Source organism: Hypanus sabinus, chromosome 7, assembly GCF_030144855.1.
Source record: "Hypanus sabinus isolate sHypSab1 chromosome 7, sHypSab1.hap1, whole genome shotgun sequence".
Classification (NCBI taxonomy): domain Eukaryota; kingdom Metazoa; phylum Chordata; class Chondrichthyes; order Myliobatiformes; family Dasyatidae; genus Hypanus; species Hypanus sabinus.
The window spans coordinates 39,419,553-39,491,641 of record NC_082712.1 but is presented as its reverse complement, the minus strand read 5'-3'; the positions used below and the strand labels follow the sequence as shown (position 1 = coordinate 39,491,641).

Genomic DNA, 72,089 nt, shown 5'->3' with positions numbered 1-72,089 from the left:
TTTTTGTTTGACTGCTGCCAGAAATGTCCTCTTTTTTCTGAGCAGAGTTTTTTTAAAATCAAAATGCAATGCATTTATCAAAGGATCTTCAACAAGTAGAAACACCCTCAATACCTATCATTACATGAAAGAACTGGAAGCACCAGAACTCTATGCTAATGAGGGATTTCACAAGCAAAAGTAATAAGCAACTAGGATGAGGAACTAAGATAAAAATATTAAGCATAATGTCACAATGAGCAATGCTCTTAAGCATGCTATATTAATCATTAGGTTTTAAATGGGCAAAACAGCTTTTGGGATCCTCACGATTGAAAACTACTTTGGTTTGTTGATTTGGTTACTCAGTTTCATCCAGTTATGTCCGATCATGTGGCTAAGTTTTGGGAGTGGTACCTGTGTGATGCACCATCAATAACTCACACTGAGACGTAGGCGAGATATCGGCTTTTATTGACTGGAAGAAGGAACCAGGAGTGAGTGTCTATCATACAAGGTCCTGGAGACTGAGGCCGATCTTCAGGCCGCAGGTCTCCTTTATACAGGGGCCTGTGGGAGGAGCCACAGGAGCAGTCAGCAGGGGCGTGTCCCGACAGGCACATAGTTCACCACACTGTGAACAGGGGGCAGGAAATGAAATGGCAGCAAGCAAAATCTTTCTCAATGATTGCAGATTTAGCAACAGACTTATTCATGGTTGATCAGCTGACTTCTGTTTCAGATTTGTTATTCCGGAGAGAGAAACTGGACCTAGTGGATTTGAGTTACGTACAGATCCGAGCCTTGTTGACTCTCTACTTGAAATTGTGAACATAGGCGTGGACATTTCTAATCAACATGGATAATCTTGTCAAGACCAGCATTTTATCAGTGAAGTGCAATGGTCTGTAGCCGCATCTAAAATAACTAAACTACTTATACTTTGTTGACATTCCTTTTACAGTTTATTTGATAAATCCAATGTAACATAAGAACATAAGAAATAGGAGCAGGAGTAGGCTATCTGGCCAATCGAGCCTGCTCCACCATTCAATAAGATCATGGCCATGGACTCATCCCCACCTACCTGCCTATTCCCCATAGCCCTTAATACCCCTACTATGCAAAAATCTATCCAACCTTAAACATATTTACTGAGGTAGCCTCCACTGCTTCACTGGGCAGAGAATTCCACAGATTTACCACTCTCTGGGAAAAGCTGTTCCTCCTCATCTCCGTCCTAAATCTATTCCCCTAAATCTTGAGGCTATGTCCCCCAGTTCTGGTCTCACCCACCAGTGGAAACAACTTTCCTGCCTCTATCTTAACTATCCCTTTATTATGAAATTAACAGTATTAACTATTGTTGTTCAAATGCTATTTTGTTTTATTTCTACAATTGCGAAGCTCTCTACTCAGTCCACATGTCACTAGGAAAGCTCTTTCAGTGATGAGTGATGAGTTAGTTCTTGACACACAAAATTCTGTCAGACACAGAATCCACAGATACCCCTGTGTAAAACTAGAATACAATTCAGCAAGCCCGGGAGATCTGTCGAAAGATACGAACCAGTCACATGACACTTGAGTGGAAGCTGCTTCCTTTGAGGAAGAGGAAAGAATGGCAGCTACCTTATGATCCAATACTAGGACACCATTTTTCAATGACCTGTTTGTAGCTACAGAACTGTGACATTGACCTGAATGCAGCAGCTCATTTACTGCATTCATTTGAATCATTGTGGCCTCCCTAAGTGATTATTTCCAGAACATCTCTAAAAATGTGTAGAAGGCATTTCCATTAAATTATCCGTGACCCACCTTGCACCTGAAAAAGAAAATAATTTGCAGATGAATGTGGGACCTAATGCTTTATTTGTGGAAAGTCAAAAGCTTTGCAAAGAATCATTTAAAATTGTAATATACGACTTTAATTAGTTTGTCTTGAACACCTGGTTCCTTAATGTTGTTATAGCCAGAGGTGGTAGTGGGGATAAGCTCCAAATGCCTATTAAATGCTCCCTATGGCATGCATCTCAAATAGTCTCTCACAGCCAAGTCCAGCTCCCGGCCTTCAAATGTGGCGTCGTTACTAAGCCTAGCAGGACCAGTTCTATTGACAGGAGAAAGGGCGAAGTGGATTACTGGTGCCTTAAAATCAGTCGCTTTGGACACGTGAGGCTCATCAGCCATGATTGGCAGCTCAACTTGGACAAGGAAATCTCTGATCCCAAACCTCTGCTGTCTTGTGGTCATACTCATTCATGGGGAAGGCTTCAGAGTAAATCCCGAATTGGAGTCCCTAAGGCAGACCTATGTTGAGCTCAACGCTGACTGGCATCTCCTGTGACACTGCTAGCATCGGTCTCTCCTATCCCTTTGGATTCTTCAGCTGCGTGGAGAGGGGAGCCTGCTGCACCGGCAACAGTTTGCTCGCCGTGTTTACTGCCCTGGCTTGCATAGGCACAACATCCATGGTCAATCCCAATCAACAGAGGGCCTGCTACTACCTGAACACTAACCATATGCCTATAACATGCTGAAAATACACTGGCACACTGTTTGAACAAAAGTACACTGATGGTCTTCCTTCAATTTATCCTCAGTGACTTGGAATAAAAATTCCCAATGAACTAATACAATTCAATTTTTTTGCACAGTAGCCAGACAAGTCTCTTGACAAATTGCTTCAAGCTTTAATATATTGTCCGTTGGTCAATATTTCTATACATGCTGATGCTGCTACTTATAAATGTGAAGGAGCATTCCTGATAATAGCAAGGGTATAAACTAGAAATGAGATCAAATCCTCATCAGCAGTGCCTGAATAACTTGTTTCAAATGACAGTCAAATTGGAACTGCTGCAACAAATTGTCTTTGATGACTTTGTACAGTATTTTCCTTGTGTGAAAGCTCAGAAAAAAAGTCAAATCACTCCAGAAGAAAGGTATTTTATATATCTTATACTGTACGTCCTGATGAAGTTTCTCGACCCAAAATGTCAATTGTTTATCCTCCACCGTGGATGCTGTCTGACCTGCCAAGTTCCTCCAGCATTTTGCATGTGTTGCTCAAGATTTGCAGTATCTGTTGTGTTTATGTTTTTACATATTTTCATGGTATACATTGGCACTGATGGCACTAAAGCAGAGGTATTATGTGTACATGAATGGGAGATTTACAGCATATTAACTTTAGCATAGGTTTGCAGCTTCAGGAAAGATTAAAACATATTATTGTTAATACCTAGTGCTTTACTGTAAGAATCATCAATGATTTACTTAGACCTGTGTGGTTAGTATTCACGTTTTTCATGTATTTTAGCCAGTTTCAGGTGAAAGTGAATGTGCATTTTAAAGAAGTCCTGCTTCTGAGACAGTTAACTAAGGCAGTGTTTAAAAATTCATTTGTGTGCAGCAAAATTGTGTAGTTTATTTTGACAACATGTGGTTCATGTATTTATGTATCATGTAAAACATTTAATAGTTCTATGAATTAATGTATTTTGATGCATTTCAATTTTCTGTAACATGTGTGTGTGCTCCTGTTGAGGTTGAGGGTGGGGGGGGGGAGTTGGTGCTCCAATTTTTGTTTGCCCACGGCTTCAGTAAATTCTAATCCATTTCAACACAGTATCCATGGGAAACAAAATAAAATAGTGTTTGCATAAAGACACCCGAAGATGGAAAGCATTAAAAAAGATAGAAATTGTTACTGAGTTTTCTAATGCTTTGGAATATTTTTAAAAGGTTGTATAATGTAATTAATACAGAAGTTAATGCTTTTTGGTGTAAATTTGGGAATTACAATTAATCCTTAGAACTGTATGTGAAATTCTGTGTTTATGGTTCTATATAGGTAAAGTAGCACTTTAGAATGGCATGTGGAAGTTATTATGTAAGAAGCCTTTTGGAGAAAACATTCATTATTCCCTCACCACCATTCAGGGCCACAGAAAGTCCTTCCAGGTGAGGTGACACTTCACCTGTGAGTCGGCTGGTGTGGTATACTGAGTCCGGTGCTCCCGGTGCGGCCTTCTATATATTGGTGAGACCCGATGCAGACTGGGAGACCGTTTTGCTGAACACCTACGCTCGGTCCGCCAGAGAAAGCAGGATCGCCCAGTGGCCACACATTTTAATTCCACGTCCCATTCCCATTCTGATATGTCTATCCATGGCCTCCTCTACTGTCAAGATGAAGCCACACTCAGGTTGGAGGAACAACACCTGATATTCCTTCTGCGTAGCCTCCAACCTGATGGCATGAACATTGATTTATCTAACTTCCATTAATGCCCCTCCTCCCCTTCTTAACCCATCCTGTATTTATTTATTTATTTATTTATCTATCTATCTATCTATCGATCTATCTACCTATCTCCCCCCTTTTTTTCTTTCTCTCTTTTTTTTTCTCTCTCTGTCCCTCTCACAATCAATCCTTGCCTGTTCTCCATCTCCCTCTGGTGCTCCCCTCCCCCTTTCTTTCTCCCTAGGCCTCCCATCCCATGATCCTTTCCCTTCTCCAGCTGTGTATCCTTTTTGCCAATCACCTTTCCGGCTCTCAGCTTCACCTCCCCCCCTCCGGTCTTCTCCTATCATTTTGGATTTCCCTCTCCCCCTCCCACTTTCAAATCTCTTACTATCTTTCCTTTCGGTTAGTCCTGACGAAGGGTCTCGGCCCGAAATGTCGACAGTGCTTCTCCCTATAGATGCTGCCTGGCCTGCTGTGTTCCACCAGCATTTTGTGTGTGTTGCTTGAATTTCCAGCATCTGCAGATTTCCTCGTGTTTTTGTTTACTTGCTTTGGTATTTCAGTTAGCCTGGGGCATAACCCCTCTATCATTACCCGTGTTCTGCTCTTGTATTTATTTGCAAGCTGCAATAACATTGATAGCAATTTAACAGGTACGTCCTTGGAAGCACTCTGAAGACCATAATTAATCTTCTAAGCTTCTTACTTCTTCATTATTTTTGAAAATGCAATATGTTGCCCTCGGTCACTCAATCCAGTATCCCAGGAACTCCATATGCAGGGCAAAAATTATAATTTGGCTTCCATCTAATCCCTTAAGAATGATTACTACTTTTCCATCAACTTCATCGACTTCTCATTCAGAGCCCCGAGTCCAAACTGCACCTCGTACCCTCTTCAATGGGATCTTTTCCCAGCACCAGGCTAGATCCAAGAGCCGCAATATTTCACTCAGAGAACCGGTGTCAAAGCACCTGCAGAGTGATTGAATACACTTGGCCCCGAACCCTTTCCCTACTGATTGCATGTAGTACTTACTCTTCCCATATGTTGTGTAATTCTAATGAAGCCATAGCTGGTGTAGTTTTGAGAAGCATTTGCAAAACATGCAAAAAAACTTGCTTTAGGCTAATATTCTACGTTGTAATTATTCATTAAGTACATTTAATACATTTCTGAAGACCTGAGGATTAGAGCATTTAGTGATAAAGAACTACAGCTGATCTAAGCTAAGGCAGATGACAAACATTTCAAAGTTGTTATGACATTAATCTAATGCATAGAGTTGGGTTATTTAGAGCTAGGGCTGTGTAGCAGGTTCTAAATCAGTGGTTCCCAAATATTTTCTTGTCATGAATTCCTACCATGGACCCCAGGATAGGAACACCTGCTCTAAATTGCTCTGCTTTCTGGATATAATCATATGAGACCATAAGACAATCAGACATAGGATTAGAATTAGGCCCCTTCCAGCCTGCTCCGACATTTATTCATAGCTCATCCTTTCTCCCCCTCCTCAGCCCCACTCCCCAGCCTTCTCCTCATAACTTCTGATAACATGTTCAATCCAGAACCTATTAAGCTCTGCCTTAAATACTCCCAACAACCTGGCCTGCATCGCTGCCTGCAGTAATAAATTCCACAAATTCACCACCCTCTGGCTAAAGAAAGATTTCTTTTTGTCTGTTTGAAATGGATGCCATTCTATCCTGAGGCTGTGCCCTCTTTTCCTAGGCCCTCCCACCCCCCACCATGGGAAACATCCTTTCCAATCTACTCTATTTATGCCTTTCAACATTCGAAAGGTTTCAATGAGATCCCCCTTCATCCTTCTAAATTCCAGTGAGTACAGACCCAGAGCTATCAAATGTTTCTTGTATAATAACCCTTTCATTCCTGGAATCATCCTTGTTCATCTCTTCTGAACACTCTCCAAAGCCAGCACATCTTTTCTTAGACGAAGAGCCCAAAACTGTTCACAATACTCAAGGTGAGGCTTCACCAGTAGCTTACAAAGCCTCAACATCACATCCCTGTTCTTGTATCTAGCCCTCTTGAAATAAATGCTGACATGGCATTTGCCTTCCTCACCACTGATTCAACCCCCAAGTTAACCTTCAGGGTGTTCTGTGCAAGGACTCCCAAGTCCCTTTGCAATTTCAGATTTTTGGATATTTTCCCCATTTAGAAGATAATCCGAACATTTATTTCTATTACCAAAGTGTACGACCATGCCACTTTCTTGCCCATTCTCCTAATCTGTCTAAGTTCTTCTGCAGCTTACCTGTTTCCTTAATGCCACTTGCCCCTCCATCAATCTTTGTATCACCTACAAACCTGACAACAAATTCCGTACTCTAAATCAGTGACATACAATGCAAGAAGAAGCAGTCCCAACACCGATAGCAAGGACAGTAGATTTCATTCCCTTAATGAAATCACTGAACCATTCAGACTTTCTGGCAATTTAGTAGTGGTGAACATTATGTAACCCTCGCTTCGGCTAGCAGCTTAATATAGGGGGTGATAGCAGAAGAAATCTCGTTTGGGTGGATGCTGAGCGATGTGTCCCCATTACAAATCAGTACCCAGAAGTAACCATCAGTACACAATATGCGATTAAACGATTAAGCTTTATAATATTTACTTTGACTATATAGTTAGTAAAGAAACAACAGAAAGAAAAGAAAGGGCCCAATCTTATGAAACTGTCTGTTGCGCAATGTTGGAGCTCACCAATAAGTTGATCATCCACCATCGTTGCTGACCTTCGGACCCTCGCTCCAAGTCCACCCCACCCAGCGGTCTACCAACTCTCTCCACTTGCATCTTCTCTCCTCATTTCTCCCTGACAAAAGACCACAAAAATCTCTCTTCCAGACTCACAAGAAAGAACAACAGCATTCCTAACCCCGTTATCTCTAGGCATAACCCAAACATTGCTACTACAGAGAAACCATTACATTATCAGTGAAACCTTACAGCATGTTACACAGCAGTGAAACTTTACAACAAGTTACAGTTAGATTAACAGTTTTAAAAAAATATTCATTTAAGCAATGTGGGCTTTTCAGGCAAAGGCAGCATTTAATTGTCCATTCTAGCTGCACTTGTAAATGTTATGGTGAGATGCCTTTTACTGCAGTCCGTCAGGTACAGTTTGATAGAGAGTTCCAGGTTTTTTGACCCAACAATGGTAAAAGAATGGCAATACAGTATGTTTCCAAGACAAGGAGCCTTATGACCCAGACCACCAGGTTTAGGAACAATTATTATCCTACAACGATCAGGCTCCCGAACCAGTGTGGATAACTTCACTCACCTCAGCTCTGAGGTGATTCCACAGTCTACAGATTCACTTTCAAGGACTATCCAAGTCATATTTTTTCTATCAATATATCTATTTATATTTATATAATTTGTCTTCCTTTGCATGTTGATTGTTTGCCAGTCATTGATAATGCATAGTTCGCCATAAATTTTATTGTATTCTTTAATTTTCCATAAATGCCTGCACGAGAATAAGTCTGGAGATGGTACATGGTAACATATACATACAGTACTTTGATAATAAATTTGCTTTGAAGTCAGGATGGTTTACGGCTTGCAGAACAACTTCCGGCTAGTGCCCTTCTTATGCTTCTGTTGCCCTTGGCCTTGTGAGTTTGCAAGGTGCTGTCCAAGGAAACTTGGTGACATGTAACAGTTCATGCTGTTGATGGTACAATCTGGCGCTACTGTACGTCAGTGATGGAGTGAGTGAAAGCAAGAGGGAGTATTTGATCAAGAGCCAAACAGGCTTTGGGGAGCCAGGAGGTGAGCTTCTAGACTCAGCATTCCTAGACTCTGGCTTGTCACATGGTATATATGACTAATGCAGTTCAATTTTTGGTCAACGCTAATCCCCAGGATATTGTTAATGGGGAAATCCAGTGATGGTAATGCAATTGAATGTCAGAGGGTGAAAGTTGTATTGTCTCTTGTTGGATATTGTCATTGCTTGGCAATAGTCACTTGCCTCCTATCAGCCCAGGGCAGCACAGCAGTGTAGTGTTTAGCACAACACTTTGACCCAGGTTCAATTCCCACCACTGCCTGTAAGAAGCTTCTACATTCTCCCCGTGACTCTGTGGGTTTCGCTCCCACAGTCCAAAACAATTATCGGTTGGTAGGTGAATTGGTCATTGTACATTGTCCCATGATTAGGCTCAGATTCAGTTGCGGAATTGCTGAGTGGCACAGCTCGAGGGGTCAGAAGGGTTTACACCGTGCTGTATCCTAATAAATAAATATGCATTATTGAGCTGTAATCTCCCAGCTCTCTTTGCAGAATCTGGTCTCATGCTGTTGCATCATTAATCCAGGCTGCTGAACAGTAAATCCAATAATTGAATTGCCATATCACCAATCTTTGTCGAATAAGAGTTGATAGACTCAGAGAAGGTATAAATCAGCAAATTTATATCTCGCACAGAAGTTCGAGGGGAGTTAAAGTTTATGCAGCTGGGTGACTGGCCAGTAAATTAGCTGATCTTTTCGTTAACCAGGTGACCATATTGGGAACTCGGCTGAGTTGATTTTTTTAAAGAAAGGACAGAATTGTCCAATGGTTTCTGTCAGTGCTGCTTACGTTTGTAGTTCAGTTGATTTCAACAAGAATTGACAAAGCAGGATGATGATAAGAAAAATCCCTGCCTCTGGATAAGATGCCTTTTCTGGATGTTCTGGATGGTTGAAAGTCAAAATAGTGCAGATGCTAAAACTCTGAAGTAAAAACTATGGCCACACTCAGAAGGCCAGGCAGCAGCCGTGGAAAAAGAAATACATTTACGATTTCAGGCTAAGATTTTTAGAAACAGGGAAAGGATAAAAATGTAGTTATGAATTATTAAGAAAAGCAACTGGCACCTATTGACAGAACAATTGTAGATTGTGGTAACAATTGTCAGAATGCATCTTTGGTGAGGGAAGACAATCTGAAAACACATCAAAAATTGACTCAACTGCTTAAACTAATAATAATATAGGTGTATGATGCTGGATGGAATTTGTTGCTGAAGTCAGATGCTACGTAGGCATCAGTGCCTATGCTTATATATAAAAAATGCAAAGCATCCATGCCCTCTATTGACAATATTTTAAATACATATGGATAGGAAGGCTTAGGTTCATTTTTGGCTAATGAACAATCAATGCATTACGTTAAAATACTTGGGTAACTCATTTTAACCCCGTTATATTAGTTGAAGTTATATTACTGAAGTTATATTATGTTACTTGAAGTTCATGATGAAATTCAAGTTCTTTCACAGTGCAAAGCACACTGTTACTTAAATTTGGGAACAGGTTTTTTTCCAAATACTATTTTAAAACCTGAACACTTAGACAGGGAAGTATTTTCTGATCTTAACTAATGAAAAGTGTTTTCTTCATAAATACAATATTGGAAAAATACTTGGATAAGAAAAGCTAGATAGGAAAGATAATATGCCTTACACAAAGAGTCAAATAAAGTAAAGAAATATTGACCAAGCTTACCTGAATTAATTCCTTCAGATGTGACAGCAGGAGAATGTTTTTGCACTGAATGCTCTGAGGAAAATATAACAGGAGATATATTCCTGGAGGAATTTTGATTCAGGATCAATATTGAAATGCTGTGGGCAAGAAGTGCTGTCAGAGAGAGTAAACAAAAACAGTAGAAAGGAGATTAATTCTTCAACTGAAGCTTCAGCTGAAGGTAATTACTGCTTAGTTGAAACAGATGATAACATTTCTCACTCCAGCTGCAACTAGTAGTTCCGGACAGAAGAGGAAGTCAGACTGATAATGAAAACAAAACATGAAAGAAACTAGGAGAAATGTAAATTTCTGAAATCAGATAAAAATAATGGAGTGAGGGGAATGTGAAACTCCACAGTAGGAGGTAAAATTTGATAAGATTTTAATATTGACCTTTGTCTTTAAACCAGTGTGCAAAGATCTTCACCTCTAAAATTTACAGAGTTTATATCTCAATCTGTGGGAGAAAGTACTTTATTCTCTTCAAAGTAAGAACTCTATTCAAGATTGTGATTTAAATGTCTCTTGAATTATATCCTTGCGGAAAAATACTGTAATGTGAAATTAACTGTCTTCTCCATCAAAATGGGAAAACAAAAATAGCCATCTCCAACGGGATCCCACCACCAAGCACATTTCTCCCCCTCCTCCCACTTGCTGCTTTCTGCAGGGATCACTCCCTACGTGACTCCCTTGTCCATTTGTCCCTCCCCACTCATCTCCCTCCTGGCACTTATCCTGGCAACCGGGACAGGTGCTACACCTGCCCCTACACCTCCTCCCTCACCACCATTCAGGGCCCTAAACAGTCCTTCCAGGTGAGGTGACACTTCACCTGTGAGTCGGCTGGTGTGGTATACTGCCTCGGGTGCTCCCGGTGTGGCCTCTTGCATATCGGTGAGACCCAACATGCATCGGGAGACCGCTTCGCCGAGCACCTACATTCAGTCCGCCGGAGGAAGTGGGATCACCCAGTGACCACTCGCTTTAATTCCTCTTCCCATTCTGATATGTCCATCCATGGCCTCCTCCACTGTCATAATGAGGCCACACTCAGGTTACAGGAACAACGCCTTATATTCTGTCTGTGTAGCCTCCAACCTGATGACATGAACATCAATTTCTTGAACTTCCAGAAATGGTGACCCCCCCTCTCCTTCACTATTCTCCATCCCCTTTTCCCTCTCTCACCTTATCTCTTTGCCCGCCATCACCTCCCTCTGGTGCTCCTCCCCCTTTTTCTTTCTTCCATGGCCTTCTGTCCTCTCCTATCAGATTCTCCCTTCTCCAGCCCTCTATCTCTTTCACCAATCAGCTTCCCAGCCGTTTACTTCATCCCTCTCCCTCCTGGTTTCACCTATCACCTTGTGCTTTTCCCTCTCCTCCCCACACCTTCTGCCTCTGACTCCCCATCTTTTTTCCTCCAGTCCTGCTGGAGGGTTTCGGCCTGAAACGTCGACTGCACTCTGTTCCATAGATGCTGCCTGGCCTTCTGAGTTCCTACAGCATTCTGTGTGTTTCACTAACAACATCAACATTGACAGTGATTATATATTAAACCACAGGCTTCAGTTTAATTGGTTGTATGAAATATTTAGTTAGTCATTTTGAAATTCATGATTAAGCATTTTTCTCTGCAGGTTATGAATGTAACGTGAAATAAATCAGATCATAGAATGTAAGAAACAATGTGCAATTAACTATATTGTTTTTCTGAACATTTCCTAAATTATATTGGTAGTGAGCGCATGATTTAGAACAAAGCATTATTACTCGTAGTCAATATGAGCATTTTTGACATTATCTGCAAGAAATCCCAAGAGACAAAGTATTGCATGTGATGATGTCTTATTGCACAAGCATTGGATCAAAAATCCAATCACCCAGACAGAAAGAAAGTACAGACGACCTTCACACGATGGGGGGACTGGGTTATAAAACACCCTTTTTTTGCTTTTGTAAAAAACTTCCATTAGGATTAAGATAACTTTGTGAATTAGAATAGTGATTATATCCGGTGTCTCTGTTGGGACCGATTATATGCCAGTGATTTAGATGATAGAATTGATGGCTTTGTTGCAAAGTTGGCATATGGTATTATCATAGGTAGAGGGACAAAACTGAGAAGCAAAGGGACTTTAGAGACTTTGTGCAGGATTCCCTAAAGGTTAATTTGCAGGTTGAGTCTGTGGTGAGGAAGGCAAATGCAATGTTGGCATTCATTTCAAGAGAGCTGGAACATAAAAGCAAGGATGTAATTTTGAGGCTTTATAAAGCACTAGTAAGTCCTCACTTGGAGTGTTGTGAGCAGGTTTGAGCCCCTTATCTTAGAAAGAATGTGCTGAACGGGAGAAGGTTCAAAGGAGGTTCATGAAAACAATTCCAGGTTTGAATGGCTTGTCGTATGAAGAGCGTTTGATGACTCTGGGCCTGTATTCACCTGAATTCAGAAGAATGAGGGTGACCTCATTGAAACCTATCAAGTGGTGAAAGGCCTTGATAGAGTGGATGAGAAGAGGATGTTTCCTATGGTGAGAGAATCTAAGACCAGACTCAGAATAAAAGGGTATCCTTTTATTTTTGATGAGAAGGAATTTCTTTAGCCAAGAATGGTGAATCTGTGGAATTTTTGCCACAGTTGTGGAGGCCAAGTCTTTATGATTATTTAAGGCAAGGATTGATAGATTCTTGACTGGTCAGGGCATGAAGGGATATGGGGAGAAGGCAGGAGAGTGGGGCTGAGAGGAAAGTTGGATCAGCCATGATGAAATGACGGAGTAGACTCGTTGGGCTAAATGGCCCAATTCTGGTCCAATATCTTATGGTCTTATAAACCTCTAACATAGTAACATACACAAAATGCTGGGGGAACTCAGCAGGTCAGGTAGCATCCATGGAAACGAACAGATAATCGACACTTTGGCCCAAAGCCCTTCTTAAGGACTGCAACACGTCAGAACGGGAATGGGAATACGAATGAAAATGTTTGGTCACTGGGAAGTCCTGCTTGTGGCAGATGGTGTGGAGGTGCTGACCGAGGTGGTCTCACCGATGGAGTCTGCACCGGGAGCACGGACACAATAGACAAACCCAGCCGACTCACAGGCGAAGTATCGCCTCACCAGGAAGGACTGCCTGGGGCCCTGAGTGCAGGTGAGGGAGGAGGTGAATGGGCAGAGGTAGCACTTTGGACACCTGCAGGGTTAAGTGCCAGGAAGCAGACTAGTGATGAGGAATTAATGGAGGGAATGGGGTGGGAGAAGGATAATGTGGAGGCTGATGGGTTGGTAGGTAAGGACAAGAGGAACTCTATGACCTCTTTGAATAAGGAGGACCTGGAATGGAAAGCTGCTTGCTGGGAACAGATATGATGGAGGGAAAGAAACTGAGGAGAGGGAATAGCATTCTTACAGGAAATAGGATGGAATAGGTAGAGTCAGGATAACCGTGGGAATCTGTAGATTTATAAAATATGTTGGTTGACAGTTTGTCTCCAGCAATAGAGACAGAGAGATTGAGAAAGGGGAGGATGATATCAGAGTTCTCGATCTGATTGCTTGAGCTTTCTCCTGGTGCTCCATTCTACCCCCTCACCCTCCCCATATCCATCCTTAGCGCAACTCTATTACAGCGTGGGGCATTGGAGTTCCAAGTTCAATCCCAGAATCCTCTGTAAGGAGTGTGCATCTCCTCCCTGTGGGTATTCTCCAGCTACCCCGACTTCTTCCCACAGCCCTTGGTAGGTTAACTGCTCATTGTAAATTGTCCCATGATTAGGCCAGGATAAAACTGTGGGTTGCTGGCTGGTGCAGCGTGAAGGGCCTATCCCACGTTGTATCTCTCAGTAAAAGCAAAGATAAAATAAATAAAAAACACAGTGGAAAAAATACTTGTGAAGTATTATGTGGAGTCACAGTCATATAGCCTTTCCCCCACTGAGTCCGTGTCGACCACCTATCACCCATTTACACAGTCTCAGAAACTTCTCCCACACACTATCAGCAATTTACAGCAGCCAATTAACTCAGCAACCCACACAAGTTTTGGATGTGTGAGGAGATGGGAACAACTGGGAGAAACTCACGTGGTCACAGGGAGCACATGCAAACCCCACACAGACAAGGCCTGAGCTCAGAATTGAATCTGGGTCTCTGGTGCTGTGAGACAGCGCCCCTGTTAGCAGCAGCACTGTGCCACCTACATTCCTGAACAGCGAGAAACAGACAACATGCTCTCCTCAAACAGAATATTGAAGTAGCCAATTTGTAAAGGGAATAGCTGTTGCCTTAAATCCCTGGTGAGTGGGAATGGGATGAATGGAAATGCTTCTCTGGATGCCAGTGAGGATAAGCACCTCCTTCTGCGTAACAAGTAAGACTGAATTAATCGTATTGGATTCAATGAATTTTTTGAACAAATACAGACTGCTAATGAATTATACAAACGTAGAACTGATGGTAAGATCGTACTTCCATTCTGTCTACCTCTGAACACAAGAACCGTTCATATGCCTGGAGATAAGATTCGTCATTGCCCCTTCCCCGCTCCTTGAGGCGCATTGGATGCTGACCTTGTCGCTTCTTTAGCGTCTGTCTGTTTTATTTACCAGGCTGACACTCAGCTCAGCACTGATGGATAGCGGGCAAGGAGCCAGTCGGATTCAAACCCGGGACCACTCGCCTTGACGTTCGGTGCGGGTGCCACCAGCCAGTGGAGGTAAGATTAGATTGGACTGATTTGTCACAAGTGCGTTGAAACGTACGGGGGGGAATGTGCCGTGTGCGTCAAACCAGTTCAGCCCGCGACTGCCAGCATGCTACTGGCGCCAACTCACAAACCCTCATTTGTACGGCTTTGGAATGTGGGAGGGAACTGGAGCATCCGGAGGAAGGCCACGTGGTCATGGGGAGAACAACAAACAAAATGCTTACAAGCAGTGGCAGGAAATGGACCGCCGGTGCTATAACTACACCGCACTATGGAGATAGTGCAAAGAGGAGCTGAAATGCATCTTTGATTTGAATTATAAGCATAGTCTACAGGGACTTAGGCTTCTCAGCCTGAACCAAAGGCATTGGAATATTCCACAAAGTAGGGGATACAGCCTAGTCCATCACAGAAAAAGCCCTCCCCACCATTGAGCACATCTCCGAGGAGTGTTATTGCAGGAAAGCAGCGTCTATCATCAAGTGCCCCCCACCCCCCCGCCAATCATCCAGGCCATGCTCTCTTCTCATTGTTGCCATCAGCAGGCAGGTACAGGAACCTTGGGCCCCACACCACCAGGTTCAGGAACCGTTATTACGCCTCAACCATCAGGCTCCCGAAGCAGCGTGAATAACTTCAGTTACCTCAACACTGAACTGATTCCGGAACCTATGAACTCACTTTCAAGGACTCTGCAACTCATGTCCCAGGTATTATTTACGTATTTAATATTATTTCTTTTCTTGTATTTGCACAGTTTGTCCTCTTTTGCACACTGGTTGCTTGTTAGTCTTTGTGTGTGTGTAGTTTTCCTTTGATTTCATTGTACTCCTTTGTGCTACTGTGAATGCCGGCAAGAAAATTAATCTCAGAGTAGAATGTGGTGACCTACATGTACTATGATAAAAAATTTACATTGAACTGTGAAGAAATCCTTTTGCTTTGGATTATTGACTTGGTTGCTACTTGACTGGTATTGCTGGGGCTTGAATAATTTTCCAGCAGAAAAAGTTAATTGTTCCTAGTTTCCAATCCCCCCTCCCTAACTTCAAATTTACTCATAATATTTTTTCTCATGTGTTGTTATTACTGTGTTTTAACATTCAGTCACAGATATACTTGTCCTTCTATTTTTCTGCTTCCCCCAATGGCCGATTACATTATTTTCACAAGCAAATCACCTACAGCTGCTGGAATACTTTGTTCACTGTTTATACATCTCGTAGTTATATGTTCTACCTTTTAACAAGAGCTTGTGAAATTTTCTGTACACTGCATAGTTTAATCAATGGAACAGGCACATTCGAGATGGAGGCGTAGAACATTCGAATCATTCAAATTTATAGAGGCAATAGATTCTAAACAAGGTGAAGTTAGCTGCATTTTCTAAAATTTATGATTAAGTGCAGAAAAATATGGAGCAGATTTTCTGTTAAGCTGCACTTAATTCCTTTCAAAACTAAATACATTTTGTAATGAACGTGATTGAAGGAAATACAGAGCTAAATTCAAATAATGAATATTCCAGAGGGATGCAAGATGTCAATAGTCAAGGAAAGAATCCGCTGGATATCTCTTCCGGGAAATGCAGCAAACTGAAAACACGAGGAAGCACCGTTGTGTAGAAGTTACCATAACGCTTTGCAGTGGTTGAGTTCCCACTGGAGTCTATAAGGGGTTCGTGTGTTCTCCCCATGACCACGCGGGTTTCCTCTGGGTGCTCTAGTTTCCTGCTACGCTCTGAAGGGTTAGGGTTGGTAAGTTGTGGGCATGCTATGCTGGTACCAGAAGCATGGCAGGCTTCCCCCAGCACATCATCAGACTGTGTTGGTTATTCACGTAAACAATACATTTCACTATACGTTTTGGTGTACAAATTACAAATGAATCTTTCAAATACAAGCCCTGGAGTTTCAGTTCATTTTCACAATTTTGTAAGACATGTTCTTTGTAATTTCTGATCTGTGGGAGGGTTTGATATGATATAAAACTGAACAATTGTTGTGTTGCTTAATGGACAGTGTTTAATTTATTCAGCAGCTGAACTTGCAGTAAACTCCCTTGATTACGTTTTGTGAGGAGACAGAAAAGACTGCAGATGTTCAAATTTTATGAATTGCTCTTCTGTTTCTCTCTTAAACTTTTGATGTTTCCCTTCCCTCTGCTTCTCTCCCTTGCCAAAACTGTTAGACTATCGGGACAGTGTAGTCCCATTAACTGTAACTCCTTTTTGCAGGAGATATTCAGCTACAGACCTCACTGCAGGCTCCTCTCAGGAAATGTAGAGGAGGCTTCAGCCAAAAGCAGGGCAGCAGAGATGATTTAGTGGTGAGCTATAGTTTCAATAATTCAACTGCAAAATAACAAGGCAGGAAGGGCCACAAAACAAGAGAGAAGGGATACTAAACACAACAGCCAACAAGGTAACTAAAGCTGGGAGCAACTGATTGAACCTGGCTGTTTCCTTTGGGTGAACAAGGATTGTGGGTTTAAATAGGCTGCAGGTGACGAGATGGAAGCGAGTGGCAGGTGACTCCTATTAGGTGAGTGAAGATTGGGCAGAGCCTGCATGATCTGTCCTGTGAGTTCCACCCTATTTTACCCTAATTTCCCCACAGAAACACTTGCAACATGGGATGATGTATAAAGTCAGAAGTGACAAATATAATTGTTTTGCAATCTGTTTCCAAACCCAAAACTAGCTAAAGTAACAGCGGAGGAATTGTGATTAAATTGTGTCCATGCAGTTACTCAAAGTGAAAACAGTTATGTTAGATCTGATTAGATTTTGGACTGACTGATATTTGTTCTCTATGTAAGGCCAGTTGAGCCTTATATATTAATTAAAATTACAGTGCAGTAGTGATTATCCTGGGACCAGTATGTAAGTGCAATTATGAAGAAAGAACAACAGTGCCTCTACTTCCTTAGAATTTCGTGAAGATTCAGCATGACACCTAGAATGACATGTCACTTCCCATTCCTATTCCCACATGTCAATCCATGGCCTCCTCTATTGTCATGATGAGGCCACACTCAGGTTGGAGGAGCAGCACCTTATATTCCGTTTGGGTAGCCTCCAACCTGATGGCATGAACATTGATTTCTCAAACTTCCGGTAATGGCCCCCACTTTATCTTTCCCTCTCTCTCCTTGCCCGCCCATTACTTTCCTCTGGTGCTCATCTCCCCTTCCTTTCTTCCATGGCCTTCTGTCCTCTCTTATTAGATTCTCCAGCCCAGTATCTCTCTCACCAATCAACTTCCCAGCTTCTTTACTTCACCCTACCTCCCTGCCTCCCAGTTTCCCTTATCATCTGGTATTTCTCCCTCCCTTCCCCTAGCTTCTAACTCTGACTCCTCATCTTTTTTTTCTCCAGATCTGCTGAAGGGTCTCAACCCGAAACATCGACTGTTAACTCTTTTCAATAGATCCTGACTGGCCTGCTGAGTTCCTCCAGCATTTTGTGTGTGTTGCTCGGATTGTCAGCATCTGCAGGTTCTCTCTGGCTTGACAAACTTCTATAGCTGTGCGGTGAATGGTTATATTGACTGGATGCATCATGGCCTGGTACGGAAGTACCAATGCCCCTGTATGGAAAATCCTACAAAAAGTAGCAAATACATCCCAATCCATCATGGGTAAAGCTCTTCCCACCATTGAGCACATCTACTTGAAATGCTGTTGCAGGAAAGCAGCATCCATCATCAGGAACCCCCATCACCCAGGTCATGCTCTCTTCTCACTGCTGCCATCAGGAAGAAGGTAGAGGAGCCTCAGGACTCACACCATCAAGTTCAGAAACAATTATTACCTCTCAATCATGAGGCTATTGAACCAGAGGGGGTAACTTCACTCAACTTCACTTGCCCCATCACTAAACTATTCCCACAGCCTATAGATTCACTTTCAAGGACTCTTCATCTTATGTTCCCAATATTTATTGTTTACTTATTTATTATTATTACTTTTTTCTTGTTTACATTTGCAGTTTGTTGTCTTTTGTAAATTGGTTATTTGGCCATCCTTTTGGTTGCAGTCGTTCATTGATTCTCAAGTCAATTTAATTGAAGCTTAATTGTCATTCATCCATACATGAATACAGACAAATGAGACAGGGGTCAAGGTGCAAAACACAGTACCAACAGTCACACACAGCACAAAGCACACATCGCACGAATAGGATAAAAAGATACAGCCATGCAATAAAAGAGACCAAACTCAAGCCTTACAACACTGCAGAAATCTGCAGATGATCGCAATGGAGCTTGTCTTCTGTCGAGCAAGGGAACATTACCGACTGCAGCCTGGACACCGTGCCACACTGCCCCCTGGTGGAGTGCACAGACTCTGACAACAGGGCTTAAGGCCTAGTCTTCCGAAATATAAGATAACAAGCTCATAGGAGATCAGTAGAATACAACACACGGATGGTATATTGATGTGTGTGTGTGTGAGAGAGATGTGCAGTACTGCAAGTTCGTAATGCATAACAGGGTCTTGCAACCATTGAAAATACATTTAAACAGGACAGTGGCACTTTTGGCTGACCCCATAGAAGCCACTGTGACCAAATGCACCGCAATCTTACTGGAATTCTATTGTGTTTCTTGGATTTACTGTGTATGCCCACAAGGAAACAAATCTCAGGGTTGTATATATGACATATATGTCTTTCGCCTTGGGAAATGGCCCAGTGGACCACAGGCCATTGATGACCTCCAACTCTGGAGTTCCTCAATGTTTCTGTAATTCTTTGCATTCACTGTTCAGGGGATGGGCCTATATGGCTTCACCAGAAGAGTAAGTCTGCAGACGCTGGAAATTCAAGCAACACACACCAAACTCAGCAGGCCAGGCGGCATCTATGGAAAAGAGTACTGTTGACATTTTGGACAGAGCTTCAGCAGGACTTCACCAGAGCCTGTTGGCATGCCTTACCCATGTCCAGCTCTCATGGTGGGGACGTAGGGTTTGAGAGGCAAGATATATGCACTTTGCTCAAAAATTTTACTTTGAACTTTGAAAATACGAATGCACTGCTCTTAGCCTAAAAAAGCAGCTGTGGAATGGAGACACATCGCCCTCTGGTGGTCATTTGGTTTTATTTCACCCATTGACGGAATCAGAATCAGAATCGGGTTCATTATCATCAGCATGTGTGGTGAAATTTGTTAACTTAGCAAGAGCAATTCAATGCAATACATAATATAGAAGAAAATAAATAAATAGATTATAGCATATGCACATTGAATAGATTAAAAATCATGAAAAAACAAATAATACGTATTTAAAAAGTGAGCGAGTGTTCACGGGTTCACTTGGAACATAAAGAGTAGGGATAGGAACATGCCATTCAGTCTTGAAGTCCGTTCCGCTCAGCCTTGTAGACATGGCTGAGCCTCTAGATCAATACAGTATACCCATTTTCGCCAATCCTCTTTGTAAAAACGTTTCCTTTGGTTCTTGGTGACCCACAGCTGGCATATAAATATTGAGTTAGATCCAAAGTAGTACAATCAGCCCAATCCTGTTCTTCTTTTTCTTAAGCCCAGCACCCCTACTGAAGCACAGGCCTCTGACAGCAGCTCACCACAGTCCTCTGTCCTGGGACAGTCTTTCAAGTTGTCCCCAGGTGTAGCCCATCTTCTTGGTGTATCCTTCCTCTCCCAGGGATGAGGTCTTCAGAGGTTTTGTTGGCATTTTTGTAGCTCTGTTTTATGGAATGGGATCACTAGCCCCATGCCCAATCCTCCTCCTTTTGGATCTGGGCTTGGGACCGTCCATGGTAGAGTTCAACCCTGTTGTACTATCTAATAATCATTGCTTCTATACTGTACCTCAGGTCCACTCTCTTGTTTTATCCCCATTTCCTTTTATTCACCAACAATTTATCTACCTGACTCTTAAATATATCCACTGTTTGACTACTCGCAGACCTCTTGGATGAAATGAAGGTTTGACTAAAGAGGTTGCTCACCCACATGCCTGACTCTCAATGCTGAGACCGTGACCCCTATTTCTCAATTTCACAAACAGGATCCATTCTGTCATGTCAGGAACATAGAAATAAAAACAAGAGGTCACTGTAAATGTTCAGGGGGTGAAGCAGCATCTGTGGAGACAGAAATGGAGTGAAAATTTCAAGTGATGATCTTCCCTTGCACCGGTTGATATGAATACAGGGAAGTGTGATGAAGGCAATGCCGTGGATGTTATGTCGAAAAATTTGTCAGTTTAATAAAATCCATATGAAAGGCTGAGTGGGAAAAAGTGAGGCCCCTGAAATGAAAAGGTCGGCAGCAGCGTAGTTAGGAAATAACGGGCAGAAGGCAGAGTGGTAGAGTTTCATACTGGAGAATGGTACCCTGCAGCTGACAACGGTAAAACAACCACTTTTCTTAATATCTATAATGACTAGACATAGGTGTGCAGGGATAAGATTTTCAAATAACATACAGCTTGGCAGGGTAACAGATAATGTATAGCGTACTGAAAGAAGAGTTCACCAGGCTGACAGAATGGGTAGGTAAGTGACAGATTAATACAGAAAAGTGTGAAGTGATAAGTTTTGATAGAATTATATGAGCAGACACAAATGATACTGTGCTGAAGGATGTGCAGGAACAGAAGAATCTGTCTGTAGTAATACATAGATCCATGAAGGTGGCAGAGCATGCTTACGAGAAAGCCTTGGGGATTCTGGGATTTATAAATGAAGGTAGAATACAAAACCAGAACAGCTATATTGAATGTGTATAAAACGCTGGTGGGGCTGTGACTTGAATATCATATCCAATTCTGTTCACTAATTTTGGAAGGCTAGGGAGGAGGGAGACAAGATTTACCAAGTGGTTCCAGGGATTGAAAGGTTTTGACTATATTGTGGAGAAATTCAAGCTGTTATTCTTGGAGCAACTAAGATTAAGAGAAAATTTTTTAAATGATCTCAAGGATCATGACCAGTTGAGGTAAGGTCAATGGAGAGAAACTGTTTGAATTAGCAGATGGATCCAGAGTCAGGGACCAGAAAGACTAGAGATTTTTTTGCAAATGGTACAAAGATGCGGGGAATAACTCTTATAAACGTTATGTTTTGGAACTCACTGGTGTAAAGATGGCAGAAACAAAATTGGTTGGAACTGTCTGGAAAGAATTGAATGGACAATTAAAGAAAAATAATTAGCAGTTATGTGGAGATAGAGGAGGACTGATAGATTGCTCTACTAGAAGCCTGCATAGCATTGATTGGTGAAAAGATTTCCCGTGTTGTTACAATTCTGATTCCATATTCCCCTATTGATTGTTGGCTAAAAAATACAACTAGATTTATCAATATTCACAAATTAGTATATGTGTAGATTAGAGGGCAAGTAGATTTAAATTATAGTCATCTCCTATCGTACACACCAGAGACTAAAAATTCCTCAATCAACATCTATTTGGCTTCTTGGAGATTTTAATCTGCCTAGTGTGGATTGGGACAGCAGTATTGTTCGCATGTAGCAGTCAGTAAAATAATGCTTGCTATTGTAGCTGATTTTAATTTGACACAAATTGTTAGACATCCTACTAGAGGAAGTAACATACCGGACTTATGCTTTGTGTCAAATCCGGCTTTAGTTGTAAATCACCATGTCATTGCAGGGATTAGCGATCATGATGTTGTTGTTGTGAAATTAATTAAACCCCCCAAAAGGAAAATATTTTTGTACAGGAAAGCAGGTTTTAGTGGAATTGCAAATCTTGTTAGTGATTTCAACCAATCATTAGCTAAGGAATATCTAGCATCGGTCAGTATTAATATTCTTTGGTCTAACTTCCAAGAGCTCCTTCAAGCAGCAATTGACAAGTATGTCCCTCTAAAATGAGTTCTTCCAGGTTCATGGTTAAACCAGTCCACCCGGTGTAGAGAACAAAGACTATAATAAAGCTAGGAAACTCATAGTGAAGACTGGCAAAGGTTGAAATGCTCGCACTGACTTATTGATAGAAATATCGGGAAAGCTCACCATCAGTGTGTTAATGAGGTAATGGGTGAGAGCTTAGAGACTGACAACACCAAACCCTTCTGGAGTTTCATTAAATCTACAAGGCAAGAAGTTTTTGGAATTTCTTCCCTCTCATCCAGGGGCTGCGTTGTATCTCTTGCTGCAGACAAAGCACAGGCACTTAACCAGCAGTTTTGCTCTGTGTTTACAAGGGAAAACTTGAATGAACTCCCCACTTTAGACCCCAGCAATATCCCAGACTGGCCAGATCTCATTCTAACTGAAACAGGGGTGAAGAAGCTTCTTGAGGAATTACAGCCCAAGAAAGCACCAGGACCTGATCAAACACCAACCATGATTCTGAAGAGCTGTGCTTTTAGTCTAGCTCCCGTTTTGCAAAAGATATTCCAGAAATCTATTGATACTGAGACATTACCGGACGATTGATTCCAATTCATAAGAAGAGCCGAGCGCACAATTCCAGGAAATTATAGACCAGTTTCACTCACTTTCATCCCTTGTAAAATTCTTGAGCATATGACTCACCGTCATATTATGGGCCATCTAGACAGACACAATGTTCTTACTCCCCACCAACATGGATTCCAACAGGGCAGATCCTGTGACACGCAACTTGCCGGGCTGATCAACGACCTAGCGAAGACCCTTGACAACAGAAGTCAAGCAGAGTTGATCATACTCGACTTCAGCAAGGCATTTGAGATGTTCCCCCACTAGAGGTTGCTACATAAGCTTGAACATGTGGGCATTAACAACAGCCTTCTACATTGGTTAAACATGTTCCTTACCAACAGACAGCAACATGTGCTTCTCGAGGGGGCAGAGTCCCCTGAATCTCCAGTAACATCCCGAGTGCCTCAGGGGACCGTGTTGGGACTCTTACTTTTTCTCATTTACATCAACGACCTGCCAAATATAGTCAAGTCCAAGGTCAGACTCTTCGCAGATGACAGCATAATCTACCATGAGATAAAAAAATGACCAAGATGCTGAGCTGCTGCAAAACAATATTGATTCATTGTCAAGGGGAGTCTCAATGGCAAATGTCCTTCAGCTCATCTAAATGTTATGCTGTGCATGTCAGTCACAACGTTAAACCAATCAACACGACGTATAACATGGAAGGAAAGATTCATGAACCAGTCACCCACCACCCATATCCTGGAGTTGAAATTAGCAAGGATCTTACTGGACATGCCACATCAATCAGATTACAGCCAAAGCAAACAAAATGCTGGGTATCCTGCGAAGAAATCCCCACTCATGTAGTAAATCCATCAAGGACATTGCATACTAAATACACGTCCATCCAAAGCTGGAGTATTGCGCGGCCATGTGGGATCCCCATCAAGCTAACAATAAGAAGTCCATTGAAAAAAATCCAATGCCATGCTGCTTGCTTTGTGCTAAATGATTACAGTAGGAAATCCAGTGTCACCAATATGCTCTCTAACCTTTAATGGGAACCACTTGAAAACAGACATACTAAACTACGGTTAATCTCCATTTTCAAAGAAGTTCACAACATCACTCCATCAAACATCCAAATTCGTCACAGGGTCAGTTCAACTCGACAGCAAACTGAACCTTACATACTGGAAACTGTTTCACTCGACAAGATTTGCTGCCAGTACTCCCTCTACCCAAGATCAACGAGAGAGTGGAATCTTCTGCTGCCAGACCTGCACAGTATTTCTGACACTAATGTTTTTAAAGATGGACTCAATCAAATCAAGTTAGGGGATCTAGTCAAAAAAGCTGACTTTACAATTTAACTCTCATGCCGACAGCGCGTTATGACAGCCACCTGGCGGTGCCTGTGCAGTAACAAGCAGAAACAGAGACTAATGTAAACTTCAGTCCCTACTGTCGGATGGAGATGAGCAAGACTGCAGATGCAATAATCAACCTGCTGGAGAAACTCAATGGATCCAGTAGCATCGGTGAGAGGAAAGGAATTGTCAACATTTTGGGTAAAGAAAACCCTGCATCAGGACTGCCCACCTTGGGGGTTCTGTTAATGATACCGTACCGAAATTGGCTGCAATCACAGCTAAGCAGCTTCAAGACTGCTGTGAAACGGGCATTTACTGTGCATAGCAAAATCGAGAGTTGTTCCAGGTAGTTCCCTCCTACAAGAAGTAGGCAAAGACCAACCAGCTACTTGGCTGCCAACTCACCTCCCCCCACCCCAGCTTTCAGTGAAATAACGGAATGGGTTATCACTCACCATTCTCAGCTCAGCAGTGATCAAACATCACTCTAAACAAGACTTGATTCCAGCAATCAAAATTTGATCATAAGACCTGAATTCTTGACATGAGGGGAGAGAGAACAATTCTGATATCAAGGCAATTATCTACCTGAAGGTAAGACTATGTAAGCCTGTGGATTATACTACATCAGCAGTTGTTGTAGATAGTGTGGAAGGTTATGATCCTCATCAGGTAGGTAAATGGGCCAAGGGTCAATCAGATAAATGAGAGGGATTGTTTTTGAGATTTCAAACGAGTGTAAGGCTGGAAGTGATAGGGCCCGGGGAGTGCTACGGAACAGAGGGACTCTGGAGATTGCTAATGAACTCACTTCGCCCCCTTAGCCGAGAAAGTGAAAGAGTACTAGTGCCTAGTTTGCTGAAAGCAATATCGCAGATAGCCAAGGCAGTGAAGAAGTTGTTTGGCATGCTGGCTTCATCACTGGCATTAAGTATCGGAGCAGGGATATTATGATGCAGCTAGATAAGACACTGGTGAAGCCACTCTTGGAGTAATGTGTATGGTTTTAATCACCCCTGTTATAGAAAAATGTTATTTAACTAGAAAGAGGGCAGAAAAGATTTACCAGGGTGTTTCCTAGACTTGGTTACATGGACTGGGACTTCATTCCCTGCAACAGAGGAGATTGAGGAGTGATCTAACAGAGGTCATGAGGGGCTTAGATCAGGTGAAAGCACATAGTCTTTTCCCCAGGAAGGGATGTGAAAAATAAGGGCATATGTTTAAGATCAGAGATGAGAGATTTAAAAGAGAGATCAGAGACAGATTCTTCGTACAAAGAGGCGTGTGTACTTGGAATGAGCTGCCATAAATAGTGGTTAGGGTTAACAGCAAACATGGGCAGCTGGAACCCGCTCTCTGGATAACACAACTAGTTGGGCTGAATGGTCTGTTCCCATGTTTATGACTCTCTGACTCTGGGAAATGAAGCAGTCCCTGAGATAATGAAGCAGCTGCATGGCGACTTAAAGCGGGGCAGTTCCCAGGATCGGTCTGCTAGATTCACACCACATCACCAGCGAGTGCAACTTCCCCTTGGCGTTCAATAGCCTTCCTATCAGTGTGCTCCCTCTTGTCAATATGCTAAAGACACCACTTAACCAAACCAGCCATACACACACTGGGACTATCAAAGCGGGTCAGAGGCTGCGTGTACTGCAGTGAACAAGCTAACATCTGAGTGCCTGCACCTATAAAACAACATCATAACTGTTTTCTATAAGTGGCAATTACTCACTATCCACTTATCAAGGAGTTTGGAATATTTTTACAAGAGTGCTTTGAAAGCTGAGGAAGGGTCTCGGGCCAAAACATCGACTGCGCTTTTTCCTATAGATGCTGCTTGGCCTGCTGTGTTCCACCAGCATTTTGTGTGTGTTGCTTGGTCATATAATCAGCTTCATTTGCTTGGACATTTACAGCTGTCTAACAATTAGGCCAAAGCTTTGCGCTTGCAAATTATCCACTACTCTAACCCAGCAATCTCCGAGATTTAACGTATCTTGATTTCAGAATTATAACATTCTTCCTTCTTTGTCACCGGCTCTAAACATTGGAACTCACTGCACACAAAGCACGTCTGCCATCTCCTTTGTCAACACATGGACTGTATCTGTTCAAAGAGGTGACTTTCATCCCAGGGGCAATAAGGGGAAATAGGGAATAAATGCTGGGCTTAGCAGCACTGTCCCCATCGCACTAATGAAATTAATGTCACCTATAACAAGTATAGGTGGAGTGGCAGGCTTTTTTGAATATGAATGATTATGCAATAGATTAATTATTATATTACTCCATACATTACTGAGTTTCTTCCCTGAGGACAGTCTCTCTGCTGTCTTCGTGCTGTGTATGTGTTACAGCGAGTTAAACACCTTCCCAAAAATCACCCGAGGTAGCTTTCTTCACAGATTTTTTAATGAGATCCGTTACTTGTGAAACTGCAGAAAGTTAAGAAAAGAATGTGTTAAGTTCAATGCAGAATTGTCACGTGCTTGAATATACTAATACTGGCAATTATTCTCACTACTGGTGTTAATCAAGGTAATTCACACACCCAACACTCCATTACTATGCTGTGTAGCCAACAGCAAACTTGTGATGCAATGATAAACTTAAACATAATGCTTCCTTCAAACTATATCTCCTAAATGTTTACCAATCTTTCCAAAAACAAGACCCAAAGATATTGTTGGCTCAAGGGCAAATCAAGAATGGATGGTGATGTATGTCTTCCCAATGTGTTCCTCGAGTTGAAACAAAACTAATCTGCAAAGGAAAGGATACAAAAACCGGAGAAAATCTGCAGATGCTGAAGGTCTCGGCCTGAAATGTCAACTGCACTCTTTTCCATAAGTGCTGTCTGGCCTGCTGAGTTCCTCCACCATTTTGTGTGATACAAAATTTACGTACGTACAGTACAAGGAAGTGATGTTTATACAAAACTAACTATGCCTCTAGAGTCCAGAACACTCCCTGCTTGTCCTCCATAAGAAGTTAAACGTAACTACAGAAACTAAAAGTCAAGTGATCACTTCAAGTGTTTGGTAAAAGAAGGAATGTCTCAGAGACTGGTGTTGAGAACAGTCCTATACACCATATTTAATCGTTCTCACTTCGAGTTCTCTAACTTTCCTGTCTTCACGGGGAAAGGTTTGTGTGACCATCTCAAAAAGCACCTCTTGGCTTGCTTGACTTTCAGTAGGATAACATTACCTGCTTGTAAATTTGGCCTCTCAGTTCTCCAGTTTCTGCAACTCTGGACATTGCTAGTACTCCCATTGCCACCTTTGCTGCCAGTGTAGGTCGGCCTTGTTGAAGCGACCTGGTGGAACAGGAAGAGAGCCAGCTTTTTGTGTGAGAAGCACAGTAGGGATCAAAATATGATGCTCAACTGGATCTGTAAAGATTGAAGTGGCCTGGTGGTTACAGTAGCTCTGACCTCAATCATGAAGGTTGACAGGATGTCATGGGTGAGCTTCAATATTTTTATTAGTTTCTGCATAGAGGAATACAGGGTACAAGAAGATACATATCATAAGTCAAAAGAAAAACATAAAATAGTACCAGATACACTGTATTAAAAATACAGTTACAATCACAAAATCCTGTATTCATAAAAATTAAATTAAAACGTAATATTTTGTGTGAGCTTCTAAGACCCAAATTTAAAGAACATCGCATCAAGGATCTGACGTGTGATGCCAGTCATCCTTTCCCAAGGACCACCCGTATGGAAATCATCTGGAGTGGGGGGGGGGAATTGAATCATGTGAATCATCTGGGGTAGGGGGATTGAAAATCCAAGTGCCATCCTGATCAGAGAGGGGGCTATTTACATGGACTGTGTTGCTGCCTTTGGCATCAATCTGAAGTTCTCTAGAGACTCCAGAGAAATTGGTGCCACTGTCAGACACTAAGAGCTTCAGTGGTCCTGTGATGGTGAAGAGATGTCGAAGGGCATTGGTGAAACTGCATGAGTCCACTGATTCAATCACTTTGATGTGAATAGTATGTGTGCTCATGGACGTAAAAATGATGGCCCAGCATTTAGCATTTGTCCAGCCTCTGCATGTTTTCCATGTGGTGATGGACCACAGGCCAAGTTTGTTCAAACCCACATGCATAAATGCAGGATCAGAGCTCGTGCGATCTTCTGGAAAATCTGCCTTCTTCTCTTTCTGCTGTCTATTCCATCACCTGCGGCATGTCGCACAACTGTAGATCGGGCTTCTGATAGTTCACTTTCCTAGAACAATCCATTAACCCTCTGCTCTTACAGCTCCTTCAGTGAAATGCTGGCCTTGACGACATACTTGCTCATGGTGATGTCCAATGAGCAGAGAGGTGACGTGCTGCTTACTCAGAATGATGGTTGGGTGAGTTACCTCTGAAGTGAATTGTGCCTTTTTAATACATTCTCCAACTTGCAGTGGCCCCTCGGAGTCAATAAAGGGACAGAGTTTACTAAGAGACCTTTGTTTTGGGAGCAGTTTCTGCTTTGTAATAAACTGCAATTCCTCAGCATACACCTTTCCTTAAACATCAAGGATTTTAACCTTTGCTCGATTCAGTTGCTCTGCACTGAGGGGTTGATTACAAATTATGCCAGCAACTGCAAAGTCTGTCTATGGTTACTCCTGTAAAGGAATAAGCAAAGTGTGAGAGCTAGGAAATTGCTCTAGTAAGTGACTTCCAGCTTGTAAAGCGCTCAGAGAGCTCACTGCCAAGTTGAAGCGATGATAAATGAGTGATGTTTGGTCGACACTTGAGAACATATTTCTATACCTGCCGCAGAGTCGGCTAAGTCAAAAGCTTGCTGCTGTCTATGTTCTTGTTGAGGGTGAGCAAGAAATGTTGGTTGGGCCAGTTAACTATGAGGAGTTGCTGAGCTGATCGGCTTGGAGTCATCTTGCAGCGTGATCAGCCAGGTTGAGATTAGTTGGAGCACAGTTCATTGGCTTTTCTGGGTTAATCATTGATGCACCATCAATAACTCACTCTGAGACGTAGGGCGAGATATCGGCTTTTTCCAGCAACCTCTGACACACATACACTGACCTCGGTCCTGTCACAAAGGCGTCTCGCACTGGCAGCTCCGCATGCTGTTCTGCCGTGAGCGTCTTGCAGTCACAAGTTCGGACGAGTGTCTGTAGTGCTCGGAGAAACTCGGCGCTTGATTCGTCAGGCCACTGTTGCTGGGTAGCTAAACGATGTCTTGCGTAGACGGTGTTCACCGGCCGCAGGTACTGTCTTTTGAGGGTGTCCAGTGCCCCTTCGTAGGTCGGCAGGTCCCTGATAAATGAATAAACTTTTGGGGTGACCCTCGAGAGGAGAATTCTGTGGATAACAGCGGGGTCAGTTGCACGAACCTCCTCCAAGTATGAGTGGAAGCATGCAAGCCAGAGTTCAAAGGCAAGAGCTGCTTCGGGGTCTTGGGGGTCTAAATCCAATCTTTCCGGACGTAAAACGGTTTCCGTGTTTTAAAACTTCCAGTCAATAAAATTGATGCACCATCAATAACTCACTCTGAGACGTAAGGGGAGATATCGGCTTTCTCCAGCCGATATCTCGCCTTTACGACTCAGAGAGTTATTGATGGTGCATCAATTTTATTGACTGGAAGAAGGAACAAGCAGTGGTTGACCACCATACTACATCCTGGAGACTGAGAGGCCGGGCTCAGACCTCAATCGCCTTTATACAGGGGTCTGTGGGAGGAGCCACAGGAGCAGTCAGCAGGGGGCGTGTCCAGACAGGTAAATGTAGTTCACCACAATCATCTGATACATTGGATCCTATTATGTACAGAAACATAGAATCTCCTTGTTTCAATAAATATACAATAAAGCACAACCTTTCTGTTGGGACAAAACTTGAAATCGTCTACTTCTGTGTCCAGCTCTTCAGTTACCATCTCAACTACAAGAACAGCAGCATCAAGTTCTCATCTTGCTGTGGTGAGATCTGGTTTGAGAGTGAGATTTTCCAACTTCACTATATCCAGCAGCATCTGTGGCCTTCAGGTATGCAACATCAACAACAGCTTCAGTTAACATCACAGAAGATACAGACCTCTTTCCTTTGGGCTGTAGATTGTGGAATTGTTATTCAAGTTCTCGGAATTTTCAGAACTTTAAGATCATGACAGGACGAACGTCATTTCTGCTGCAGCTCACGTTTCTCTTTAGGAAATGGGACATTCCATCCACAACTGCCTGAGGTCAACTCTCTTAGCATGAAGCACCCCTGGATACTGACAGGAGTAGCAAATCCAAGAGGGTTAAGTAAGCTGTTGATAGCCGATAGCACGCCACGACGCATAAAGGGTCTTTGGGTATCAGCGACCTGGAAAGTTAGGGTGACGGTAACGAGGTCCCATCCATGGCCCAGACTGCACAGAGTAGGAGGGAGGTCCTGTCAAGATTCTGTAAACCTTTGGCCAGATCTTCAGAAAGGAAACACTGCATGACCTCAGCACTGTTGGATGCGATTTATGCAGTCTGTGATTAGACTGCGCTGACATGTCTAGTGGTGTTTTCAGCACACTGACGATTTCTTCTGCACTAGAAAATGAATTAAGATCATCATCAACATAGAAACATCTTTCCCTGTACTTCCGTGCTTCAGTCCTAAATTGCTTCCAGTAGCTGTTCTCTTAAGGCCATAGATTGCCGCACCTGGTGAGGGACAATTACGTGAATTTTGGTAGGAGTTGCCATGGAGATTGAAAAGGAAAGGGAACTACCCAGCTGTTTGACGCGTTTTTGCTAAAGTCTTTGTTTGCGATTTGACATCTTCGATGGAAGGTGGCAGGTTATAATTATCTTCTGAGTGACAGAAGACCAGCTTGCCTAAACCTGGCTGAGCAGAGTTAAGTACATCAGGGTGTTTGGTTTGCTAACCTGCAATCGTCCCTTTCGTACAGATTCTACTCTGATAGATTGGGCACCCATTCTCCAGGACGTTAGTGAGCACCATCGAGGTGGACTTCACTCACATTGACCCAATCCAGGTCCAGGTGTAGTGTGCCTACCATTGCACTGTTCGCCCACGTTAAGTGCACAGACAGTGCCTCTGCTAAGCAACAGGAGAGTCTCAGCGGAAGAGTCAAATGCGAGGACCTTGTTAGCTCTGGGCTTAAAATGGCCATGTGCAGCTTCAGGAGCAGGGATTTCATTCCGGTTGTTGGGAATATGGTTACAGTCAATGCAGATATCTCCTACTGACTTGAAGACAAATCTACTGGCTCTTCTTCCAACAAATTCTGATTTTCCAGAACACATCCTTAAAGTGTACAAGCAAACAGAACTTTGAATACGGAATACGTCATAGAATGTTGACTTTACCAAAGGCACATTACTCTGATCATCTAATATCACATACTGTATGTCTTTATTTTGTGCTCAGCATGTCCTTTCGGTTAGATGTTGCCCAGATATAGTTAAGAGCAGGGTTTGCCTTTTCCCACATGTGCATGTGGAGGTAGCTACTTCTGATGGGTGCTCAGCTGGCTCCCTGGGGTGCTCTGCTGCGGTTGTGCTATGCCAAGGTGCTGGCCCTGAATGAAGTGCTGATGTGTGTTGTTCGCTGTTAGCTTCACGGTCTTTTGCTTTGTGTGCTGTTGAAACAAATTGAGCGCTCTTTTAGAAAGCATCTTTAGTCTGTGAGTGTTTTTTTTTCTGAATCCGCCTCATTTCCTTAAGGGGAGAAGTTTCCTACAGATAGGGTATTGTTTATTGGGGTTCCTGATAGAATTTTCTACTTCAGTTTTGTTGACTGTGATAGGGGTTTTGATGTCCCATGCTCTCGATTTTCCACCTCTCTTTGAATGAGGTGCTGCTGGAAGTTGAGAGCATGAAACTCAGGTCTTTTTGCATCTCTGCACAGCAGCAGGTGAATTCCACAAAGAATGAAAGTGATGCACAGGAGGCACGATGCTTCATTTTATACTTGAAGCCTTCACTGTTCTTGCATGTTGATTGGTAGTTTCTCCACTACAGGGTTTAACCCTTTGCTGTGTCCACGAAGCTCAGTCCTGGGAGGGAACCCTCGGGCTTGTAGTTCCAACAACAGCTCTGCAAGCTCCAGTAACTTCTGTGGCTCTTCGTGTGAGAGCTTTGGAAAGTTATCAAGTTTACTGAAGATACATTCTTCAATTGCTTCTGGAGCACTGTAGTATTTGTCCCACTGCATGTGTGAGCTTCTAGCTGGATTATTAATGTGCACTGCTCTAATCCTTGCAGTGACTCCCCCCAGAGAAGGTGTAGCTCTGCACTAGGTTCGAGACTAGCCCTTCCACGGCATTGTGGAAGTTTGGCTGCCAGGACAGATAACTGTTAGACTGGTTGTCAAACACCTCTAGTCCTGCTGTGACTAGATCTCAACAAGCTGTATATAAAGCCAAATCTAATGCACTGGCAGCTTCTGACCAGAGCATTGTGCAGACCGCTTTGCCAAATGTGTGTCTTGCGATAGATGGTACTTCAGTCAACCCAGCTTTACAACACATTTTTATATGTTAAAGAACCAAGCTGACAGGACAACCTCTACAGCTACAATGCCCTCATAACGCTCCTTTTGAGTTATGTGTGACTTTCCAAATTCCTGGGTCTTCCCACCAATGCACCCAAAATGAGTATTAATTACTATGGTTTCTGATTGTATTCATGCAATGGGGTGTTGATTGCATTCGTACATATGCAGATATGTATCAGTAATTGGGTGCTTCCTGGTCTGCAATTTACTGTTCTGAGTTGCATTTTAAATTCAATCTCCAATCCATATTCAGATCTGAAGGTTGAGGTAATATTTGCTGTATACCCTAAATTCAGAACATGCCCTAACACCTGGACTATGTGAAAGACACATTAGCTGTGTGGTGTGGGTAACAGAGTGTTGCCTTCTTCTTATAACCAAAATATGTTTGCACATATTCTTTAGTAAGACGAATGGCAAAGTATGACTGGTTCTAGTTATAGACTTACCACTGTCAAGGTCAGCTGCTGCTCTCTGCAGAGGCACCCTCAGCTTCACAAACTCCCTTGAGTGCACTTGGTGTAGCCTCTACAGTACACATGCTTTTTCCATGTCTATACGAGCTTCCTCCATTTACACCCCAACTTTGCACTAAGTGCAAATTATGGTCATCCAAGTGATGTTAACTCCATGAGGAAAAGTCAAATGATTTAGGCTTAAAAGAGGGATCTGTAGATATATGAATCAATGATATCTGATAAACCGTCAGACATAAATGATGGATTGAGAATATTGCTTGCTGTAAACAATCCCTGACAACAGAGGGCGATCTTGTTCAATTTCTTTGATTTTTGCAGTGCCGCCAAATCACAAATTCTTGAGACCAAACTACATTTGAATTAAAATGGCTTCTAATATTTTATAAGTACCTTAATCTTTTAATTATATTTGGCTCCTAGTTAAGAAGTGCCTGAATTTAAAATGAGAAGTCTCATTTTCAAATTACTTCATGATTTCACCGAACACTGGCTCCAGCCCTCTGTTCTTGAAATACAGTGCCTATCGATAGTATTCACCCCACCCTTGTGTTCATGTTTGATTGTTTTACACATTGAATCACAGTGGATTTAATTTGGATTTTTTGACACTGATCAACAGAAAAAGACTCTTTCATGTCAAAGTGAAAACAGGTCTCTACAAAGTGATCTCAGTTAATCACAAGTATGAAACACAAAAATAATTGTTTGCGTAAGTATCCACCCCCTCTAAAATGACACACCAAATCATCACTGGTGCAGCCAATTGGTTTTAGAAGTCATATAATTAGTTAAACGAAGATCACCATGTGCAGTCAAGGTGTTTCAGTTGATTGTAGTAAAAATACACCTGTATCTGGAAGGTCCAACTGCTAGTGAGTCAATATTTAGGAAAAACCTACTCCACGAAGACAAAAGAACACTCCAAGCATCCCCACAAAAATGTTATTGAAAAGCACAAGTCTGGAGATGGAAGCAAGAAAATTTCCAAGTCACTGAATATCCCTTGGACTCCAGTTAAGCCAGTCATCAAGAAATGGAAAGAATATGGCACAACTGTATATCAGAATCAGGTTTATTATCTCCGGCATGTGTTGTGAAATTTTTTAACTTAGCAGCAGCAGTTCAAAGCAGTGCATAATATAAAAGAAAAAAAGTAAATAAATAAGTAAATCAATCACAATATATGTACATTGAATAGATTAAAAATCATGCAAAAACAGAAACACACACACACACACACACACACACACACACACATACACGGGGGAGCCTACACCGAGGCACCTGATTTGAAAGGTGGTTGGCATAGTAATGAAGGGCCAAAGGACCTGCCCCTGTGCCATATGACTTACTCTCTCTTGAGCATAGGGTGAGCTCAGGTACAGTTCTCCTTGGCTACTTCCTCCTCCTCACCTCTCACTCACTACCCACCTTCCAGCTCGAACCACAAACACAAGAAAGTCTGCAGATTCTGGAAATCCAAAGCAACATGCTGAAGATTCAGCAGGTCAGGCAGCATCTATGGAAATGAAAAGATAGCTGGTGCATCAGGCTGAGACCTTCCTTAGGCTCCAATAACCGTTTCTTTCACCTGAGTATCCATTTTCCTATTTTTAATTGGAAACCTTGGCCTTGACCCTGCCTTGTGCAGCTGGATCCCGGACTTCTTGTCAGATCACCGGCAGGTTGTAAGAGAGGGCTCCCTCACCTCCACCCCTCTGACTCTCAACACAGGAGCTCCTCAGGGCTTTGTACTAAATCCCCTCCTTTCCTCACTGTATACCCATTACTGTGTCACCACCCACAGCTCCAATCTGCTAACTAAATTTGCTGACGACACTACATTGATTGGCCTAATCTCAAATAATAACGAGGTGGCCTACAGGGAAGAAGTCATCTCTCTGACACAGTGGTGTCAAGAAAACAACCTCTCCCTCAATGTCACAAAAACAAAGGAGCTGGTTGTGGATTACAGGAGGAATGGAGACGGGCTAACCCCTATTGACATAGAAAACCTACAGCACAATACAGGCCCTTTGCCCCACTGCCTTAGAAATTACTAGGCTTACCCATAGCCCTCTATTTTTCTAGGCTCCATGTACTGTACCTATCCCAAAGTCTCTTACAAGACCCTATCGTATCTGCCTCCACCACTGTTGCCGGCAGCCCATTCCACGCACTCACCACTCTCTGAGTAAAAAACTTACCCCTGACATCTCCTTTGTACCTACTCCCCAGCACTTTAAACGTATTGACATCAATGGATCTGGGGTTGAGAGGGTAAACAGCTTCAAGTTCCTCAGTATCCTCATCACCGAGGATTTCACGGGGCCTGTACACTCCAGATGTGTAGTGAAAAAGGCACAACAGCACCTTTTTCACCTCAGACGGTTGAAGAGGTTTGGTATGGACCCCCAAATCCTAAGAACTTTCTACAGGGGCACAATTGAGAGCATCCTGACTGGCTGCATCACTGCCTGGTATAGGAACCATACCTCAATCTCAGGACTCTGCAGAGAGGTATGCCCATCTGTAGTTGTGAACTTCCCATGATTGAGGGCATTTACGAAGACAGGTGTGTAAAAAAGGGCCGTAGGATCATTGGGGATTCGAGTCACCCCAACCACAAACTGCTACCCTCCGAGAAGCGGTACCGCAGCATAAAGGCCAAAATCAACAGGTTCCGGAACAGCTTCTTCCACCAGGCCATCAGACCGATGAACTCAGGCCGGTTTGAGTGTACTCTGTTACACTGACTGTTCTATTTATTATAAATTACTATGATTGCCCATTTAGACGGAGACGTAAAGATTTTAACTCCTCATTTATGTGAAGGATGTAAGAAATTAATTCACATTGTCAGTTATCGCATGATGCACAAGGACGGTGAGGGACAACGGAAGAGATTGCACGCAGCAGCGGGAGGGCCGTAGATTAGGTGGAATCCCGGGCACTAGGACCCAGCGGGAGGGCCGTAGATTAGGTGGAATCCCGGGCACTAGGACCCAGCGGGAGGGCCGTAGATTAGGTGGAATCCCGGGCACTAGGACCCAGCGGGAGGGCCGTAGATTAGGTGGAATCCCGGGCACTAGGACCCAGCGGGAGGGCCGTAGATTAGGTGGAATCCCGGGCACTAGGACCCAGCGGGAGGGCAGTAGATTAGGTGGAATCCCGGGCACTAGGACCCAGCGGGAGGGCCGTAGATTAGGTGGAATCCCGGGCACTAGGACCCAGCGGGAGGGCCGTAGATTAGGTGGAATCCCGGGCACTAGGACCCAGCGGGAGGGCCGTAGATTAGGTGGAATCCCGGGCACTAGGACCCAGCGGGAGGGCCGTAGATTAGGTGGAATCCCGGGCACTAGGACCCAGCGGGAGGGCAGTAGATTAGGTGGAATCCCGGGCACTAGGACCCAGCGGGAGGGCCGTAGATTAGGTGGAATCCCGGGCACTAGGACCCAGCGGGAGACGGCTCGACGTGTGTGACGCGTCACGTGAGTGCGGGTCACGTGCCACCGCGGTGGTTTAAAGCGGGAGCGAGCGGTGGGCGCCGGCGCAAGATGGGCTTCGTTCGGTCGGTGCTAGCGGCGGCGGCCCTGCTGCAGTTCGCCTGCGCCGGTGTGTGGCAGCCGCCGGAGGACCCGGCGTATGAGCCCCGGCTGCCGGCCGGTTCGCAGTCCCCGTACGGCTCCCTGTGGCCGTTGCCGCAGAGAGTGGCGATCTCTCCCGACGTGTACCGGCTGAGCGAGGTCACCTTCCGGATCGTTCACTCGACCCAGTCCACTGCCTCGGTCGGCTGCTCCATCCTGGACAACGCCTTCCGCAGGTACTACGGCTACATCTTCGGCAGCAGCCAACGGGAGGCAACCGGCGGCCGCGACCTCGGGGATCTGCCCCAGTTGCAGGTCACTATCACCTCCAGCGACCCTGAGTGCAACAAGTATCCGAGCATCTCTTCCAACGAGGCCTGTGAGTAGAATGGAAAGGAAGGGGAAGGCGTAGGATTTAAAAGGTGGGGGAAGGATGGCTAGACTGATGGAAGAGTGGACTATAGGATGAAGGTGAGATGAAAGAAGATGGAATGGGGAATAAAAAGGAAATATTTCTACTTGAGGGAGAAATTGATATTCATGCCATCAAGTTGGAGGCTACCCAGATGTAATATAAGGTGTTGCTTCTCTACCCTGAGGGTGGCCTCATTCTTGCACAGTGGTCTGACATGTCAGAATGGGAATGAATTAAAATGTTTGGCCACTGGGAAATTCCACTTTTGGTGGATGAAGTAGAGGTGCTTGATGAAGTGGTTTCCCCCAATTTACTGTAGGTTTTTGCACATAAAACAATGTCAGGTGTTTTATGCTCAAGAAAAACTAATAATTCATTTATTGTAATCCAAATGCTGACCAAAGTGAGTTCAGGTGTCCCCTGCTTTATGAATGTTTGCTTTATGCTGCTTTGCTTTTACAAAGGACCTACATTAGTAACCTGTTTTTGCATTGCAAAGAGGACTTTTAAATGAGGTGGAATGTAGGTCAACAGAAACCCAAGAGTGATCTATGCCACGATGGGAAGTAGGATTAAATGCCGGGGAATTGAATTTGCCAATGAGGGTAGAACGGTGTGTGACTTTACTATATAGTAATTCTCAATGTGAATTGGGCTTTGACTTGTACAAACCAAGCAAAGGCATTTTGCTCCCAAAACTCCAGCAGTTTCAAAGTGACTGTTGGCTGCCTTGTTAAATAACTCTTGGAATCGTCCTAAAGTATTGAGGTCACCAATGTAATTTTTTTGAAAATAAAACAATGTAAGAAAAAGCATTACTCATCACATCAGACCGGCCTCTTAAAGTGAACCCTGACTCGATGTCTGTGGTGTGAATTATAAATGTTTCCAGCAATTACATTACCCTACATTTCGATGGGCCTCACCAATGTAGAGGAGGCTGCATTGGGAGCATTGGACGCAATAGATGACCCCAGCAGATTCACGAAGCGTCGTCCCACCTGGAGCCACTGTTTGGGGCCCTGAGTGGAGGTAAATGGGCAGGTGTAGCACTTGTGATGCTTGCAGGATAAGTGCCTGAAGGGAGATTAATGGGGAAGAGGTTAATACTGTGAGTAATGTAGTGCACCCTGGGTTGGTAACTGGGCCATAGTCTGAGTTAAATTTACGGATGACTTGGATCAAGCCCTATATGTTGAGTGTCTGGTGGTGGGGATGGGTTCAAGTCCCTTGTCATAGTGTCCAAAGTACAAAGCAAATTTGTTAAAGTATAAATGTCACCACAAACTACCATGAGCTTTATTTGAATTGACTTTATTTCTTGCATCCTTCACATACACGAGTAAAAATCTCTACATTGTCTCCATCTAAATGTGCAATCATAGTAATTTATAATAAATAGAACAGTGTACTATAGAGTGTGTTCATATCAGAGTGAGTTTATCAGTCTGATGGCCTGGTTGAAAAAGCTGTCCCGGAGCCTGTCGGTCCTGGCTTCTATGTTGCAGTACAGTTTTCCTGGATGGTAGCAGCTGGAATAGATTATGGTTGGGGATGGCTTGGGTCCCCAATGATCCTACTGGCCCTTTTTACACACCTGTCCTTGTAAATGTCCTGAATCATGGGAAGTTCACAACTACAGATGCGCTGGGCCGTCTGCACCACTCTCTGCAGAATCCTGTGATTAAGGGAGGTACAGTTCCCATACCAGGCATGTGGGCAGTCAGGATACTCTCATTGTTCCCCTGTAGAACATTCTAAGGATTTGGGGGCCCATACCAGATACGCAGATATTCACAGTAGAACAAAGAAATACAATAAAATCAATAAAAATCGTCGCACAAAGACTGGCAAGCATCCAAAATGCAAAAGAAAACATGGGAAATACAAAAAAAGCTAATAATGCTGAAGACATGAGTTGTAGAGTCTTTGAGCGTGAAGACATCAGTTGTGGAATAATAATGACTGGTTCAGGAGTTTGATTGTTGAAGGGTAATAACTATTCCTGAATCTGGTGGTTTGAGGCCTAAGGGTCCTGTATTCCTTCCTGATGGTAGTGGTGAGAAGCAGCAGAGCCTGGGTGGTTGGATCCTTGACTACTTTCTTCTGGCAACACTTGTAGATTTGCTCAGTGGTGGGGAGGACTTTACCTGCGAGTGTCTGGGCTGTGTTCACCACTTTTTGTAGGATAGAAACGACATGGAAATCAACTTTATGTAGTAAATGATAAGTCATGGGTTTTTTTAAAAAAAGAAAAGATGGGTGGTGGGTAGAAATAATGAGTTTACAGGAGGAAGGGATGTTAGAAAGATTAAATTTGTGCATCACACTATTTCTGAATGTCTAAGTGTGTGACAGCAATCTACTTTTTGAAGTAATATTGGGGGAAATTGTTTTTCTTTGGTGTTTTAAGTCCCCAAAGGCAGTTAATAAATCTGAAGGAAAGAGTTATCAGACTTTAGTGTTGAAAGTTTACTGACAGCAAGTTATCAGAATGAAATGGGAAGTAGTGTTTGCCTGTTCTAGTCTAATCATTTATTGCAACACCCTATTCCTGTTTTGCCATATTACTTGATGTCTTAACTAGGAACTTGGCTACTTTTAACAACAATCTACTGTTGCAATGGGAATTATCTGAATTAACCTTTAAGGAAAGTATTTCTATTCGGACAGAAGAGAATCATCCAGCTTCATTAATTCTGTTTTTCCAGGGTATTCTCGTGATAATAGGAGTGGGAGGAACTGGCATGAGTTTTATATTGATATCATGGCATCTGAGTGGGTCTGTTTGCTCATGAGCTTTTTGGTCATGAGCTTTTTGCACATCCACCCATCTGGTCACCATCTTCTCTTCCCCTGCCTTCTACCAAGTTGGAAAACTCAAAAGCCTGAAAGTGTGTACTGCCCAGCTTGTGTTCTGCTGTTAGGACTATTGAATGGCCCCTAGTGCATAAGATGGGCAATGGACTTCACAACTCATCTTGTCATGGCCTTGCACCTTATTTGTATGCATTGCACTTTCTCTGTGATGTACACCTCACTGTGTTCTATTATTTTCCCTTGTACTACCTAAATGCATGAGTGTAATGATGCATATGCAAAAAGGTTTTTCATTGTACCTCAATACATGTAACAATAAACCAACTTAATTTATTGCCCTATTACAATTTGCAGCGATAGAATAACTGTCCTTCCACTGTCTTAGATCCATATCTGTGATGTTCATAAAGTAATAAACAGCATTCTTTTGGAGCCCTTAAGATTTTATTTTGTTCAGATTAAAGGTCTCAGCTCAAAATGTTGACTGTTACTCCCTTCCGTGAATGACTTCTGACCTGCTGAGCTCTTCCAGCACTTGTGTGTTGCTCAGGATTTCCAGCATCCATAGAATCTCTTGTTTAGATGTGTTTTCTTGGTTCGCTAGTTTTGAACACAGTTTAGGCTATTATTTATTGCCTGTCTTAATAGTCTCCTGAATTAGTAATTTGTTTCACAGGATAATATCCATTTTTTTGGTGGAATTGGATACAGGTGGAAGAATGCATAAAGTTTTCTTGGAAGTTTTAACAATTAGCTTGTCATAATTGTCTGTTAATGACAGGTTTATTACTTTAAATTTGTATCCTCCACCTTGGTTGGGAGGGTGTTGGATTTGAATAATAATCCAGGTCTGTTCCTAATGTGTCTAAATTCTGGGGCAGAAGAAATGGGTTGTATTTAAAGTGATGCATTTCCCTTTCTTTTCCCATTAGATGAGCTCATAGTTGCTCAGCCTGCTGCTACTTTGAAATCCGAGACAGTGTGGGGTGCTCTGCGAGGTAAGAGAATGCCTACAAAATACAAAATTGTCTATTTCTAAACTATATTGTAATTTGCAGACCAGTGCACCTTCCTGTAGGTAAGAGCATGTTTATTGTGATGCTTTGTTTGGTGCAAGCATTTAAAAACAATGTTTAATAACTTGGCAAATGAAAAGTGTATGCAAATTTTCTGACAATACAAAGGAAGGAAAGGAGATGCTCATGGCTGTTAAAGGTTTATAGACCTAAGTAATTCCCATTTTTCCTCTGCAGTTGTGTTAAGACTAAATACAGGATTATGGATGCCCTCTTGAATATTACAAACTTAGCACACAAATATTGAACGCAGTTAACATGGCAAATGTTTTTTTTTAAGGGAGGTGAAGTCTGAGTAGTAATCTTGCTACAATTAAATTGGAGCTTTTGATTCCACACCCAGAATACTATACACCATCTTGTTGCGTCGGGGTGGGTGTGAACTGAGTGTATTAACATTGGTGGGACACCAAGGGAATTGACAATGTGGTATTGAGCAGCAAGTGGGGTAAAAGGTGAATCATTTCTAATTAGAAAAAAAATTAGCAGCCTTAATCAATTTCAGTTGCATAGTAGGTTACAATACTAATGATTTGTATGTTTGGCAGAAACTTACTAATATATTTGGGAGACTGTCTTCGCTTGTATTTAAAGCGGAGATTGATAGGTTCTTGATTAGTTGAGGTTATGGGGGAAAAGGCACAAGAATGGGATTGAGGGATAATAAATCAGCCATGCTGGAATGGCAGAGCAGACCTGATGATCCATTTAGCCTAATTCTGCTCCTATGTGGTTTTGTGGTCTAAGTGCCTTGTTAAGTGCCTGCTTGCTGAATGTAGTCATTTTGAATAGTTGGCTTGACAAATGAGTATATCTTGTTGGTTAGCCAATGAGAATTCATAATATGAATACATACAACAAAATACAAGTGATCATGTAATTTTGCCTAACAGATCATGGCCAAAACAAACCAATGCATTAAAGCAAGACAAACCTATGCAGAAAGTCACCCAGAGGAAATGCTTAGAAAGAAGCCAGCAAATTTGTTATACATCTGATTTCTTGGGAATTTTGTGATGCAAAATATGTGCAAACAATCCTAATCCTTGTTCAGTTTTGCATTATCAAAGTTGCATCCATTCAAAACATTAAAATGTTCATAGTTTTGTCTGCAAATTAGCACAAAGTCTGAAATATAAATACAAAAGAAAAATGTAGGATAACCACGGTTAATTACAAGTTAACTTGTTCAACAAGTATTTGCATGTGGCTGGAAGACCATGCACCTCACTTGCATTCCTTTAAGCCAGTTTATGATGATGCAAGCTTAGAAAATCATAGCACTTGGGGAATGAAGAGGAGGGATTCAGCCAATAGTAGTCAAGCAATAATGGTTCTCCAAGTATAAATGGGGTGAAAAAAAGGCAGATGGAATTTGGACAATTGTAACATGTTGTACTTTGGGAAGACAAATTAGGGTAAGTATTGCACAGTGAATGGTAGGGCACTGAGGATTGCAGTAGAACATTTTACTGTGTTTCAACAAACATGACAAATCTGAGTCCAGAAGAATTGTGCCTGTAGCTAATTAATATAATTTAATGACAAACTTAATCATATTGACAGATGTTTCCTTTGAAATGCATATTTAGTGGAAGCACCAACTATTGACAACTCTAAAGGTGTTTACACCTTTTGGGCAAACTAATTCAAATGGATAATCTAAAAACATCTTGGGACAGAGACCCAGATGCCGAAGATTAGTGTTATGAAGGCTGACTGAGTATACAAATCTGTTATAGAAAAAGCAAATATGCCCATGACCATGTTTGATATACTCAGTGACAAAACTTAGCCCTTGATCTTTGAGAAGATGGAAGATAGTTCTAGGTGCTTAGTTTGATGTATGCAAATTAGCATAGCCTCACATCTTGTGTTTGGCTGTTGTAAATGAGAACATGTCATGGGCGTTATCTGCTTTCTAGCCATATTGAGCAATCAGCCCCTACTGTGGGCCAACACTACTTGCTCTGTAAATGCCTTTTAGTTTCAAAAGTAGTTTTGCATTCAAGCAGGTTTATTTTGGAAGACTGGTTCTTGTTTGTATTATGCTACCTATAACCCCTAAAAGTTGTCATGTCTAATAATTTCTGGCATTTTAACTGAAGAGCATTCCTAAAAATTTAGGATCAATAAATGTGCTTTCTAAAGAACATGGTGACAGAGTAAGAAAGGTAGATGAAAGTTTGGATAACAGTTGCCCCCAGTGACACTCTTTCAGCAGCGCACATTCCATATTTTGGACCAGCAGTAAAGCTTTACGATGAGGAAAACTAGCCTTGACCTTAATACTGACCTCCTGCCAAATTTTGATAGTCTCCATCTTTGGATCTGGTGCATCCTTGGCTGAAGAACTTTTATCCAGCCAGTGGACTGGTTTCAATTCTGCTTCAAAAGCCTGCTATTGCCTCTACAAACAGCAGGTTAAAACGGATATCAGATAAGCTGTTTTATGAAAATTTTAGCAGTCAGACAATGTGGTACAGCAGCAATACGTTACATCCCGGTTGGGAATTGTCAGTATTTGGCAGAAGTTATGAATGGCAGTAACTGTAGTAATATAGGATTTGAAGGTGAGCAGGTACTGTCCAGTCTGTCACTCAAGCAGATGTAGGTGAAGTGAGTTCTACCATATTGACGGTTTTGCTGCAGTCTTTAGGTTGCCTGTTCCCCATTCTTCACTCAAACCCCCCCCCCAAGGTCAATGAGGAGATGCTAACTGAAAGTCTTCAAACTCCATGAACAGATCCTTGGCTGAAGAAATAGTTCCAAATGCTATCTCATTACAGAAAATGGCAAGATGGTTAACTCTAGATCTCATCATGGAGGTATAGTCAAAACCTGGCCCAGCTTGCCATTAAGGTGAGACACTGTGGTTCAGCACCCACAGTTGTAGTGCGTTTCATCATGCTACGCCTGTTCTGCATTCCCAAGTTTGCTTTTGTCAATTGCATTATAGTTGGTATGACCTCAATATAGGAAGGATGCGGAAGCTTTGTAGAGATTTACCAGAATGCTGTCTGGATTTGAGAACATGTCTTATACATTGAATGAGTTAGGTTTTTTCCCTCTGGTGTAAAGGAGGATGTGGGGTTACTTGATAGAGGTATACAAGATGGACTTGGATCAGGTGGATATCCAGAGACCCTTTCCCAGAGTGGAAAGGACTAATGCATAACTTTGAGGGAATGTCATAGTTACTTTAAGAGCGAATGCATGGAATGCCTTGGCAGAAGCGGTGGAAGACACAGATATATTAGGGGCATTTGTGTGTGTGTGCGCCCTTGGCTCCTGATGGAGTCATCGGGGCGTCGTCATGACAAGCTTTTTGCATTGACCTTTTTGGTGATTGCTTATCGTATGGTGTGTCTTGGGCATCTGAAACCCGGCAGAGTCCATCCCTCTCCAAGTTTTTTAAACGAGGTCAAGTTGCTAGCTTGAAACCCAACCCAGGCACGGACGGAGCCTGCCAGATTCAAACTCGGACCTCTCACCCCAAAGTCCAGCACTGATACCACTATGCCACCAGCCAGGCATCTAAGAATCTATTAAACAGGCACATGGATAGAAAAATGGAGCACTATGTAGAAGGGAAAGGTTAGATTGATCTTGGGGGAGTTTAAAAGTTTGGCACAATGTTGTGGGTTAAAGGGCCTGAAATGTATTGGAATGTATTTAATACTATTACCTTTTTCATAAATTGAAGCAAAATCCATCTCCATATGCTCCAAAAACAGTGAACACCCTTATGCCCAGTATGCATTTGAGTGCGAAGCACTAAAATGAGTTTTTCTGTTCTCTTGACACTATTTCAAAGAGTAGAGGTTATCTACACTGTCTTACTAATTCCTTCAGCCATGAAATTAGTCATTATTTCCACATAGCTAGTGTATAAACTGACTAAAGTGACAGTAAACTTCTGAAGTTGTCTTGGCCTTCAAGGCATTTTAGGATGTTCTGAAAGGAATATAGAATCCACAGCATAAAATGTATGTTCTTTCACTCCGGGTTCATTTTCCTACGGGGTTGCAGTAACATAGTGGTGTTTCAAGTGTGGATCTGATGAGCTGAATGACCACCACCTGTGTCATGAGAAATTGTCTGAATGTTAATGTAATACCAAGTGTCAATTAGAAACTAAAATGATGGAAACTTTTCTAAAGAAAGTTGGCTTTTACTATGAAAGTAGCTTCGTACACTGTCTTTAATTGTGATTAATAGTTGACTGTGACCAAACTGATGGTTTGTATATACCAGGGTTTGTAAAATACTGATTGTGTTTTTCAGGATTGGAGACTTTCAGCCAGTTGGTATATGAAGATGAATACACTACTGTAAGCTTTCAGAAATTTTTCTTTCTTAGAATTATTAGAAGCTTATTGAATTAAAATGCCATAGTTATAACAGAATTGTTGTTTGACTATTTTGACATTGAGCTCTGGTAAATCAACTTTGGGATTCTTGCTATGAAGGAACAAGTTTTAAATTGCACTGTTTTAGGGTTTTTGCCTGGAAGTTTGACTTTAAACCTGCTTTGTTCCTCCAGCATCTCGTTAATAAAACTGAGATCACAGATGCTCCGAGATTTGCTCACAGAGGTGTTTTGCTTGATACATCTCGGCACTATTTGCCTATTAAAGTAATACTTGAAACATTGGTGAGTATTTTAACAAATTGTTTTTTTATATAAAGGTCAGTTGATAATTAGTGTGGGAATGAATTGGAAGATGAAAGTAGTCATTTTAAAAGTTTAGTGACATTTTGGTTTTTGATCTAATCTGTCAGAATTTAGCAATTTGATTTTGTCTATTTAAAGCTTATCAATTTTAAAATTGATAGGATGTATAATAAAATTCAGGTTATTTAAACAAAACTAAAACCTAACTCAAAATTGTAGGTATAAAGTTGTGTATCTGCTGACTAAGTTATTTTGAACTACAACTATGAGCTGTCCTTTAAGGAATTTGTAGTCCATCACCTTTTTAAATTGTGTGCTTGCACTTAGTTGAACTTAATAATCGTTACTCATGAGCAAGTATATGAGCCAGTGCTCTTCACATCTTGCTACAGTGTAGGTTTTTGTCTTTAATGATAATGCATAATATAGAAACTAAAAATAGTTCTGAAAGCTATAACTGTTATAACTAGTTTTTGCACCCTTTCAGGATGCCATGTCATTCAATAAGTTCAATGTTTTCCATTGGCATATTGTGGATGATCCATCTTTTCCATACCAAAGTATCACCTTTCCTGAGCTGAGTGAACAGGTTAGTAAGGAGACATTCCAATATCACTCTATAAATTAACTTCGTGCATATAAGGTAACTTGGGAAACAGTGCAATAACATACAAAAATTGTGGGAAGTTGAAAGTAAATTTGGTGCATTGTGACCCATATCAGTTAAACTTTAAAACAATTAATAATTGCACTGAACTATTTCTGCAGTATGCAGTTTGATGCTCAAAACTGCATACACCAAATGTAAATTTCATTATTACACTTTGATTCTACAAAGGTGTAGCAGAAGCACTAACATTTTCAGTTATCACTTAAACTTTTTAATGGGGGGGGAGGGAAGAACCATAATTCTTTGGGATACTATCAATTACTATGGTGAAATGGCTTAAAGTGTAAACATCAATTTCTTTGATTAATTTAACCTTTTTTAAAAATATGATAGAACAATTTTTGTTAACTTGTTGGAAATTAACATTGAATCCAAAATTGGCTTTGGTGCAACAGTTAATTTGGTTGAATTCCAGGGAATTTAAGAACCAGTTGGCTTGCAAATCTTGGGCTCTTCAAGTCTTTCTGGTCCTACAAAAAAAGGAATAAACCTCCAGGCCTCCAGCCTGTCTTCTATCCAGTATTATCAATGCTTGCCTCAATTGTGCTAGTTCACTATAACTTTAAATTCCTCATTTCAATATCTATCTATCTACACTAAACATTTATAATAGTATGGCTTCCACTGCCTTTTGGGCTAGAGAATTCCAAAGATTCACCACCCGGGGGGGGGGAGGGGGAGGAACTTGTACACCTTGTTTAAAAGTGGCTGGCACCCTTGTAATAATGAGCCCTTTGTAAGTTATCTGCTGCTCAGTGAAGGGTATTGAAGGAACAAGAGAGTGCAAATGGATTACAACTGAGTTCAATGTGACTAAGTGTTTGAGGATAAAGGGATTGGAAATGGAGGAAACAATTTGGGTGAATAAGGTCAATCCTGATCTGAAAGATGATATAGAAAACTGGAATGGAATGTATTTGTTTGTGTGTATTTGGGATTTGGTACTAACATTGTAAGGACTCATTTCAAATGTAATTATAATCAAAGTCTGCAGATGCTAGAAACCAAATGCATCACAAAATGGTGGAGGAACTTGGCCAATCAGGCAGCCACTATGGAAATGAATGAACAGTCAATGTTTTGGCCCGAGACCCTCCTTCAGGACTGGAGGTTGGGGGGGGGGGGGTGGGGAGAGATGTATCAGAATAAAAAGGTGGGGGGAGGGGAAAGGGGCTAGCTGGAAGGTGATGGGTGAAGCTGGCTAGGTAGGAAAGGTGAAGGGCTGGAGAAGAGGGGATCTGATAGGGGAGAGTGGACCATAGGAGAAAAGGGGAGGGTCCAGGGAGGAATAATAGGCAGGTGAAGAGTTAAAGGTCAGAGCAAGGAATGGGGCTGGGAATTTCAGTTACTGGAAGTAGAAATCTGTATTCATACTGTAAGGTTGGAGGTTACCAAGGTAGAATACAAGGTGTTGCTCCTCCACCCTGAAGGTGGCCTCCTCTTGCAACAAGGAGACCATGGACTGACCCATTGGAATTGGAATGGGAATTGGCATTAAAATATTTGGCCACCAGAAAGTCCCCCTTGTGGTGAATGGTGTGGAAGTGCTCAACAATTCCGTCCCCTATTTACAAGAAGTCTCACTATTGTAGAGGAAGCTGCATCGATGACCCCAGCAGACTCACAGGTGAAATGTTGCCTGACCTGGGAGGACTTTGGGGCCCTGAATTGGGGTGAGGAAGGAGGTGTATGGGCACCTGTAGCACTTGGGCCACTTGCAGGGATGTGCCTGGAGGGAAATTAGTGGGGAGGAATGAATGGATAAGGGAGTCACAGAGGAAGCACTCCCTATGGAAAGCAGGGAAGGAGGGAAAGATGTTTAATAGTAGGGTCCCTTTGGAGATGGCAGAGGTTGTAGAGAATGTGTTGGATGCAGAGATTGATGGGGTGGTAGGTAAAGATGAGGAAGTTTTATCATATTAAGACAGTGGGAAGATGGGTTGAGTGTGGCTGCAAGGGAAGTGGGGGAGGTGTGGGTGAGGGCAGCATCAATGGTAGAGGGAGGGGAAACTCTGATGTCCTGGAATGGAAAGCTGCATCCTGGGAACAGCTGCAGCAGAGGCAAAGAAACTGGGAAAAGGGAATAGGTTTTCATTTTTTTAACAAGAGATGGGGTGGGAAGAGGTATAGTTGAGATAACCCTGGAAATCAGTAGTTTTTAGCCAACAGTTTGTCTCCAGAAATCGAAAGGGGTGGGAGGTGTCTGAGATGAACCAAGTGAATTTCAGAGGCAAAGTTGATGAAATTTACAAGTTCAACTTGGGTGCATGAAGCAAAGCTAATGCAGTCAATGTAGTGGAGGAAAAGTTGTGGAGTATAACTGGGGAAGACTTCAAACTTTGGACTTTTCTAGACTTGGCAGCATCTCTCCAACTTTGGTAATGGCTCTCTACCCAGAAATCTCTGACCACCTCTGAGATCACCTTAGTTTATTTTGCAGATGTCTGGGAAATGGATAATACATTCCCCTTTTCTCTCAATGGAAGTAAGCGGTATGGGTTAGTTGTTTGCAGTGGTGTGGGTAATTACAAAAGTTCTCTGTTTGGGTCAGTGATCTTTGTGTTGCACATAACATAATTAGCTTGGCATGTACAATGAATATTGTTTGTTTTTATTTTCCAATTCCTTATACCCAATTATTATAGCAGACTGTTTTCAAATGAGTTAAATTACTGAACTAAAAATATCAAATACTACTATCTAGATAATGATTATTTTATTGAAGCAAAATCAAATTTTTTACCTTTTGTAGGGTGCATATCACCCAGTCTCTCATATTTATACATTGAAAGATGTCAAGACAGTTATTGAATATGCCCGTGAGAGAGGAATTCGGGTCGTTCCAGAGTTTGACACTCCAGGGCACACTCAGTCTTGGAAAGGTGAGTAACAGCTTTTGTTGCCCTTCACTGCCATTGCCATCTCCTCCTTTTGCAGGCCTTTGGCCTGGCAGGTGTCTTGTTTCCCCCTGCAGTTGTCAGTGACTAAGCCTAATGTGGGAGCTGCAGTTTATTTTGTGGATGGGGGAAAGGAGATGCCTGCTAGAGCAGATGAACAGATAAGGGCATGCTACTACCCACCCATTTTCAGCTGTGTTTTTCTCTGCTTGATGGATGAACACTAGTTTTCAACCATCCTGACTATCACTTTAAGCTCTTGTGTTCCAGGGATTTAAATCTATGGAAATGTTGCCTTTTTTCCAGGAAAGCTTAGACCATTCTTGTATTTTTCCTGCCAATCTGCCTATCTGTCTTTCATGAACCTTGGAATAGTAATCATTTCGGGAGCTTGATATTGGGCATGACGTTCATGGTTTGTCCCTTGAATCAGGTTAGTTAATGCAGCAGAGCTGTTGATATTCTCAGGTGGTGCTATTGGTTTACTTATAATGAGTTGAAAGAATTTTGTGACAGCTACAATCATACTAGTTAAATGCCTTGGTGCTTGCTGCAGGGTATATTTAAGTTTAGGAAGATGTAAATATCTGCAGCCCAGTAGAGTTTGTCAGATCAGTGAATTCTATAAACAAGGGAAAATCTGCAGATGTTGAAAATCAAAGCAACAAACAAAATGCCAGAGGATCTCAGCAGGCCATGCAGCATCTGTGGAAAAGAATAAACAGGTGACATCTCAGACAGAGACCCTTCATTGGGACCCAAAACATTGACTGTTAGCCTTTTCCATAGGTGTGGCCGGGCCTGCTGCGTTCCTCTAGCATTTTATGTGTTCAGTGAATTCTGTCTTCATTTGCACTTCAATTTGTGTTGTCATATTGAAGATGGTGAATGTCATTAAGAAATGGTTCCTGATTTATGGGAAAGAATCCATATTTGCACAATGCTCCTACTACAATAGATTTGATTTATTAGACTACTTGTGGATGTTGAGTTCAAAACTAATTCTTCATGCTTCAGTAAAAGTCAAAAGCTTGATCTGCCTCACTATAAATGTGAACATATGCATACTGAGTCTTGAACACCAAGGCTTGGATGACCTTGATTCCCTTGTGCAGTTACTGATGTTACGTACCCCGTAACTGGGTAACTTACCAGCAAAGATAGAGAGGTCGGTTGAAGTCTGATGTCACTATTTTCAAATGTTTTTATTTATAAAGGGGCACAAAAGTAAGGTTAATACAAACATTCAGATAATGCACGTCGTCAATACTCGATCTAAAGCGCGGGTATAGTAATGATCATTATTAAGAAGTGAGCTCTACTGTTTAGGGGTTAATATATTGTCCGTTGGAAATATAAAAGTCACTCAGAAGTCTGCAGGCTTCAGCCTTTTGCGAATTGCTGGGTTTCACGTGGGGCGACCGAGAGAGAGAGAGAGAGAGAGATTGGGGAGAAGAGGAAAAACTTGCCGGGTCTTTATGAAGCTTCCGTGGAATCAGGGGAGTGTTGGTTTCCTCTCCCTGATGTTAGTTAAAAGCGGTTTTCCATGATTCCAGCCACAAATTCCAATCCCGGAATCTAACGCACGTGGCTTCCTTCAAAATGGCTTCCCGCTACTGCGGGATCACTCTCGTGTCTTCTTGGTGCGTCTGAAGGGGCTGTCCCCCTTAGACCCTCCTTTATACTTCCTCACGGGGTCGCAGGTGTCAATCAGGTTGGGATGATGCAATCTCTCTCTCAACCAGCCCACCTTGCCCGAGGGCTTTTCACGTGGTCTCCATGAGACAATAGTCACTATCGCCTTATTTTGCATCCTGGGTGGAACGTGCAATTTGGCACATTTCTCTCTCTCCTCCTGGGTCTACTGACCCCCCCCCTCGACGGGTGCTCTTGCAATTCTCACAAAGGAGGGGGCTGGGATCATAACACCTCCCCTTTTAAAACGTTTTTACCAGCGGTACACAGTGGTACACAGTCTTACAGGATTTTTGAATCTAACACAATACACAAGTTTTTCTTTTCAGAGTACTACCGTTATACATTCAAGTGAGTATCTAAATAGTTAACGATTACAGTGTCCCTTTCTTTAATATCTTAACATCGCGTACCGTACTAAAGTCTTGTAGCATCAGACTTCAATTCAATAACCACCTATTTATTTTTTAAGCAACAAAACTAAGGAGGTGTGACCTTAGCTTAGGTGCATTTACAAAAGTTTATGCAAATACTAATCGTTTCAGTCGTTTTACTTAACTGGCAGGTCTCCAAAGGGGCTGTCCTTATTATTTACAGGCTTTGGCGCAAACCCGTTCAACCTGCTTGGCTGTTTAACAATGGCATCCCCATCTTGGACACACTCAAATGGGACATTGGCCTCTTCCAGGCTTTCAACACCCGTACCTTTTTCAAATTCTAACTTCCCCCGATCCTCTCAGTTACTCTCTGGGCAGCTCCCACCCGGGGAAGGCGCAACCCTGCAAGCTGAAACAACCTCCTTGGCCTTTTCAGCAGACTCCTTCGAGGCAAGGGTACCCTTTCCATCTAGGACTGCCCTCCTCTCATTATCAGGAACACCTTTAGAACTCTCAAGTTCTTCAAACAACTTTGCCAAACCAGACAGATCATCCATGTCCAACTCTGGACCATTTAACAGCTTTATCTGTTTCTCATCTTTATTTCCTACCTTTAGGACCTTTCTCTTCGCTAAGGGCAGATCTGTCTCCTCTCCCTTACCCCCTTTCACTTTACTACTCCTCGTCTTACCACCCTCTAAACCCTCATGGCACAGGGTCAGCAAAGACGCCAAATCAAAACTGGCCAGATTTAAACTGCTCTCGTTCTCAGCTGCCTCTCTCGACATGCTGCGAGTGACCGCGCCTGCGAGATAGTCCTTGGGCACTAGGGGCGGGGCCACCACACTCGCCGGTCGGCAGGTTGGCAGCATTTCTGACCAAACCTTACCCCTGCTAAGTCGTTCCCCAGCAGGATGTCCACGTCAGCTCTCGGGAATTCTGATGGCACCCCTATTTCAACTGATCCATACATCAGCTCACAGTCCAGAATGACTTTATGTAAGGACACCATTTCTATCCTTTTATTTATTCCTTCCACCTTTACCATGCCCATTTTCTGACCAAATTCTAGTACCTTACTGCTGATCAGAGACAGCTCTGCTCCCGTGTCTCTCTGGATTCGTACGGGAACTGGTGTGTCTCCCTCCGTCACAGACACGGTTCCGTGTGACTGACAACTCTGAGCCTTCTCGTACTCTGTCTACCCTCAGTTCTCTGGTCGACTTACTGATTACCACGGCACACCCGATAGGGACTGCGGCTTTCCCTCTTCCTATCTCTTTCCTCGGAGCAAAGCATCGAGATGCAATATGCCCCTCCTTTCCACAATTAAAACAGGTCAAACCCAGAAACCTCTGGCTGTCTTGCCTTTCCCCCTCAACCTTACCGCTAGCTCCCGGTGGGACCTCTGCCTCACTCGTCGGACTTTCTCGATCGTTCCCACGTGGGGAACTTTATTTGAGGAAGTCTTTGTCTTGTGGTTTAGGACATATTCGTCCGCAAACCTAGCAGATTCTGAAATGGACTTATCCGGCTTCTCATTCAGATACATCCGGATCTCCTCCGGAACACAACTTTTAAATTCCTCAATCAAAAGTAACTCCCTGAGACGTCCATAATCCTCGTCCACCCCTTCCGCGGTGCACCAACGGTCCAAGAGCACCCCCTTCTCATGGGCTAGCTCGGTATATGTTTGATTCCACCCTTTCCTTAAATTTCTAAACTTTTGTCTATAGGCCTCAGGTACCAACTCGTAAGTCCGGAGAATGGCCTCCTTCAGCATAATTCTCCGCGTCTCCCTCCTCCAGGGACAATGCCGCATATGCTCGTTGGGCCTTCCCCTTTAACACACTTTGTAACAACGCCACCCACTGCTCTTTTGGCCACTTCTGATTTACTGCCACCTTTTCAAAAAGCAAGAAATAACTATCGACATGTCTCCTCGAACGGGGACACCAATCTCAACTCCCTACTAACATTAAACCACTCCGCTTGGTCTAACCCTTGATCTCTTCGCTCGTTCCTCATCTTCTCAATTTCCCAGTCATGTTGCCTCTGTTTCTCTTTCTCGGCCCGTTCCCTCTCTTTCTCGACTGCTTCTAGCTCCTTTAGCTGAATTTCATGCCGTCTTTGCCTCTCAGCCGCTTCCAGCTCTTTTAACTTAATTTCATGTTCCAACCTTAATTTCTCCACCACTAACTGAACCGTCCCACTTGATGGTACCTTTTCAGGGATATCTTCCAATTCCTCATCTTCAAACACATTCTTCCCAATGTAATACTGAGTTATGGCCCTTCGCACCTCCTGCTTTTTCATGGACGACCTCACTTCTGTGAGGTTCAACCCCTTCACTAAATTTAACAAGTCTGATTTGGTGGCTGCCTCTAGCGCCCCCAACAGTTGGGTTTTTCATAAATTCACCCACGTCCATCTTTACTGGTTTCCCGTCTGGCTACCCGCTTGATTCAACTAGATTCAAGTTTTGGACTTACAAGCCCGATTCACTGGCCTCCCAATTTGGTGTCAAATCCTGAGACGAGAAACCCAAGTTGTTACGTATCCCGTAACTGGATAACTTACCAGCAAAGATAGAGAGGTCATTCAAACCTTTTTATTTATAAAGGGGCACAAAAGTAAGGTTAATACAAACATTCAGATAATGCACGTCGTCAATACTAGATCTAAAGCGCGGGTATAGTAATAATCATCATTAAGAAGTGAGCTCTACTGTTGTCTAGGGGTTAATATATTGTCCGTTGGAAATATAAAAGTCACTCAGAAGTCTGCAGGCTTCAGCCTTTTGGGAATCGCTGGGTTTCACGTGGGGCGACCGAGAGAGAGAGATTGGGGAGAAGAGGAAAAACTTGCCGGGTCTTTATGAAGCTTCTGTGGAATCAGGGGAGCATTGGTTCCCTCTCCCTGATGTTAGTTAAAAGCGGTTTTCCATGATTCCAGCCACAAATTCCAATCCCGGAATCTAACGCACATGGCTTCCTTCAAAATGGCTTCCCGCTACTGCGGGATCACACTCGTGTCTTCTTGGTGCATCTGAAGGGGCTGTCCCCCTTAGACCCTCCTTTATACTTCTTCACGGGGTCGCAGGTGTCAATCAGGTTGGGATGATGCAATCTTTCTCTCAACCAGCCCATCTTGCCCGAGGGCTTTTCACGTGGTCTCCATGAGACAATCGTCACTGTCGCCTTATTTTGCATCCCGGGTGGAACGTGCAATTCAGCACATTTCTCTCTCTCCCACTTCCTGGTCTACTGACCCCCCCAATGGGTGCTCTTGTGATTCTTACAAAGGAGGGAGCTAGGATCATAACACTGAAGACTGGCTTCTCATTAGAGGGTTGGCTGTGGTCCTACAGGAGGTGCAATACTGTAATGAAAAAATACTGAAGTAATTTGAACATAGCCTTATTTGATTGAGATTTGCGTAGCTGTTTTAGACCTGTTGATTAGGACTGTGGTTTGCATGTGATCATGAATCAAATGTAAAGTGGTAACTGTCTGTGGAGTGGAATTTGATGACTGTTTCAATCCCTCATGGGGCTGGACTGCTTGTCCAATCCATTGATCGTGCATATTTGTAAATACAGTACAAATGGATTATTTGAATTGAGCTTTTAATGAAGTTGAAGTAAAAGCAAATTGATAATGCCTTGATTCTGTCAAGTTTGTACTGACAATTGTGCACTTTGTCTTTCCATTTTCCTATAACATTGTAAGCTTGTTGCACTTCCAGACTCTTGCTGTTGGCAGACTTGCCATAAGCTCATAGGTTTTAAACTTTGGAGCTTTCCTCCTCAAGCAGTTCTATCTTCACTCCTTTTACATGCTTCTTAAAATATTTAGCTAACTTCCTTTCATCTAATGTTTCACTTTTTCAGTAATGTTCCCTTTAAGTTTTATTACTGCCTAAGGTAGTATTGAATCTAATTACTATATTACAGGCATTTAGACACTTGAATAGGGAAGGAAATAAAAACACAGAATGCTGGCAGAACTCAGCAGGCCAGACAGCATCTATGGGAGGAAGTAGTGACAATGTTTCGGGCCGAAACCCTTCATCAGGTTTCCCTCCTTCGGGTTTCGGCCCGAAACATCGTCACTACGTCCTCCCATAGATGCTGTCCAGCCTGCTGAGTTCTGCCAGCATTTTGTGTTTTTATTTATTTCCAGCATCTGCAGATTCACTCATGTGCCTTTGAACAGGGAAGGATGTGGCCCTTAATAGGAAAAGGGAATACAGTCAGCCCTCAGCCGCGGGTTCTGCATGCGCTAATTCAACCAACCACGGATTGGGGAAAACCTGGAAATTCTCTCTCCAGCACTTGTTGTTTTAGCATGTACAGACTTTTTGTCATTATTCCCTAAACAATACAGTATAACAACTATCTACATAGCATTTACATTGTATTAGGTATTATAAGCAATCTCGAGATGATTTAAAGTATATGGGAGGATGTGCATAGGTTACCACAGATCAGGAATAAAAAACAAAAGTTCTCTTAGTCGGAACAGGTACATCTGGTATTTAGCGTCAGTTAATCAAACGTTTGCCTTGGTATATAGTATATATTTTACCTTTCAATGCATATAAAACACTTAAACGTATGTATTTCAATAATTAAACCATTGTGTTGCTTAGTAATAATTGTAGCTTTCAATGGGGTAGGACCTTCACATGCTCCATTATTCTCACTTTATCCTTTAAAATTTTTCTGATCGTTGACCGACAGTAGCCTAACACTTTTCTAATGACCGATTCCGATTGCTTTAATATTTCAACTTTATTTTCAATTGTGATCGTTTTTCAGAACAGAAACACTGCGGGCGGTGGATCCTGAGCTCTGCCGGGTCCTAAAGTCCACCAACTTGAGCATCCACGTTTTTTGGTATCTGTTGGGGGGGGGGGGGGTGGCCCTGGATCCAATCCCCCATGGATAGGGAGGGCCAACTGTATGTGTTGATGGGCAAAAGTTCATCATAAATCTGATGGGTGAAAAGACCTGTTTCTGTGCTGCGTCTTTCTATAAACGTTCATCGTGATCGAGATGCAATTTGGACTGTGATTGGACAGTATGCAATTGTACAGTCATTGTAATTCTAAACCATTTTTCTAAAGAGTTTTGGCTCTTGATGCTGATGATATCTGGAGAAACTTTTCCATTGTTGCCATTTAAACTCCAAACCCCTTGGCTGCCCATGACACTTTTCAATCCAAGCCATATCATTAACACCAATGAACACCTTTTGGATTTGCGTTCAAGTTAAAAGTAGATCTAGCTATTTTAGAACTTTGCTTTTAACTTTCAGGAAACAATTCGTACTTTAAAATTATAATTTTGTGCATGAATTCTTTGGGGATTGGGACTAGTCATCAGAAATGTTTAGCCTGCCCTTAAAGCCTACTCTGCAGTCTAAGCATACATTTGGTTATAGGAATTTGTAATCTTCAGGCAGATAAAGAAAAGTTTGGATTGTTACGTTTGTCCAAAGCAACATAGAAAGACTTTTGCTGTAGAACTGGCTGGTTTTCTTTGTATGCAATTCTTTTTTTCAGCAATCAACTTAAGTAAATATATTAAATTAAGATATTAAAAGTAGAACTGTAGCATTAGAAATATTGCATAGCTAAATGAATGTGATTCTGACCCTGTTACACATTTCCCTACTCTTCTCACTAGGTCAAAGCAACCTCCTTACTCCTTGTTATAATGGTGAGGAGCCTTCTGGGAAATTTGGACCTGTAAATCCTATGTTAAATACAACCTATGATTTTATGAATCAATTCTTCAAAGAGATCAGCTGGGTGTTCCCGGATGCCTATATTCATTTGGGAGGTGATGAAGTTGATTTTACATGTTGGTATGTAGAACTTGCCATTTCCTGCATTAGATTCAACATTTTATATTATCCATACCTGATACTGTAGTTGAATGACCAGTTACTTCATAAAGCATGTGGGTTTTAATGCAGTCAAAACAGTAAATCAAATGAGTAGACTCTATAATACAGCGGTTGTGATTTATTCATTTGCATATAGTCAGATTTGAGATCAGAAATCTTACTGATAGACTACAGCAATATTTGTAACTGATGCATTATTGAGCATAATGTGGATAAAGCACTTGTGGAAGGTCAGAGTTTTTGACCATGAATGGTGCCATGATAAAAACATTAAGTGACACTTTTGAACTTTATCACTGGGGTCATTCTGTACTCGGTGGTCCAGTCTTCATAATCTGAAACTAACAGTGTACCATCAAACACTGTAACTGTGCTTTGCTTAGCCGTTGGTAGCAACTTGTTTATCTTGTCTGGGTGCCATGTAGCTGCTACAGTGTGTGTACTCTTATCATTCAGGATAAACCTTGTACCAAATTCAGGATTATTATACCAAATTTGCCATCGACAATATCTACAGATAGCAGTTCTGTAAAAGCAGACTGTATATTTAAAAGAAAGTTGGATTATGTGTGGAAAATGATGCACTTTAGATGCATTTGCATAAACATGTGCAAATATGAAGCTGCATTTATGACTATTAGGTGTGCAAATGGAATTTGTTGAGTTGGTCCGAAAATACATTTGAGAACAAAACAATGTGTTGATACCTATTGAGTGTATTCAATCTCCTGTTTGTTAAATGGTATGTGTATATTAAGCATTTTGATTTAAATTGTACCTGTTTTAATCATTTCCTTTAGGAGATCAAATCCCATGATTACTAAGTTTATGAAAGAGAAAGGTTTTGGCAATGATTACAGGAAACTTGAATCTTTCTATGTCCAAAAGTAAGTATTTTTTAAGTATGACCTTTCTACTAATGGCTTGAATCCACATTCATGTCTTTATCATGTAATTAATATTTCTAGAAATAGACCATTTCATTGCAAAATCTTTTACATTGATCTTGTTTAACTGAAATTATTTGGGATATTAACTTGTCTGTATAATTTGAGGTGCTGCAGGCCAACAAGGTGTTTTTATAGTATTCTTAATCATGGTGCTCTTAATTGGCTCATTTACCTTCATCTTATACTAATTTCTTTGCTAGTATCTCCCTTCAGAATGCCTGTTAATTGTTCACTTAGTGCATTAAGCACACTTTTCCATTTGCTAGCTAAGCTTGGGAGATTCTTTCCTCAAATGTGACTGAATTCTCCACTCCTGTCTGGCATTTCCAGTTCCTTTCATTATTTCAGCTTTGTCAGTCCACACCAAATTGTGTAAAATGTGTATTTTAGGTGTTGAGTATGAAACAAGGACAGAGGGCATTTAAGAATGTGAAGATCTTGGTAACAAGATTTTGGAATGAGAATTGAATGTTTAAGAAAAATTATGGAAACAAAACTTTGATTTTTAACATTTTCAGAGGAAGAGGGTGAATGAAGAGAATAAAATTTAAGGGGGAATTAATTCAATTGAGACAGCTTTTTTCAGGATAATGTTATGCCTCTGGCTCCTTATAGTCAAGTACCTTTTGAATCTGGTGGGACACTTTAGAGGACTAAGTGCATTGCTGATGCCCATGAATTGACTTGTCCACTTGTGGCAATGCTTCATAACCCATAGTTTTAATGATTTCTGCAGTTTTATCTTAAATATTTCATAACTCGTTTTGAAATAGGTACATAATATTTTAGTGCATTACATTTCAGTTGTAGGTCCTCCCCAGCTTACAAATGCCAGACTTGTGTGCAGCTCATATGAATGAAAATATGGAAGACCAGCAAGATAGATTTGCTGCTGACAGGCATCTTGTGTTGGAATCTTGTGTTGGAATCAGCATCTGACTTGTCAACTGCTCAGGTTGAGCATTTCACAAGAATAGAACACTGTCCTGACATGCAGAGAGCTTGTATGGTCAGAATCAGGCTTACCACTGACATGTTGTTTTGCGGCAGCAGTACAATTCAATAATTAAAAATAATTACAATTAAATATTGAGCTCAAAAAGAGCAAAATAGGTTCTGTTCATGGGTGTCAGAAATTCGATGGTAGAGGTGGAGCTGTTACTAAAATGCTGTTCTTCAGGCTCCTGATAGTAACGAGAAGAGAGCATGTCCTGAATGGTCAAGTTCCTTAATGATGGATGCTCCCTTGAAGCACTGCCTTCTGAAGATGCCCGTGATAGTGGGGTGCTAGTGCCCATGATGGAGCTGGCTGTGTTTAAACCCACTCCACAGCATTTTTGATCCAAAGTTTTTTGTTGATTTATGGACATTATGATTTTAACTTTGCTTAGTTGAAAATCTGAATATTGAGCTATGATGTGCTGATTCAGAGCACCTTACAAGTGTGCCATTAGATCTTTCCTTTATATTTTTCCTTGTATAGTCTACTAATATTGGAAGATTTGTTTTGAGATAAACCACATTTGTGACCTCCATTAAACATGCTGACTTTGTTCATAACTTGCAGTATTCTAGATATTGTTGCAGCTAATATGAAGGGTTATATGGTCTGGCAGGAGGTCTTCGATAATGGAGTGAAGGTAAGTATGACTAGCTTAACTTGCATTTTATCAGACTTTCTAAGTTATAGTCCTGGGTTAAGTACTAGAATTTTAATGTTAAGTACCATGTACAATATGAAATTATTACTTTTGAGAATCTTGTATTCCATGATTTGCAGAGATTTCAACTTTGCTTGCTTTGATTAGCTTAAGCTTAATCAATATTTATAGCTTCTAACTGTCTTGCTCAATTGCTTGCTTTGCCTAGCTTCTAGTTTTTTTCATTATTTAATAGGCTAGAATAATTGGTTTGAAATCATGCTTCAATTTAGTTCATCAGTTGTGATATTTGAAATGGAGTAGGTTTTTGAAATCCTCATGCATCTTTCAAATGCATAAAGGGCTAATCTATAAAATGCCTATTTTAAAATGTGCAGATTTGCTTGTTAAACTGCAGTGCTGTTATGATTTTTGTCCTTCCACTGCCTACTGCTATCCTAGCTTTAAGCCTGAACATCTCCAGGATAGGCTAAAGCAATGTGGGGGGGGGGGGGGGGGGGGCGGGGCGGGGGAGACGGACACTGGTAATTTCTGGAGAACAAAGATTTCATTTTGCCTTTTAGTGCTTTTATTCAGTAAAGTCTCCAGTCTATTTTGCAAGAAGTCTGTTCTTTAAACTGGAAAACATGCTTGGGTTAAGAGTATAAAAAGGAAATGCAAAAGCTGTATTTAAATTTTTGGTCTAATTGGATGATAAGAATACTACTTTGATATTTTCATTCCTTTAATTTCTGAATAGCTTTGAAAGCTGGATACAGTAAAGCATTTTGAATTAGTGACAACTGTGGGGGGGAAAAATAAACTAATCTTGCAGCCCATGTTGGAGGATTATATAAGAATGAAAGGGTCTGGACACAATTGTTCAGTTCAATTTGTAAACCGACGATTGAAAGGCAAGTTATGTACTATACAAAGATTGGAGATGAAGATCAATACATAGCTGATCTAACACTCAACCATTTTAACATGTGGTTTAGATTAGATTAGATTCAACTTTGTCATTGTGCTGAGTACAGATACAAAGCCAAATGAAATGCAGTCAGCATCTAACCAGAAATGCAAAGAATAGTGTTTACAAAATAACTGCAAATAAAAAGTGCTACAGCACACAAGTATAAAAGTACTGAGACAGTACAATATGGGTCCAATACAGCTTAGTGCTTGGGTTTAAGCAAGTAGTCAGTATACATGTGTTGGATGAACAGTAATTAGTTCTAAAGAATGGGTTAAGATTTGTATGAAGGTGTTTTATAAAGAATCTCAGTTGATTCCAGAAACTTTGGGAGTATGGAGCAAATCTATGTTGGGCTAGTGACCTTGCCTGAACTGATCAAATTAGTTTGCCATTAAATGCTAAAACAATTTGTATAAGGAGCAATGCTAGACTTATTTGTAGATGAGCAACTGGGTGGCAAGTGCAATTTTATGTAGATGAAGAAAAGTGCAAATGTAGAATTGTCAGGGAGAGGGGAGTGTGAGGAGAGGAAGTGGTTGCCTGGTTTGAATATCATCTGAAGATAAAATAATTGAACTTAAATAAAAAAAAAACAACTATTTGATTTAGCCAACATTTTAATGAGTTTAATTTTTAAAAAAACAAAGCCAGAATTATAATAGTGGTGGTGATAGTATGCGCAGGAGTTGGGAGTAATGTATGAAGCTTTAATAATGACCATTTGATGGAATCATGAGCTTTGGAGCTAAGATCTACTGTAGAAGAAAAATATTTCTGGAACGGGTAATATCTTGGCATAGGAATACCTGTTAATGCAATTGAATCTGTATTGCAGAAGTTACCGTGCAGGAGAGCACGTTTACCTCAGACTGCAGCACTGTAATTTTTACCTGACCAAAACTTCAGTGTTCTACAGTAACAAACTAAGTGGTCCCTTCATTAAATAGATAAGCTTTAATGTACTAATTTTGATTTGGTCTTTAAACAAATTTAGATCCGAAATCACAACTGGCAGTAATAGACTTTAATTGTCATAACAATTAAAATTTTAAGCAATGCAGTCAATTTAGAACCGAATTCTTAGAATAGAATGAATTTTAAATGCTGTTGAGCAAAGCCCTATAACTCTAACAACCATAATATTTTGATTTTTTTGATCAACTTGGAGGGTGAAAGTAAAAACAAATGGTATACAAAAGGAACTCTGCTTTTGGAGCCTTTTTTGATAGAAGTACCTTGTTTGTAAACATTTGGCTTCACTCAATTATTTCTTCTTGCAGATTAAGCCAGACACTGTAGTTGAAGTGTGGCTGTCAAGCACTATGAAGGCAGAGCTATCTAAAGTAACGTTAGCTGGGTTCACAACCATCCTGGCAGCACCCTGGTACTTAGATTACATTAGCTATGGACAGGACTGGCAAAAGTACTATCAAGTTGAACCTCTCCATTTCAATGGTTGGTTGATTTCATTATTAATGAGAATGTCTGTCATTCTATTGGTACCTGACTCTGTCTATCAACAGATAACAGCTATTAAATTCCGTTTTCCTCTTTGGTACTCAATTGACACTATCCAATATTTACTAAAATTGTTTGCATTATTCTAATGCTTTTCTGCAGTGATTTATAATTGGGCTGTTTTATTTGCTGTGTGCTAGCGTGGGTGTATTGTTCAGATTTTCGCATGGATCTGCTGCATTCTGCACCAGTTGTGTACAAAACCCACATTTGATTACTTTGCATAGGTAGTGAAAACCTGTCTCTGCTTGGAAGCTCAATTTTGGATGCTTTTGTACTTTGAGAAACATCCAGGCTGGTTTCTCTGCAATTCTGATAGTGAAATTAAAGACTTGAAGTGGAAGGAGTTAAGAAGTTTACAAATATCTTAAGCAATTTTAATCAAAAATCCTGACTTCATTACTGTAGCTAGAATGTAATTGTGATGTGGTTTTTTCTTTATACTGTTTTCTGGATTTTAGCTGAAGCCAGACACCATTATTCATGTGTGGAAACGTGGCTACCAGAAGGAAATGGCTGCTGTAACAGCTGCTAAATATAAAGTTCTCCTGTCCTCTCCTTGGTACTTAAATGTTATTTCTTATGGTCAAGACTGGCAGAGGATTTACGAAGTGGAACCTAACAGCTTCAATGGTGTGTTTGAAGAAAGTTGACTGCCTTGAGCATTCATTTATGCTCGCCTAGATATTATTCTAATAAGTTGCAAACTTGAATGTTTTTAAAATATTGTCCTACAATGTTTTCAGCAATTTTGAGGGGAGTTAAGGCATGGGAACTCCTAATCTTGGCCAACAATTTAAATCTAATTAAATGAACAGATCTTGGAATGTATTGGAAAACAAATGCAATTTTCTGAAACTGTTCAGAATGTTAACTACAAAACTGAAGATTTTTACAAAAAGACTCAGTATTTCCTGTCCAGTCTAAATAACCTGATGTAGAACATAAAGCAGTTCAGGAACAGGTCTTTCAGCCCACTGTGTCTGCATTGACCATGATGCCAGTCTAAACTAATCCCTTCTGCCTGCACATGGTCTCGTATCCCTCTATTCCCTGCTTATGCATGTTTGTCTAATGAGTGTCTCAAACTTAAGAATTTGATTCAAGTCAAATGGGTAGAGGCAGCAGCTAGCACAAATATTTAGACGGATATCTGTAAAATTCTGAAATAAATTAAATCGAGATATTAAACAATCTACCTAATTTGAGTAATCAAAGGTCAGTATAGAGATTGGATACAGTTAAATTTCAAAGGAGTTGGGTCAAATGTAGGTCCAGTGGTGATTCAAGCAAAGGGTATGTTGGCTTTTATTACAAGAGGATCTGACTGCAGGAATGATAAACCTTATTATAATTGCATACATGATCTCCACGCCCATTAAAGGATGTACTTGTCATAGGGATCATGCAGCAAAGATTCATGAGATTGATTCCAAGATTGTGTTTTAATTGTACAAAGATGGTGAATAGATCAAGGATATATTCTCTAGAATTTAAAATGAAAGCTCTCAATGTACAATGTTTTTAAAGTGTGTGACAGCTCAAATGCTGGAATGTTTTCTATGGTGAGGAAAAGACTGCCCATGGGCAGCACATTAGTGTTGTAGTTAGCTCAACCCTTTACAGTTCAGGCGATCCAGGTTCATTTCCCAGTGCTGCCAGTAAGGCGTTTGTACTTTCTCCCTGTGACTGCGTGTGTTTGCTTCAGGTGCTCTAGTTTCCTCCCACAGTCCAAGCACTTGCTGGTTGGTAGGTTAATTGGTCATTGTAATTATTCATTGTCCTATGAATAATCTAGGATTAAGTCGGGAGATTGCTGGGCAGTGTGGTTTAAGGGCCTGTACTGCGCTGTAGCTCAAACAATAATTTTAGAACCAGGTGTAGACATTTTAGGACTAAGAGAAATTTCTTTAAGGGAGGATGAGCTTCAGAATTCTCCACCCAGAGCTATTGTTCAAAGTTGAGATTAATAGATATCTGAATAACAAGCAAGTTGAGAAATATGGAATAGTGCTGAAATATGTTGCAATAAATCAGCTTATTGGATTCTTAAATGTTGGTGTGGGCCTGAATGGTTGTGTTCTAGTTGTGTTCTTTAATCACTTCCTCAACTTGTAGAGTACAAAACAATCCAGCACAGGAACAGTTCTTCTACAATGTCTGCACTGATGATTCCGATCTTGCCTGATTTGATTTGCCAGTTCATGTGCCATCAGGGAGTACAAGAGCCAGAAGATCCATACTCAACATTTTGGGAACAGCTTCCTCCCCTCTGCTGTTTGATTTCTGAACAATCCATGAACACTACCTCACTATTCCTCTTTTGGACATTTTTATTGTAATTTGAAGTATTTTCTTTGCACTGTACTTCTGCCTCAAACAACAAATTTCATGATGTATGCAGGTGATAATAAATCTGATTCTATCTAAATGTTGCTTAAGCATTCTTGTGTGCATCCCTTCCCCTGGCAGCACGTATCTTCAAAACAATCATCTCATGTCTCCTTTTCAAACTCTCTCCTTACCTTAAGCCTATAACCTCTAGTATTCAGCATCTTACTTTCAGTAAACTGAATCTCAGAACTACTTTAGAATTGTGCCTCCTAATATTGCCTTATTCAATGTAACAGTTCACAACTTTTGGCATTAAATTAATCTGTTTCAGTCCAATCCACCAACTTGTCAGCATTCAGGACTGTTACTGTCCTCTTCACATCAACTCAAGCTCTTGCTCTTGTTCATATTTGGAGCTAGACTCCTATTATTCCTTTGCTACAGTAAAAAATTTTCTTATCCACAACTCTACTGGCCAGATAATTAGCATGCTAATCGTTGTTTCTGAACTCTATACGTTCTTGATCATTCCAAGTTGCCCACTAGCACTTCTTTCCTCTTCCCCCTCAAACCTTGAATCAGAATAGTTGGAGCCCATCCCTAATCTTTAAGCCAGTTTTGTTGTTGCCACAGCATTATAATGTGGATGGTTAATTATATCTGCTTCTCTAGAACACTTTAAAGGTTGTAGGCATATTAAACCTCCTTATAGTCTTGGTTTATACAGATGGAAGCTAGTCCATGTGACCCCTCCAGGCATTTATCCATATACCTGTTAAGTCCTTTAGACATTTATTATGCCTGCCTGTACAGCTTGTCATTCCATATGACAATTACTCTCTGGGGAAAGTTTCCCTTCTGATGCATTTTAATATTTTCCCTTCCATTGTAGCCTATGACCTCTAGTTATAAACTCTACAAATACTTGGGGATGTGGGTAGCCTGTGACCATCCAGATGATCTATCTCCCCCTCCCCTAATGATTTCATATAACTGCTACAAGCTCAACTCTTGGTCTCCCATGCTCTGGGGGTGGGAGTGGGGTTAGAAGTCGGTCTCTCCTTGTAGTTGGAACCCTCTATTACTGGCAATTTACTTGCAAATATTTTCTACAACCTTTCCAGCTTAATATCTTGCTATACTAAGTAATCAAAATTGTATACAGTCCTGTCCCACTAATGAGAGCTGTAACATGGCATCCCAACAGTACTTATTGGTCTGTCTGATTTGAGGCAAGCATGTTCAATGCTGGTCAGAACTGGTCTCTATGCCCCAGCAATCTAAAGGCTTACTTTCTGGTCTTTTTATTCTCAAAGAATGGCTTCTGTACCAAAAGTGTGTTTGGGTCATTGGGGCATTACAGAAATGGATGTGCACAAGGGGGACTTGTTGCTGTTAAGCTGTCAATGACAGTGTGGATGAGCTAAAATCCATGAGAAATGGAGTGTGAGCAATCACCTGGGGTGGGGGGGGGGATTTGCTTCAAGGTGAAAGTTTGGATCAGGGTTTTGAATGTTGGATGTTAACATGAAATGTAATGAAGTATGAAACAAAGTAAAATGTTGCTTATTTAACTTCAAACTATATGGTGCCCAGTTTTTCAATTACTTGAGTATCTAATCTAAATGTATGCGAGTTATTGGTGACAGGGTTTTATTAAAATTGCCCCAGGTAAATTGGGTCTCATTTCAATTTGGACTTTTCTGTTTGTAATCTTAAGGTTGAATCTATATACCATTCAAATTGTTAAATAGTTAAAATATAATTAAATATTTATGATATAATCTGGAATCGCTTTCCAAAAAGTGGATAATCTTGCGATGTCAATAATAAAAATGCGAAACCAAGATTGGGCGTGGTTATACTATATCCCAAAGTAACCATTTTCATTTCAACTCTAGGAACTCAGGCGCAGAAGAAGCTGGTGATTGGGGGAGAAGCTTGCCTCTGGGGAGAATTTGTTGATGCAACTAATCTTGCCTCACGTTTATGGTAGCAATTCTTAAACTGCATTCTTTAAGTGATTACATATGGACTTGTCATTTTATTTCATTTTCAAAAGGAATTTGAATTACATGTCCTTGTGTTAATACAAGTTTTTGACTATTCTGCTAAATAATTGGGTTTTAATTTTAATTTCTATTATGAATCCAGTTCCTTATTAAGCCACAGATTGTAGTATTTGTTATAGTTTAATCTAGCTGTTAGATTGCAACATTTTCTGCACCTGGTGTGTATCATAGGATTTTCAGTGGCTGTAAAGAATGTGGAAGCGCTGCTCTAAATCAGTCAGACTTTTGTGGATTTTAAGAACCTCCCCATGGATCAGAAGGTGTTCTTACACAGAAAAGACAACTTGCATGACGGTAGTGGAATCTAAATGTGATGAGGAAAAAATCGCAGTCAGCACAGTTAAGTTATATGGTGCTGTACTTGAGGTTATAACTAGCAAGATAGATGAGTGAAGTATTGCAAAGTTCATAGGTTCTATTTCAATGCCTTAATAGGAGACCTGACAATGTATCTTTTGGCTAAAGTTGGAATTGAAAGTAAGCTTTGTGAGTATGCAGAGGAGTTGCAAGGATGTGTTTGCTGTAGGGTAGTTGAAGAATCACAGTACTGTTCAGCAGAATAGTGTACACCTGAGGGTGCAAAACGATGTGCAATGGACCAATCTGGCATTGAGGTAATTACAGTCAAACAAAATGAGGACATTGATTAATGAGGACAAGATCCATAGGTTCTTGTGCAGTCTGAAACGAGAGGCATTAAAGTTGAAAATATAGCATGGAAGCAAGCTCAGTAGCCTGACGTAACCATATGGATCATTAAGCTTCCATTTGCACTAATACCGCTGTGAAATACAGCAGGTTAAATACATTTCTTCGTCAAAGAAAATGGGGAGGTTACCTCCCCCCCCCCCCCCCCCCCACCCCAAAAGAGTAGTTACAGAATGAAGTCATTTTCTTTAATGGATTTTGGCAGAATCATCAAAGACTTTCTGAAAGTCCAACGGGCAGCATATCCATCTTGTGCTAGCTGCAATCTCAGATTCATTAAACATTCCACAAAGCTGGTGTACATGGGATTCAGAAAGTAGTGTGAATTGAAGCTTGGTTACAGACAGAAAATCAGAGCTTATGATTATTTTGGCATTTGAATGATGTGACTTTAGTCAAGTATATGTATTTACAGAACTGGATGGCTGTTAAGACCACCTATATTTTCATCCAAATCATAAACATTGCCAATAAGAATGCCCCAACAGAACACTTGTCAGATTTCCAGTTAGGAGAAATAAACATTTTTGGAGTCATAACTACCATGCCTTTGACTTGGATGCATCATGACCCACTAATTATGTATAAAACTCTCTCCTATCTTCCAATTTTGAGCAAAATCTTTTGAGTTGCCTAAACCACAAGGTACCTAGTGCTTGGGTGTATAGGAAGCCTGTAACCTTGATGAAGCTTTCAGTTGTCCCAAGGGTATTGTACACTGAGAAGTGCTTTACTTAACAAGGCTTTTAAGGATGTAAATCTGACTTCGGCATACTCTTTTCAGCTGATGTCATGATCTTATTTGAGCAGAAGTTGAGTGCAATGTCAGCTTAATTAACCAAATATTGGTGAAACTATTTTTAGTTTCAACTGTCAAAAGAATGTCTAATTTGGAGCTATTTTCTATTAATGTCAGATTTGACTGCATCTTGGTCACAAGTCTTGCATTAAACTTTACTTCTTTGAAGGCCTCGGGCAAGTGCTGTAAGTGAGCGCCTTTGGAGCAGTGAAGAAACAAACAATCTGAATGATGCGTACAGAAGACTAACAAAACACCGGTGCCGCATGATCCAGTAAGAAACTCTTCTCTTCTCCCCCCTCCCCCCCCAAACTGAGTACCATGGATACTTTCTGTTTCTAGACTAGTGTGTAGATCCTAATGCATGTTTCAACTACAATTTTTTAAAGTAACTTAATGGATTGATTGCTATTGAAACATCAATGCTTCTGAGTTTTTAAACTTGAATGTTTTGATTTTTGTCTTGTAGACGGGGCGTAGCAGCTGAACCTCTGTTTATCGGCTATTGTGATCATGAATTCAAGGCCAAGAAAGAATTCAACTAAATTCAGATTTTCTCTTGGAGAAATATGCCAATATATCTTGATCTGAACAAACTTTAACTGCATTATTGAAATGGTGAATTTTAATGTAGACAAATGATACTTTGAACAAAAATATTTCTTTTAGAATGGGAAAATTTGTATAATTTTAATATTTTTATAACTTCTAAATTTGTTTACCTCTTTCTGGACCATGAACTTACTGTCTTTACAGCATGGTTACATTGACCGGAGTTGTAGAGCAGTACAGCATAGGCATAGCTGAGACCAACCCTTCAGTTCTGAGTTTCAGTCCACAATGAAATCTGCTTATTCATTTCCATAGATTCTTCCTGATCTGCTGAGTTCCTCCAGCATTCTGAATGTTACCCTGGATTTTCAGCATTGGCACTCTAGTTGTTGATGCAAGTCCATGTCATCCATAGTAACCAGCAAGCTGGTCCTGATTTCCTCTAAGCCCCACCCGTCCATATACTTATCCATGTGCTTCTTGAATGAAAACTATTGTACCTGCCTAAATTAGGTCTTGCAAGCTGGAAAATATAGTTCTATATATACACACCACTCTGCCTGGGGGCAAAAATGCCCCCCTGGTCCCTTTTTAAAATCTTGCTCTATCTAAATTGCTGCCTTATCAATGACATGTGCAACTGCAATATAACTGCCAGCATGCTAAACAAATGCTTTTTCACCACCTCATTCAACAAACTATGCACTGTACTTCCCAGTCATTCTGTCCCTTTACCCTATCTAGTTCCCTTCCATACATTGTACAAGTCCTATTCTGGTTTGAGTCTTCAAGATGTTATGTTACACTTGTCTGTATTGAAATCCACTGATCAACTTAATTGATCAAAATCTTCCTGTAATCCACAGTTGCCTTCATTATGAATACACCATCTAATTTTGTTATTGCCTAGTTGGTCTATTTTAGTGTTTCAAATTTTATATAGTTGAAATGATAACTTGTGTTTTGAGCTTTCTGCAGTGAAAATGTATCAATTATGCAAAGCCAACAAATGTGTGAAATGTTCACTTGGTTGAATAATCACAATAAAAGTTTTATTTCTTGACTGAAGTCTCATGCTGGTAATTGAGCAGCATTCATGAACATTTTGTACATGCTTCCATCAGAAATATTAATTGACAGTTGACTGGCATCTTGCAGTTCCTTGTACTTGGTTACAGACAACCTTATCACTTATAATGGGGGGGGGGGGGGTTGTGGGGAGAACCATAAAGAATATGGCAGATGGACAGATGTTTTCTTTGTATTCATAGCATTTAAGTTTTTGATCTCACTTTTAGCCATTAGGCTGCCCTTTAGCAGCAAAATCTAGGATGTTTCTGCGCATTTTTATTCTATACTGTATCTAATCCAAAAGAACCAGTTTTATGTGTCCTAGTTATTTGCTGGTCATGGGGTAGAAGGATCTAAAATGGTTTTTCTTGCATAAGTTTAAATAGATCCCCTCTTGTGCACTAAAAGTAGATCCTATCATGTCAGGACAAAACCATTGCCAGGTTGGACACCCTTGTACAGTTTGGAAGGTCTGGGAAAATCCAGACCTTGTAGCTAGACAGAAATCTAGAGCAAATGGGTTGCCCAAGTAAAAAAAATCTCAAACATCTGGATGTTCATGCACTTAATGTTAATGGTGAATTAACTTCAGATTGGTGAGGTGTGATTCTTCCTGAATCAATGAAAATGTTTGATTCAAGAATATTTACAAATAAAGGTACGGAGGTACTGCCTTATTAATAGCTCCTGCTTTCTTGTCAGCATGTTTTTAACTGAAGCAAGTTTGCTGCCAGACAGCCCAACATACAGATCAAAACAATCAGTATCTCATTTGGCACAATATTTTGAATTACTTATTGACATGTAAATTTAATACTTCTTCCCATGCTCTAAAAGCCTTTACTCAACTTGAAATCCAGGAGCTAAAATATGTGCTGAATTCAGTTTAAGCAGACTCTGGCTGAGGTGTTGTCAAATCAGGTTAAATAAAATGAGTGAATCAGCTTTTCACAAGTTATTTTAAAAGGAGTAAAACCTCGTGTTTGTCACAGATATTAGGCTGATAAATCATTAAAGCAGGTGCTTCCCATCACTAGCCTGGGCATAGAATATAAATGGAAGGAGTTATGCCAGACCAGTTTGAGTACAGCGTACAGGTTTGGTCACATTTCTTCCCCCGCTCCCTTTCCAAGCAAGGGCGGAAGAGATTTGAAGCTAAAATTGAGAAGCCTTGGAAAATCACCTGTTTGCCTTGCCTGTGTGATCAAAACCCAGGACACAAACTGGATGTTAATTTTGTGGACAGTTTGAGGGCAAATTTGGGGGGGGGGGGGATGATCTGAGTCTGGAGCTCTGAAGGGGGTAGAAGTTGAATCCTTTGTTGTATCATACTGGGATAATGTGGATGTTACTTGAAGTAGAATAACTTGTACATCTAAGGGTGAAAGGTGATCATAATTGAGTGACTTTTTCTTGACTGGCAGAAACGCCAGGCCAAATATTTTAGCAACACACAAAATGCTGGAGGAACTCAGCAAGTCAGGCAGCATCTATGGAAAAGAGTAAGAGTTGATGTTTCAGGCAGAGACCCTTCATCAGGACTGGAGAGAAAGATGATGTCAGAGTAAGAAGGTGGGAGAGAGGAGGAAGAATACAAGGTAGTGGGTAATAGGTGTAGAGAGCTGAAGTCTATTAGTGAAAGAGATGGGAGAAGGAGGATTCTGATAGAGGACCGAAAGCCATGGAAGAAAGGCAAGGGGGAGGAGCACAAGACAGGTAATGGACAGGTAAGGAGATGAGGTGAGATAAGGAAATGGGAATGGTGAAGGACAGTGGGGTTGGTTACCTGAACTTCAAGAAATCGATCCTCATGCCATCAGGTTGGAGGCTACCTGGACAGAATACAAGGTGTTGCTCCTCCACCTGTGAGCTGTTGGAGTCATCTACTGTACCCAGTGCTCCTAGTGTGACCTCCTGTATATTGGTGAGATGCGACATAGATGGGAGATCACTTCACCGAGCACCTGCACTCCATCCACCAAAAAAAAGTTTCTCCAGGTGGCTACCCATTTTAATTCTACTTCCCATTCTA

General features: G+C 41.5%; 1 protein-coding gene across 2 annotated transcripts; it reads left to right on the top strand.

Annotated features, from left to right (window-relative positions):
• Positions 1-36,800: 36,800 nt before the first annotated feature.
• On the top strand, positions 36,801-70,049 carry hexb (hexosaminidase B (beta polypeptide)). Of its 2 annotated transcripts, none has more exons than XM_059974550.1 (13): positions 36,801-37,273; positions 41,062-41,127; positions 45,493-45,539; positions 45,752-45,862; positions 46,371-46,472; positions 49,306-49,435; positions 57,215-57,395; positions 58,238-58,324; positions 59,955-60,027; positions 62,983-63,154; positions 66,757-66,847; positions 68,604-68,708; positions 68,904-70,049. In XM_059974550.1, exons 1-13 carry the CDS (start codon positions 36,865-36,867, stop codon positions 68,977-68,979), a joined length of 1,650 nt encoding a protein of 549 aa, XP_059830533.1. In that variant the 5' UTR covers positions 36,801-36,864; the 3' UTR covers positions 68,980-70,049. The 2 variants fall into 2 exon arrangements, with proteins under 2 accessions (XP_059830533.1, XP_059830532.1); XM_059974549.1 differs by lacking the exon at positions 62,983-63,154 and adding an exon at positions 62,284-62,458 and having other exon boundaries at positions 36,803-37,273.
• The last annotated feature ends 2,040 nt before the right edge of the window (positions 70,050-72,089 follow it).

Coding starts and splice junctions, on each gene's coding strand:
- hexb (XM_059974549.1), top strand. CDS start 36,865: ATGGGCTTCGTTCGGTCGGTGCTAGCGGCGGCGGCCCTGCTGCAGTTC. Junction 45,540..45,751: donor ATGAAGATGAATACACTACT/GTAAGCTTTCAG, acceptor TTGTTCCTCCAG/CATCTCGTTAATAAAACTGA. Junction 57,396..58,237: donor GAAGTTGATTTTACATGTTG/GTATGTAGAACT, acceptor CATTTCCTTTAG/GAGATCAAATCCCATGATTA.